Genomic DNA, 56,971 nt, shown 5'->3' on the forward strand with positions numbered 1-56,971 from the left:
TAAAAATACTACACGGCCATGACAAGAAACAAACTAAAACTACAGTCAACCAAATGCATGAGCATTAAAGGCAATATTGGAGAAAAGAAGCCAAATGCAAAAGAATATAACTGTGGGATTCTATTTATAAGAAGAAGTTCAAAAGCAGGCAAAACTAAATTATAATGCTACAAGTCAGCATACAGGTTATATTTTGAAGAGGATGAGGAAATTAAAAATCGGAAAGTGATGCAAAAGGGGCTTTGAAGTGATGGTAATGTTATATATATTTTGTTTTACCTGTATGGTGGTGACATGGATGCTCACTGTTTGACAAGTCATTGAACTCTTTGTTTATATATTTTTAATTTAAACATAACTTTTTATATTAATGTCTAGAGTTAATCCCCCCTCACTTCTCAACCCCACCACCTCCCATTTCTCATGTTGAGATCATCTGAATATTAATTTTTTTAATAATTAATTCTAATTTCAGCTTTAATTACATTTTACTCCTTTTTTCTTTTTTGGCATCACGACTATTCATAGCTCACATTTTCTTCTCTGATTCATCTTTTAAAACTTTTTTTGCAGTAGAACTTCTAGACATTCCTTCAGGTTAAAGTTTACAGATAGTCAACTAAGAGTCCTTGCTCATGCATTTTTCTGCCCCCCTTGACTAACAGTTTGCATGGTACACACTCTAATTGCATTTCCTCTTTTCCTCAGAACTTCAAAATATCGCCCTGTGTCTTCTTGCAAGGCCAAAGAGCCACCTAAACTCCATCTGACTCTCATTCTGTTTTATGAGTTCTATTTCTTTTGATTCACAAAGCTTTAAGCCTTCTTTCCCTGATCTTCCATAACTTTGCCACAGAATGAAGTGTAGGTTCTCAATGGGCCCTTCCAATCTATGTGAATTTGTTTCAGTTCTGTATATTTTCTTGTCCTATATCTTTGAGTACTTCCTCCCCTTAGCTCTCTCTGTTCCTGAAATGCTCACCAATGAATGTTGGAGCTTCTTTAACTACCTAGCATGTCCTATAATATTTTTTTTAAGTTTTGTTAACATTTATTTATTTTTGAGAGACAGAATGAGACAGAGTGTGAGTGCAGAAGGGACAGACAGAGAAGGAGTCACAGAATCCAAAGCGGGCTTCAGGCTCTGAGCAAGCATTCAGCACAGAGCCTGACGTGGGGCTCGAACCCCTGAACCGAGAGATCATGACCTGAGCCAAAGTCAGACACCCAAATGACTGAGCCACCCAGATGCCCCAATATAATGTTTTTTAACATTTATTTATTATTAAGAGACAGAGCATGTGCATGGGAGGGGCAGAGATAGGGGGAGATACAGAATCCGAAGCACACTCCAGGCTCTGAGCAGTCAGCACAGGGCCTGATACGGGGCTCAAACTCACAAACTGAGAGATCATGACCTGAGCCAAAGATGAATACTCAACCAACCAAGCCACCCAGGCGCCCCTGTAATATTTTAAATGTACTTTCTTTCTCTTTACCCTTCTATTCTACATGTGGTAGAATTTCATGACTCTTCCAGCTGACTAGTTGGTTGTATTCTTTTTGGTATTCAATCAGCTTACTGACATCTTGTAATAATTAGGTTTATTGCCAGGAGCTTTAAATAAAATCATAACTTCCTATTCTTATTTTGTATTTCTTAATGTATTTTATTTGATCTATTAACTCTATTGAAGTTGATTTCTTTCTTTCATGTTGTTATTTCCTTGACACATTTGGTAATCTATGTCATACGCTTATCTCTGTATTTGGGATTCCTCATTAGCCTGTCTATGAATGCTCTTTTGTGGCTACCACCTCCTGCTTTAGCAATTTAGGAGTGAGAGACTCTGCATGTGCTTCCTGGCAAGACTGCTAGCAGCTTATACCCCATGAGTAGGAACTTGGGCATCTCGGTGACAGTGGGAATCACCTGGGGGCATGACTATGCCTCTGTCTCAAGTGGACCCACTTACAGCTGGGGGCGAAGACGTCTGTCACTCACTGCCTGGCACAAGGCTGGAGCAGGAAGATGCACACCTGCCCAGCTCCCCCTACAGAATTACTCGAACTTGCCACCATGATAGTGACCCACCTGGTATTCCCCCTGCCCTCTGAATTGCCCACCTCAAAGCTCAAAGAACACCAAAGCCCAGAACTTTCTCTCCAGCAAGTCCTTGACCCTCAAAGTTCATGCTTGCAAAATAAAAATTGGAAATAAATGACCTCTTGTACTCTTCATTTCTACTTGGAAGGCTATATTGGGCAGTGGTTAGAAATCCACATTATAATATCGAGTCAGATTGCCTGATTCAGATCCCTAGTTCAACCATTTGCAACCTGGGTGACTTTGTCAGTTACTCTATCTGTGCCTCAGTTTCCTCACCTGTTAGCTATGGATACTAATAATAACCTGATTCTGAGGATGACTGAGAAGTTTAAATGGGCTAACACAAATAAAGGTCTTTGATCAATACCAGTACACATAAATACTCAACAAATGTCAAAAAATAGTACTCTTACAATTCAGAGATTTCATGAATGTAGTCTTATTCTGGGTATTGAAACTCATCCATTCCTGGGCCTGACATTAATAACAACAACAAAAAACAGTGCCAAAGGGAAGAGTCACAGCTTCCAACAATTTGGGGATATAATTAGCATTTAAAATCAAGAATTTCTTTTCTTCCTTTGATTGTCAGTTGAAATCACATTTTTACTGGATGAATTCCTTACCTTTTGGAGCCTTGACTACATTGGATTCTGTTCAAAGCACATGAATTTAATTTCAATCCCTATGGTGTTTATAGCATGGTGCTAGGTGCTGAAGATTAAATATACTATGCTCACCTATGCAGAAACACAGCCAGGAAGGATTTTCTGTTGCATTTACAACTTGACTGGGCAAGAAATTCTTTAATCATATATTTCCCCTCAAACCTGTATACTAGGTTTCCTTGGCTTCAGAAATTTAATACAACATGAATGTCTGGGGACCCTCTGTTTATCCTTTATAAGTGAACTATTTTCTTTTTTGCTCAAATGCAAAGAGAATTATTTTCTCAACCTTTTATTTTTATAATTTTTTAGCAAGTTAGTTTTTGCTTACTTTTCTTGGAAATAGATCTACCTAATCAGGTGACTCTCCATGTAAGAAAGTTTTCTTTAATTGTGTTTTTAATTATTAATTTCATGCCAATTAATATGCTTGCTTTCTCGGAAACGCCATAATTCTTAGGTTCTCTACAGCTCCAAATTTCCCTTTTAGTATTTTCTGTATATCCAAAAACAAATGTTGAAATATACACCCTATTCATCACTTAAATTTTCCAGTGCATTAGTTCTGCTTCTTTACTGCCTCTAAAATTTATTTAAATTTTGCTATTATATTTTTAGTTCATGGAAATTTTTTTATAGTTCATTCAATTCATTCACACTTCATCACAGTTTATTTTCATAGATCTCTGCTCCAATTCCATGGATGCCATGCCTTCCTAAAACTTATCAATCATACCAAAAAGTTTTCTAAAGTTCTTTTCTGATTCTTGCCACAAAACATTTTCTGATGTTTCTTTTTTTTTTTTTTTCCTATAGCATGATGTATTCATTCCTTATTTGGCATTAGTTTTTTTTTTTTTCACAACCATATATTTTTCCCTATTTCCTTAACCTTGAACCTGGGATGTTCTCTTTAGAATCTATGTGTGTCAACAAAAGGTGTGTGGGTTTCCACCACCGCCACTGTTGTGTATCTGATTGCTTCTCAAATCCTTTCACTCACCTGTAGCTAAAACATTGTTTGAAGCACATGATTGGTAACATTATTTAGAAGGGAAATAGTCTACGAAAATATGAGACTTTCTAAATTAAATATTAAGTGTACAGAATACATGGGTAAGAGGTGTGTGTATGGGGATAAATCTTGTGTTTTAGATAGATAGATACATACACAGATACATACATAGATAGATACATACATAGATAGAGATAGATGATAACTAGCTAGCTAGATAGCTAGATAGATAGAGATATTTTATCCTGGAGAGAGAGAGATGGCACAAATGGCACAAGCAGGCTCCATGCTAATTGTGGACATAGGACTTGATTTTGTGACCCTGGGATCATGACCTGAGCTGAAATCAAGAGCTGGACACTCAACCAACTGAGCTACACAGGCACACCTTGTGTTATATTTATTGAGTAAAAAAAAAGAAAGGAATAAGACAGTGGATTTGGGAAAACAAAAATACAACACGAGTAATGTGGATGAAGAATGCATTTGACATTGGCATTCTGTTATGGAACAAAGAAACCCACTGAGACAACCACACAGCTTCCTCACCTATCATCCCAATCACTGGTCCTCCACCTAAGGTTAATGATACTGAAAATAGTAATAATAATACTAAAGTCATACATCCAAAGGAGGAAACAGCAATCAGGGATGAAACAACACATGTTCTGGCTTACTCCAGCTCAAGGCAAAGCTGAGAAGAAGTTTGAGGGGAAATGTACATTAGATAATATATGAAATCATAAGGAGGGCTAGGGTTGAAATAAAATAGAACATACAGAGCCTGTGACCTAGAGAGTGCTAGCCTGTTGGGTACTGGTTTTCTTCCCAGATTGTTTGTAGTCGGCATAGATGAATCATTTGTTTTTAAATCTACATTGCCTCGTTTGTTTTACCTGTCAACATTGCTGGGTGGAGGAAATCTTGAACTAAACATGAAGGAGCTCAGTCCCTGGATTTGCATGTTCTGGCTGGTTTTCTATCAGTTAGAGAGCATGAACTTGCATTTTCTCTCTGCCTCTGGCTGCCATATTAGTCAATCTCACTAGTGCAAGAGTGAAGAGTGAAGAGCTCCTGATTTTAACATAATTCCCAGTTTCTTATAGGCTTCCCTCTACTGTAGTTCACTGGACTACCAGAAAGCTCTCTCCTCCTTGTATGATCTGACTCTCTGACATTCTGAACAGAGAGGGTAAATGAAATATACAAACCCAACAACATTGCCACCAGGGTATTTTCTGTCTTTATCCCACCAAAAATACTCTACTTGTGAAGACTAAACTACCTTGGAGGGAAAGTGCCAATACCTGTCCTCACTTCCTATGAGTTGTACTGGGGGAGTTTCATTCAGTCTTCAAATGGCTGAAGAAAGGAAAAACTGATAAGAAAGACAGGGGCTAGGGGCGCCTGAATGGTTCGGTCAGTTAGGCGTAGGACTCTTGATTCTGGCTGAGATCATGATCTCATGGTTGTGAGATGGAGTCCTGTGTCAGGCTCTGAGCTGCCAGCTCAGAGCTTCCTTGAGATTTTCTCTCTCTCCTTCCCTCTGCCCCTCCCTCACTCTCACTCCCTCTCTCTTTCAAAAATAAATAAACATTTAAGAAGAAAAAAAAAGAAAGGCAGAGGCTAGGTAATGGCAGCAAAGAAGCAGTAGAGAGATGGATGTCTGGAATTTAAATTAGCACAGTTCTTATGTTTCTGAACCCTGGTGGAGGCCGTAATGAGAGGGGACAAAGCAGACTGACACATGGGTGGCATGATACAGGGATCCCTTGACTGGGCGCTCCATCCAGCTCTTAACCAGCAGTCAGCAGAAATGTCTTCCAAATATGATGATCCATTGGCTGTCCCTCAAGTTTTAGAGCTGTTGTAAGCTTTCGTCTTTTGTGTATGCCTTCATATGTAATCATGGTGGAAAGTTGGGTAAGAATTTCTGGCACAAGATATATCTTTCCTACATAACTGAGATGAATTGTCAGTTCTGTAGATTGTGTATTTCTATATTTTGGGATGAAAAAATCTAAAGTTAGGTTTATGTCACTAAAAAAGTCAGGTGGCACATAACATATTGCACATATTTTAACTAATGACAAAAGTGTTTTATTTACTAGGAAGAAACATTTTAATCAGTTGAAGATTAGTAAAGAATATACTTACTGATTTACAGAAAACTTTAAAAATCTCACTCATTCTCATTTTTGTAAATAGTTACATTTTCCCTTTGTGATCAAAATTCTGAGAGACCCCAATACAAATCAGATGTGTTTATCAAGGGAAAGAATAAGCATAAGTAATGCCAGACAGTGCCAAACCTTCATGTAGGCCATTGTTCTCCAACTCAGCATCCAGCAGTGATACAAGATCAGGCACAGAGTCTTCAAAACATCAACCCCAAAAGGAATCACAGAAAAGACTTTGTATTTGACTAACTGACATAAATTTGACCCATGAGAAATGTATTCCATAGAAAGGACTTGGAGGAGCCATCTCAAACTGTCTCATGTAATCAATGAGAGAACTTTATACCAAAGAAGACCTTGGACAATGAGAAGACTACATGGAGAACATGGAACTTGTCACAGCACAAAGAAACCATGAATGTAGAGGAGAACCGGGGGGAGGGGGCCAGCATCACAGCAAGTGAACTTAACCTGCCTTCTCCTACAAAGCTGCTACAGCCACACTCAACCAACACAGTGGCAACTAGGAAGAGGCAGGGAAATGGAGCTTCACCCAAGACCAGAAATTCACTTTGACAGAATGACTGTCCAGGTCCTTGAGCTAGGTGTTGTTAGTAGTCATTCCAGAGCATTTTTCTAAGGCCGAGAATAAGAATTCAGACAGACATATCAGAGAATTAAGGTCCCCAGTCCTGGACTCATGAACACGCAGGCATCAGGCTTCCAGTAGACTGGAGCCTGATATGAAGCCAAGGGCCTTCCTGACAAAAGTTTCCACATGCATCGTGCCCAGACCCAGGCCTGCTCTCAGGTTGTAACTAAGTATGAGGCCTCCAGGAGGAAAGAGGTCCATGTGGCTGGACTACAGAGATAGGGGGACAGGGAGCCCAGCAGTCAACAGTGAGGGCAGTGCTCCTGTCTCCCACCTTGCATGCTGGGTATTTAGGGTTAATTACAGAGGAGAATTCTCTGAGAAAGGGGGTGAAGAAGACACAGAGGACAGTGCTTCAGGATGATGGCCTAGGAGACTCAATAAGGAAAGCCAGGATTTCCTTATTTTTAAGTTTTAAATTTTTAAATTTTAAGTTTTTAAATTTTTAAATGCACTGCTGCTCTCCTGGGTCAACATCAGATTCACAAAACAAACACCATCCTCCTGGGCTGAATGAGTGCTGGTCATGGCAGGCTTACATCCTTGAGCTCCCACTTAAATCCACCCCAGGCCCTACTGTCTCCCAGATGAGAAGCATCTTACAGGGCATCTTCCATGCAGCAGAAGATGGGTGAGGAAGAGGCGTCTTGCCCAGTGATGGGCCATGTTTTTAACAGCCATAGAAATAGAGCAGAGTTTCCAACACACATTCCATTTAAACATTTCTTCTTACCACCCATGTTAAAGTGGTTTCTGAGTTTGTCATCTCCCAGGAGTGATTTAATGACTTGAACTTTAAGAATTCCTTCTTAATGAGGTAGGGAACTTAAAGTCAGTACCATCCCCTATTATGTTGACCTGCCCATGACAGAGGGTGAATTATATGCTTAAAAGCTTAAAATATTAAAAAATAAAAATAAAAAAGCTTAGCATGGGGAAAGGTTAGGGAGGGAGAAAGAAGAATCAGGGTAATGGAGCTGTGATAGTATTCAGTCAGCTTTGGTTATTAGCAAGAACACAAATGTACAAGTTCTGCCAGGGGGAGACTGTACTGCCATTTTCTTCCAGCTCCCAGGGACTAGACAGTGTGCTCCTTTCAAGGAGAGCAGACCCTGCCATAGAAGAGAATGGTTTGGGTTTTGTTGTGTCTGATGAAAAAGAGAAAAGGGTGATTGGCATTAAACGTCACCCAGGATGGTACGGACCTTTCCATGCTGGCAGCCCCACTGGCGGCTACTGCCTGGGTGCCATTTTCATCCACTTCCACAAAACTTTTGTGGACAACTTTTGACAGGTACAAATTGGGACTTGGAGAGATGCCAGTAAGATCAGCCTTCCCTTCTTCGAAGATATCCGTGATACCCATGTCCTGTAGAATAGAATTCAGATCATAGCTGTCTTCTAATGTGAACTGTGGAAAGGAGACGGCTACCGCTTCTTCTGACATATTTTCTGAGCTGCTCCAGGACATTATTTTTTCGTGGGTGATGTTCCTTTCAAGCTACAAGAGGGAGAAAATAATATTTAGGGTCAGATTATGAGCCTGCAAAGGATGCCCCAGTGACTTCAAAGGGCTTGAGTCTATTTCAACAGCCAGTAACAATCTTTGAGTTCCTTCTCTAAGCCTCAAAATACTCTTATTTAAATATTTAATTTAAATACTCATTTAAATTCTGCCTAGCAAGTCTCTTTCCTCTTGAGAAGTCACAAGAGAATTTGAGTTCTGGTGTCCTCTTTAGAAGTAACAAGACAATTTGAGAACTTTGTCCTCTTGTGTCCAAGGCCTTTGCTCCTAACCTTTCCCCACACTATGCTTTCTGTCCTCTGTTGTCTGACAGACTAGCATCTGGGTGCCGAAGCCCAGCAAAACTCAGTTGACCAAGTTGGGTGAGGTTGGTCAAGCCTTAACATTCTGAAGTTCAATCCCCCCTTCTATAAAATGGAAATAATACCATTAAGCTCTTGCAAAGATTGAACAAAATAATGTATGTAAAGAATTTAATATAGTGCTGACACAATAAATTTTGAATAATGGCTATTATTGTAATCACTGTCCAGGTATTTCTCTCTCACTTCCCCCCCACCTCTGTCTCCATCTCTCCCTCATGGAATAATATGTAGCTGGGCTTCCCCAGACTTTGTGAATTCCCACCTCACAAGCAATCTATTCTGGTGTCAGTATCTCCACTCCATCAAGGCACATGCACCCAAAAACAGAGTTCAGCTAAAGGGTCATTCCATGAGCCACAGCAAAACTGTTTGAACAAGAGTCCAGAAGTCAGGTAATTCAAAAAAAGGAAAAGCTGTTTCTTGTGTAGCAATTCTCAAGTCACTCTGTGTCCAGATTCGTAAGTCTGGAGAACAATTGTAGAAGACTGTGAGACTGGAGAGGAAGGTCCTAGCCAACATTTTTGGCATTTGTTCCTTTCTAAACACCAGAGGAAGACATATCTCCTCGAATTCAGGTTCTTATATATTCCTTGATATCTCTGAAAGCTGAAGTGCTGTCCTTCCTCAGGACAGTAAATGGTTCTTGGGCCACTCTCCAAAGATCTACAATTGGAATATTTCATAGACACTTGAAAGTGAAGACTTACCTCTTCCAGGCCCTTCAGGTTGTCTTCAGAGAAAGCCGGCAGCAGGACAAACATGCTGAGCGCCCCCTTGGTATACCTCATCTCAAGGATCTGCACCTTCAGCTCCTCTATGAAGCCAATCCTAAATAGGCCCTTTTGATTCATCATCTTCACAGTCTTCTTTTCATTCTGTAGTGGACAAGATGGCAAGTCATAGGATGGCCAGAGTAGCTCACAGACTCACACAGCCCTCATCTCCCCTGAAAACAGGGCTCCATTAAGATGAGAAGGGTCTTTGCCAGAAGCTCTGAGCCACACTAGTGACCCAGGCTAACAGTCTTTGGCCCAGTCAGCCCTTCCTTTACCAACACTTTTTGGTTTTAATAGGTTCTTCAGCTCCCAAGACCGCTTGCTGGTAAACTGTCTATCCAGGCATCTACCTACAGCCCAGACAGTGGAAACAAGCCCCATTTTCTACCTTCCCTGCCTGCACTGCCCAGTCTCTTGGCCTCACCTTGCCCTTGCTGGCCTGCATGACCCACCACAGCACCAGTTGGAGCCTTGGTTAGATGGTAATCATCGACATATTAAATAACAACACTTGTTCCATAGGCTTCCATCAGATGAAAAAGCGCCACCCCAAACACCTTGTGTACCTGCAGGGTCATCAGTCTATAGATGAAGACATACAGGCCTGATAACAGGTGGTGGGCTGGAGTGTGTTCCTCCCCTTCCCTCCATTCTACAGTCTGGTAGCTTAGAACGTGGGTTTTTGAAACTAATATTCACAGATATGAATGCTAATGCATGAATTTAGCTAAGTAACCTAACCCTTGCATTCTCCTCCCCCATTTCTCCTAAAATGAGAAAAATAACACCCATTTTCATAATGGTATTTTGGGTGACAAATGAAATAATGAATGAGAAATGCTTAATGCAGTACTTCAAGTACTAATTTTTGCTAATAACAAAATATTCTTATTATATTGTACGCTGCAACCCACAGACCTGTTTCCAAGTTGAGTATACATACCGAAATCATAATTTCTTAGTGGAAATTATGAGCGGACTATCTAGAAAACCATGTGTTCTAATATCATACCTCATTTAGAGAGAAAGGTGCATCCACTGTGTTTTCACAGTCAAAGTATTTTTCCCATTTGGCCTTGAAGTAAACAGCATTCACGAGCACCAGCACAGTCGCACTATTAATAGTGTCCTTGCTGAAGAGTTCCTTGATTTTACCTTAAAAAAAGGTTCCAGAGAATATCTTGAACATGAATCGTGTCAGAAGGATTCACATAGACAGATCATTCTTAATGTCACTTAACATGCCCAAGGATAGAGCATGTCTAATTCAAAAACTAACCCAAGAAAACTACACCACTCATCTTCAGGTGGGGGGGATGTGAGGGTGAGAGCTATAGGGGAGGGACTGTCACTCAATATGAGGAAGGACCCATTCTAAAGCACTGACTCTGCTTCAGTTCACTGCATCACTGTTGTCGGGACTTGCCCAAGTCCTCCTATGCCATGATTTACCTTCCAAAGGAGGCCCGGACACCTGATTATATCATAACCTCCCAGAGAAACAGAACCACTGTGGAAACCTGCCATCTCAAGCACTCATCACAGCAGAGTATATGTTTAAATATACACAAAAAGGCATATAAATGTGCTGGACCAGGACATAAAACCTATTTGATAGGGGCTTTCACATGTGCACTTTCATTCCATCCCAGGTCAACCATGAGAACAGGGTATTGTTTTCCTTTCTCATAGAGGAATAAATTACAGTCCATGAGCGGTGAGGCCCCACAGCCAAAAGTCAGCAAGGGTGGCTGAGATTAATCCCGCAGCCTTCCAGCTTAGGCTCCTTCCACTATAACACAGCCCTGCGGCCGACTGGAACAGCCCATGCTGCCATGCAATCACCCATTTTCAGCACACACCCCTTTCCACCTCCAAATACCAAACCATCCGTTATTTGAATGCATGCTGAGTCCTTAAAGATGCCTAGAGCTTTCTACTGCAAGACTTCTACTTCAATCTCATAATAATAGATTATGTTGACATCACCTACACTTAAAATAGTCCAGGAGAGTTGACTAACTAGGAAAAAGTAGATGCTCATGCCTTAGTATGAACATTTTTAAATGAACACACTTTCCTCTTGGCAATTGAGTGGAACCTTGAAGGAATGGAAATTTTTGTAGCATCTGGACCAAGTGAGGAGAAATAATTTTGGAGTTTTGGTGCTTCTCCCAAGAAAAAGCCAGACATCAGATTTCACGTTAAAAATTATTCTGCAGGCACCTGGGTGGCACAGTCGATTAAGCATCTGACTCTTGATTTTGGCTCAAGTCATGATCTCATGGTTCGCGGGTTCAAGCCCACGATACACATTGGACTCAGCACTGATAGCCCAGAGTCTGCTTGGGATTCTCTCTCTCTCTCTCTCTCTCTCTCACTCACTATCTTGCTCTCTCTTTCAAAATAAATAAACTTTAAAAAATTATTCCATTTTACATTGAATTCATAGTTTCACTATTTATCACTATCTCTAAAGCCCTTTTCACCCAGAAAACACCTATGTACTTAGTGATGGGTTGATAAAAATTGTGATTTTATCTCCAATTCCCTCTGAATAACTAGACTCTCTTCACAATCTTTCTACTAAACTTTTTCGTTTTTCATGGAAACAGTTAACATCCTGCTGGCATGTGCTTGCCTGAAAGGATTTTACCTTTTATGATGGAGTGAAGGAACATCAGCAAGTAACATAGCATCTAAGCATTTGCCTCTTTGCACCTACAAAACGGGCTTTGAACATGACCCATGTAGGTGAGTACCTGGCCTTGACAGACTAGCCATCTGAGAAACTGGGCCAACTTTTCTCCTTTTAAATGGAAAAGAATACCAATCACAATGTGTTTGTTCTTTCTTACCTTGGCACTGAGATTCAACCCAAAAGTTAATCTGTTGTCTGGACTTTTCAGTGTCTTTCCGGAAATCAACGCTTTCAATGGTCGTGTGGTAAAATTGAGTCACACCATCTAAGTATTCCTGTTAAATTAAAATGGGAATTTCATTTAAAGGGAAATACTGCAATGAAATCAGATAACTGTGCTAATAGTTAAGACGGAGGCAGGCAGGGGACGCCTAAGGAGAGAGATGTGCCCAGTCACTTAAACAGGACGCATGTCATCTCTGTCTATCCCCACTCTTAATTAGCTAGTGACACTTCACTCGTTGTGGTGACAATTTAGGGACTCATTGTGGTGAAAATTTAGGATACAGAGTGCTTGTTCATGAAGCAGTCCATAGTTACAAGGGCACAAGCCTTTCCTACCAGATGCCCTTTACCTTGGACATTCCATTAGTGGAGACACTGCAACATGAATATCAAGCAACTTGAGAGACTTAGCTGTAACGTGCCTCTATTTTTAAGAATTAAAACCGTACTCACTGGTTACAGAGTTTCTGGGGTGACAAAAACATTTTGGAACTTGGGTGCTGCTTATACGACATTGTGAACGTAATTAAGCATCCAACTCTTGATTTTGGCTCAGGTCACAATCTCATGGTTCATGAGTTTGAGTCCTGTAAGTGTACTTGGAATTTCTTCTCTCTCTCTCTCTCTCTCTTTTCCTCTCTCTTGCCCTCTCACTCTCTCTCTCAAAATAATAAATATTTTTAAGAATGTTATAAAAAGGCAATTTTTATGTTTTAGTTTACCACAGCTTTTTAAAAAGTTATAAGGTAATGTATCAAAACCACTGGTGTGTACATTTTTAATAGGTGAATTATATGATATGTGAATTTATACCTCAGTGAAGCTAGTTTAAAAGAAAAAAACAGTATATAAAAATCTCATTTCCATTGTAAGAGAATATACTTATTTTGGCCAAAGAAGGCCAAGCCCACCCTCTTACTAACCAACCTTATCACACATTTGCCTGGGGGCAACCCCCTCAAGTTTATTGCTAAGTCTGTGGCTCCTTCCAGTGGTGACAGAGGAAATTGAAGCCTGGACTCAGATGCATCTTGCTGTATGTACACACTTCTTAGCCAGGCAGATAAGCCAAGGGCCTTTTTGGCTCCAAATGCAGTCTCCTGCTACACAATTTTGCTGCTAAGTGTGTAGAATTTTATTGAGGTGTGTCCTGATCATGGTGTGAAAGGGGATTTTAGAGAAGTGTTGGTGGAAGGTTGGGGAGGGACTGGAAGAGGACCTGTGAAGTGTTTCTACCAAGCATCTTTACTGGGAAAGACAGTCACAAGAGAGAAGGCCGTTACCAAATAGCTCTGAAAGCTATGACCCTCTTGAGCCCACTGGAACTGGCCTCTTAAACTGCTCGGGTTGAAAACTAGGACGAGAGAAACAGAAGGTGAGCAAGAGCCCCAGACAGCCCACCAGTCCACGGCACATCCTCCTGTCAGAGGGGACTGTGTTCCAGATGGCAGATGAGTAGTCCAGCTACTCACTGATTTTTTTTTAATTAGTATGCTATATGATAGTTTTAATCACCAACTGTGTTGAACTCACCGGACAGATGGGGAATTCCTGCTCTCCATAAAGCCTGTTGGCAATACTTAGGGTGTAATCAACTTTGATCCTGTCTAACTTGGAGAGAAGCCGCCCGAAGTAGCAACTGAGCAGTCCACTCTCATCTTTGGAAGACTCAGCCTAACAAAAGAAGAAAGAAAATGTGATTTATTTGTTTATGTGATTCAGCCACTAAATCTCTAGTGATTCAGCCACTAAAGCACATTGTCATTTCACTTTGCTACCATGTGGTGGAGCAATCTGAGAGGAAGGGAGGAATAGAGGACAGGAAGTGGTCCCAAGAGAAGATCATGGCTCCTGCTCGGTATCAAGGTCATCTGGGCACAATACAATGGGAGACTCAGCAGTGCGCACTACACTTCAGATCAGTGCACATTGATTTTGTTTATATTCAAAAAGATACAAGAAAAAGACCATCTTCTCTCCACCCTCCTCTTAAACTTTCTAAGGTATGAGGATGTATGACCTGGAGAATACCTTTCCCATTCCTGCTACGAGACAACCAGTAAAAGCTTTGTGTGTCAGACGATTTTGACATGAAGTGCAACAGGCAAACATGGAGAAAGAGTAAGACCCCCACAGCTGATCGGTCCCCCTCACTGCCCTTCATCTTCAACCATGCTCCATCCCAGGGACCTGCGGCCTGCACAAGTAGGTGAGTAATGAATGGGCTTTAATCTAACAGTCTTTATCATGAGCAGGAAATGCCAGATCCTACTCTTTAGGAAACTAGCTGTCAGCCAACAACATATAAGATACATAATCAGGGGGCGCCTGGGTGGCTCAGTCGGTTGAGCCTCCGGCTTCGGCTCAGGTCAGATCTCACGTTTGTGGGTTCGAGCCCCGCGTCAGGCTCTGTGCTGACAGCTAGCTCAGAGCCTGGAGCCTGCTTCCAGTTCTGTGTCTCCTTCTCTCTCTGTCCCTCCCCCTCTCATGCTCTTTCTCTCTCTGTATCAAAAATAAATAAAACATCAAAAAAAAATTTTTTTTAAAGATACATAATCAGGAAGGAATTAGAGGTCTATGGGGTTATTGCTTTTGTTGCTGATGATGACAGCCAGGACCTAATGTTTGGGGATAAGTAACCATTGCCAAATATAGCCTGGCCAGAATGAATGGTTCAGGAGTCTGTGGTGGCTTACCTGCAGAGTCGGAGACTCCCTTGTTTCCTTCTGCCCCTCCAGACAGCTGTCAGCCAGTTCTTCCTGGTTTTTGCTTTTCAGACAGGGATCAGGTTCCTCTCCTTCACCGTGGGAAAACTCACTGAAGTGTAGCACCTGCACGATGGTGATTACAGGGTCTTTCAGACAATATGAAGAGCACGAAGTCTGAATGGCTTCAGAAACATTTTTATAGTGTGACAGGGACAATGATCACATACTCAAACAACTGTAGTTTAAAGAGTAGTGGATGTTTCTTTTAACTTGGCTGTGAGGTGGAATGGAAGGAAAGTAAATTGCATGCTATCTCCTGGGTCTGCATTTAAGAAAGAATGTAACCAGGGGCGCCCAGGTGGCTCAGTCGGCTAAGCATCCAACTCTTGATTTTGGCTTAGGTCATGACCTCACAGTCCATGAGACTGAGCCCCACATTGGGCTCTATGCTCAAGTGCGGCAGGCTCTGCTGTGAGTCTCTCTCTGCCTCTCTCTCTGCCCCCCCCCCACCACTAGTGCTCTCTCTGTTTCTCTGTCAAAGTAAACAAATAAACATAAAAAAGAGGGGTGCCTGAGTGGTTCAATTGGTTAAGTGTCCAACTCTTGATTTTGGCTCAGGTCATGATCTCAAGGTTCATGGGTTTGAGCCCTACTTTGTTTTGAGCCTGCTTGGGATTCTCTCTCTCTCCAACCTTCCCCTGCTCTCTCTGTCTCTCAAAATAAGTGAATAAACTTTAAAAAGATTAAAAAAAATTTAAAGAATGAATGTAACCAAACTAAAAGAATATGAAGGAATCCATGAGACACATGTGGTTATTGAGCCCATCAGACTCTTACTGTAAAATACACATTGGATTTTTGAAGACTTACCATGAAAAAAAATGTAAAATATCTCATTTAAAGCTTTTAATTGATTACATGTTGATATAATATTTTGGATGTATTGGGTTAAATAAAATCAAATATATTATTAAAGTTAGTCACACCTACTTCTTTTTACTTTCTTAGTATGGCTATTAAAACTTTGTAAATTATATATGGGGTTTGAATTATATTCATATTAGCACTGATCTAGACCTTCCCATCAACAAGCAAGTGAGGACAGCAAAAGATAAGTTATTCAGAGCATTGTAGAAATGTAGAAGACAAATGTGCATCTTGCATTGGTCAGGACAGTTTTGCTGAGCAGGCAAAACCCAAGTGCCTGGATAAAGAACATCTGAAATCTGACCCGGAGGGTGCCAACCACACTCTAAAGCTAAGTTTTGCTGATGGCATAATATTACAAATCAAAGTAAATGAATAAAGCAGAATGACCCCAAACCCCTTCTACCTTAATCCAAGAATTCAACTCCTCTGTATTAGGAGTGACAGTCAGGTTCCCATATAACCTCTGTATTGTGTGCTAGATCCAGGAAACTTATAAGACCAACCTCAGAGCCTATAGTTTATCTGGGGAGTTGTTCTTGTAACTTTCATTCATTCACTCTACAGATCTATATTGGATGCCTACTATAGCCAAGCACTGTTCTAGGATAAAGATCTTCACCATCTGAAAGATCATATTTGAGAGGGGGAAGCATATGAAAAGTAATACACATAGTAATAGATTACTGTATGCAGTATGTCAGAAGATGGAACCTGCCAAGTGGCGGGGGAGTCGCTAGGGTAAGAGGGAATTTTCCAGGGTTGGGGGCCAGTCTTCAGCATTAGATTGGGAGGTCAAACAAGGTAAGGCTGGTTGGAAAGGAAAACTCTGATCAAAGTTCTGAAGGAGAAAGCAAATTATAGATCAGCTATCTGGGAGAAGAGCCATCAGGCAAAGGAAATGGAGCAAAGGCCCTAAGGCGGGAGGGGGCACAGCTGACCCAAGGACTCTGGATGACAGTGTGACTGGAGGAGTGGGAAGGGACAGGAAGAGGGAGGGAGTCACCTGGGTCTGGATTCAAGTACCAGACCATGATGACCCACTGTGAGGACTTGGGCTTCTGTCATTAGCAAAATCAAAAGTCCAGGTTTTGATCAGGTGAGAAACAGGATCTGATTGAGGTTTTCAATGGACCCTTCTGGAAGCTAGGTTGAGAACAGAGCATCAGCAGAAGCAAGGAAGCCCATGCAGAAGTTGTTTCCAGGTTAGTAGGGATGGTGGGGGTCAGACCTCAGGGAGACAGTGGGGAGTGCCTGCATTCTGGGTGTGCATGGAGAGCGAAGCCCATTAGAATTTGATGACAAGCGAGAGAGAAAGTGAGGAGTCAAGGAGGACACCATGATCTTCAGCTGCCAAATATGTAAGTGGGGCTTACTAAATATTTATATATGGAAAGAAAGAAAGAAAACACATACATACATTAAAAAATATTGCTAGCAGGGGGCACTTGGGTGACTCAGTCAATTAAGCATCCTATTCTTGATCTCAGGTCATGACCTCATGGTTCGTGAGTTCGAGCCCCACATCGGGCTCTATGCTGATGGCACAGTCTGCTTGGGATTCTGTCTCTCCCTTTCTCTCTGCCTCTCTCTCTCTCTCTAAATTTTTTAAGAATATATTGCTAGCAGTATTGGTATGGATAATTATGGAGAGAAAGTAAGACAGACATGCAGACAAGACAGACATAAACGGAGACGATGAATATGAAAAGCTCTGAGACTGTGGAGGCTGGAGAAGTGCCATACAGGAGCCAGAGGTTTCATTGAGCCTTGAAGAGAAAGCAAGGCGGGGTGTAAATGAAAGCTCCAGGCAGATGCAGGCTCTGCCCCAAGGCCCAGGCTCGGTGAGCAGCTTGGCTCGACAAGGACGAATTGGGGTCTGACTCTGGGAGTGGACCCGAAGACACTGGACCCACACCTGGTCTATCTGCTGTGCGCTGTCACTTCGGGCTCCCAGGCGGACCATGCCGAGGGCAGCCGAGAGGCTCAGAGGACAGAAGAAGAAGTTTTTATGATGATCCTTTTTGCTTATCTCCTGGAAAAGATCAAAGCCAAACTTGGTGTTTGCTGCAACCAGAGACTCCATCCTGAAACTGACGATAGTCTAAAAACAAAGACAAAACAAAACAGAGAAAGAGAACATGATGATTAAAGGAAAGTAAGTAAATAGACAGTTCTCATTTTAAATACACAACATATAATCATATACAATGACTCAGTATGTTATTAAAAACCAGAAAACTAAGGTCACCATCATCCTGGTACATAGATATTGATGTCCATATCGGCATTGATACAGAAAGAAGTCTGTTTTCATTCAGTGGTGTGAATTCATTTCCTACAGCTACCACAACAAATTCTCACAAACCCACTGGCTTAAACAACAGGAATTCATTCTCCCTTAGTCCTGGAGACCAGGGGTCCAAATTCAAGGTGTTGGGAGAATCAGGTCATTCTGGAGGACTGTCGGGAAAAAGATGTCCTGCCTCTCTCCCAACTTCCATGGTTGCCAGAAACCCTTGGTGTTCCTTGGTTTACAGAGGTGTCACTAATCTCCACCTCCAACTTCATACACTACTCTTCTTTATGTCTTCTGTGTAGTCCAAATTTCCCCTTTCTTCCAAGGACACCAGTCATTGGACGAAGGCCCACACTAACTCAGTCTGACCTCATCTTAACTTGATGACATTGGCAAAGACCCTATTTCCCATGAAGAGCACATTTATAGGTACCAGGGACAAAGACTTAAACCAATCTTTGGGGGATACAACTTTCTTTATTCAGGAAAGACAAATTTACAGGCAACCGTGTCCCCAAAGTTCATCCCACCTCCTTCTCCACAGGCTCTACCCAGTTCTGCTTCAGTCTTCCACCTGGGCTTGTCCCTCAGCACCCTAAGACTGGGGATATGCCCAGCAAATTGTCATGAGCTGTGTCCTTTGTCACCTTCTCACTTCCTTCTGACAAACCACATGGAGCCTGCAGGACTTGAGGTGCTCCAGTCAGTCATCGATATTGTTCAAGAGATCATTGATCTTGAAAGATGGTGGGAGTTTAGAAATTCTACACTCAACCACAGGTGATATAGAATCAAAGTAAGGAAGTGACTCATTGAGGACAAATTCCTTGCCCCCCCACCAATAATCTATTCCAGAAAGTATCAAGAAAATCTTACAGAGGGGCGCCTGGGTGGTTCAGTCAGTGAAGCAGCCAACTCTTGGTTTTGTATCAGATCATGATCTCACAGTTCATGAGATCAAGCCCCACATCAGACTCTGCACTAACAATGCAGAGCCTGCTTGGGATTCTCTCTCTCCCTCTCTCTCTCTCTCTGCCTCTACCTCTACCCTGCTCATGCTCTCTCTCCCAAAATAAATTTTTAAAAAACATTAAAAAAAGAAGATCTTATGTAGATCTCACTTGGGACCATCCCTCTTAAATGAAATGTCTTTTGTCATTTTGTCTGTGGATATTGTGTATATCCTAGCGGGAAATGTAAGCCCTCTTATCTGTGTTTATCATCAGACACATGGCACATAGTAAGCATTAAGAAATCGTTACTGCATTGAACAGTAGACATTGGTTCTAGCATCATCTCAGTTTGATATAGGCCTTTTTAGTCTATAAAACCTAATTCAAAAAAATAACATTAGATACCATTTTCAAAATGTGCCAGATAAGCACTCCTGGGTGGCTCAGTCAGTGACGTGTCTGACTTTGGCTCAGGTCATGATCTCACAGCTTGTAAATTTCAGCCCCATGTCAGGCTCTGTGCTGACAGTTCGGAGCCTGGAGCCTGCTTTGGATTCTGTCTCTCCCTCTCTCTCTCTCTGCCCACCCCTCCCTCCCCTCACTTGTGCTCTGTCTCTCTGTCTCTCAAAAATAAATAAATCTTTAAAAAAAAAAGGAAGACACTTTTTAGGATGTGTAATGAGTGTTATATGTAGGGATGGATCACTGGAATCTATTCCTGAAATAATCACGGCACTGTATGCGAACTAACTTTAATGTAAACAAACAAACAAACAAACAATAACTTTTTAAAATGGTATTAAAATGGTAATTACCTTTGAAGGGCTGTTGTTATTTTGCTTGTTTTTAAATCAGAAACTGGCCAAATCCGACAGTGACCTAATTGCTCATGAGCATTAATAGAGTTCTCCCTTGGGGGTTGTGATTACACATCAAAGGATGAAATGAATGAGACCCAATCTCTGCCTCTGAGAAATCCGCCATCTGATAGAGCACGTACTGCGTTAGAAGCAGCCCCGGTGGGGATGTGCGAGCATAGATAGAAGAATACGGTATTCATTCACAAAGTGAAATGGAAAAGGCAAAAGAATATTATGTAGGAAAAAATTTTTAAATGACACTCATCAAAACTTATTCTAATATTATTCTAATAATATTCAAACAGGCAATTTAAAAATATAATACTTTTAACATTGTTAAATCCACTTAACACTGTTCTTATTCATTAGAGATAAGCTTTGATGGGCAGTAAAAGGCATGTTATGCTATTCCAACAAAAGATAAAGTAAAATAAAAAGACCTCTAAGGTCAGCCTTCCTGTCCTTATCAAAAATCTCTTTACATCAGTACTAGTCTGAAAACAGTACGACTAAACCAATCTCCAAATCCACTGCATTCACGAGTGGGACCCACTTAGCAATAAATGGACAGTAGAGATCTAATCATTGTCATACAAAAATGTAAACATAGCAGATACTGAGATGTGAGATCATGACTTGAGCTGAAGTCAGATGCTTAACTGACTGAGCCACCCAGGCGCCCCTCTAAAGTATAATTATTTTAAAACACACGTTAGATGTATTACTAAGCATGGCAGCAAATTTTAAGGCACTGCAAATTTATTTGTGTTTAACACAAGAACCAAATTCCTATTGAAAATTGAAGAATAACTTATCATTCTGAAATTTAGTCTCCACATGCAATTAGGATGTTCCCTGAGCATTAACAAGAGGTACTTTATGTCTATTCTGGAAAACATCCACCACACAAAGAAGTTAGTTCGGCTAAGTCCAAGCCTAAAGGCTGAGTGCTGATGGAAGCTGATTCTTAATAAGCTACAACTTGAAAAACTTGTACATAATTTACTTCAGTCATCATTATCTCCAGAGTGGAAATAATCCTTAAAATAGTAAGGTCCTTCAAAAATCTATTCAGCTCAAGGAATCAATACTACCCCACCTATGATGACTTTATAATAATAGCTACCATTTAATTTGCCTACAATATACCTGACATTTCGCAAATGTTGTCTCTGATTCTCAAACAACCCTATACATTAAAAATTATCTTTGTTTTACATCCAGTTAGTAAATGACACAGCTGGTCTACAAATCTGGCAGCTCAGTCCAAAGTTAAAGCCACCGCCTTTCTTCCTTCACCATGCTGCCGTTGGAGATGAAAACCTTGTGTCTGTAGGACCATGGCTTGACTAACCCACCACATAGTTTCCTGAGAGGAAGATTTTCTTCTAATAAACAAGATAATACTCTAAAATAATGATAATAAAGTGACAAAAGACATATTACTGGTTTCATCGGTGTCTCGGACCAATGGCCAACATTGAGCATCCATACTACTGTCCTGAACGACTGCTGTGCCAAGGGGTATCTTGGGCCCCAGTCTGCCCTTCCAAGACTCCTGTGATCTACTGGGGGGTTGCTGGTCTAGACTCAACATTAACTCAAAAATCTCTTTCATTGCATTAAAATCTATGCAAATGTGTCATCAAAATAGATGGGAACTTCATAATTGCAAACAACTTTATTCCAAATTAGAACTGACTTAGGTCATTTCATACTTATTGTCCCTAATACCACTTCATACCAACCATAACTTTTTTTTTTTTTTTTGAGAGACAGAGCAGGCAGGGGAGGATCAGAGAGAGAGGGAAATACAGAATCCAAAGACAGGCTCCAGGCTCTGAGCTGTCAGCACAGAGCCCGACTCGGGACTCAAACCGACGAACCATGATATCATGACCTGAGCCGAAGTTGGACATTTAACCAACTGAGCCACCCAGGAATCCCTCCAACCATAACTTTAGAGGCAGGGGCTAACTGGTAGTTTTTATTCAGGAAAAAAAGTAAAACAACAGTTTGATATCAATAGAAATGTTATCATATTTTTGCCTCCAGTACTTTCCAAGTAAGTGATTCATGTTTTAACCTCTAATGAAGCAAAAGGACTTTGGTTCTCAAATTCAAAGTTATTGTGCAGAGGGAAGAATATCAGGTATCATCAATGATATTCTGCAATCTCAACAATAAATTTGAATTTTACTCTCAAAATATTGACAAATCAGATGTCTTCATTTTCCATGTGCTTTCTAATCTTGCAATTATAGCATAGATATAAATATATTAGACACACAACATTCATATTTCTGTTTCACTTATCATGCTGTGACATAATTATTTTTTCATATTTCTGTCTTTGCTTCCAAAGCATAATTTTCTTTCAGGCAGGTTCCATGTTTTATATTCATCTTTGAATCCCATCAGTAAAGAACACAAATGGTGGCACAAAAAAGTACTTAATACACTTTTATGGATTTATTTGCTAATATTTGCCCCTTTTTCATTGTAAATAATTTGAATGTTTGAAATACTAGATAATAATTCTGTATTCATATTCACTGCATATATTTTGCAGGTACCTGTAATCAACTAAGATTCTATAAAACAGAATCGACTTATGATTAGCTTTCTACTGTATTTTGGAATAGTTCACTTGTGAAAATTGGTTTCCTTTACAGTGAAAATATAAAAGTTTAGACAAGATGAATTTTCCAACACCCCCAAATATTCTGGGGGAAATTGTACTTTTTTATACAGTAGGAAGGAAAAATTATATCTGAAACATGTAAAAACAAAGAAATAGTTGTGAAAGATGCAATCAAAAACATTTCCAATTTATGGTGCAAAAGAGAAATGTAAGCTCATATTATTTTAAATATAGGTAATCTGTTCATGGTGAGGGTAGTAGTTTTAGAAAAGCACTGTGGATGAGACCAGTGCTAAAGTTGAATGAGCTAATGGATATGAGCCACCAGTCCAAGAATCTGTTTAAAATTCAGACATTTAATGGTAACAAGTAAAAAATCTTATTTGTGATGTTTAAAGATAGATAGATATTCTAAATACTACACCATTTTATATTACAGAAATAATAAAAATGCAACCTACTAAGTATGTAAAGATTTTTAAAACTACTCAAACATCCACATTTTAAGAAAAGCAATTAGATACATCAGACGTCCGACCAGGTGCATGGGGACTGAAGAAGATGACCAATGTTGCTAATACCTCCTAGCAAGTCTTGCCACATTTACCAAAACTTCAACACATCATAAAACAAACTGCTCTTTTTTAAAAAGACATTGGCTTAATAATACAAATGGCATATCCTGTGGTTTCAGCCTGTGGTTTGGGTTTCTATTATTTAAAATAATTTTCCTGTGCAATATTCATTGTTTAAAATGATATTAGGCAATGCTCACAGTTACCTTCTTGCCTTCAGAGTTGCTGCTAACAGCTGGCCGGGTAAGTTTCAATCCACACCCGGACAGGAATGGAAATATATGAACTTTGCCCCTCCCACAAGGGCACTATTCCAAGAGCCATTTGGGAATCCAGGGTAAAATTGTCATTGATTTATTAAAGGGGAAAAAAAGAAGAAGAAGAGAAATGTGTGGTATATATATTTTCAAACAAATTTACACCTTCTATGTTTTCCACTAAATTAAATATTTAACTTACTATGTTTATTTTTTCAATGTTTATTTATTTGTTTTTGAGAAAGAGAGAGAGACAGGGAAAGAGAGAGAGCAGGGAAGGGGCAGAGAGAGAGGGAGAATCCTAAGCAGGTTCTACGCTGTCAGCACAGAGCCTGACATAGGATGCAGGGCTTGACTCAGGGCTTGAACCCACAAACCATGAAATCATGACCTGAGTTGAAACCAAGAGTCAGTCTGAGTGACTGACTGACTGACTGAGCCATGCAGGCACCCCTTAACTTACTATGTATTTTCTATGCTTTTTCAGTTGGGTCTCTTTTGAGATGCCTCATTTGACCCACACCTTTCAACCCAAATCTCCATACTAGAGAGAGAAGAGAACTGTTTTACTTCATATAATGTCTTGGACATTCTCATACACCCCAATTTCTATCCTATTCTAACCTATTTTTGATTGCAAAATATATGCAGAGCTATTCTCAGTGTTCTTTTTTTCCCCCTGCAGAAGCCCTGGGGTGGAAATGGGGGTTACTATTTAATTTATCAACTAGAATAGCTGAATACCAATCAGAGGATGGAAATTATCAAGACCTACTGATAGAGAGACCAGATGGGGGTGCTTTCTAGAAGAAAACTAATTTTCTAGGAAACTAAGAACTGATCAACTACATGCCAATATCTCCAAAAGTCTGTCCAATCTCACCTCCACACCATGTGACCTACTCATCTCGTTATTTTATTTATTTCCTCGAGGACTTTTAGAGCTTCAGACACCTCACTCACTTTCCCTTTCTGCGTTCTTTCCTTCTTCTTCCCTGCCTTCCTTCCTTCCTTCCTTCCTTCCTTTCTCCCTCCCTTCCATCCATCCTTCTTGCCTTCCCTCCTTTCTTCCTTCCTTCCTCCTTACCTCACTGCCTCCCTTCCTTCCTTTTTCTTTTTTTTCTTATCAGTCTTTAAATACAGTTTTCATGGGGCAAATATATTTCACCACTAAAGAAACAAAAGTTTTCAAACTGAGCCATATGCCTTCTGATATTGCTTTTAGTTCTAACATTCTGCGATCCAGATTTGTTTATGACTATAAATACGGGGGTCGGTGAATGGGGAACAAAGGTTGTAACTAGGGGAGTTAGGAAGAGTGAAAACTCATGGAACCGACAAGATTTAGGGGCAGAATGAGGACTCCTCTGTGACCTGGCTCCCTTGTTGACAACTTCATCTTCCTTTCTTAACTTCTTGATAGACAATAATATTTCGGAGCTTTAACCTCACAAATATGATTATATGAAACAGGGAAATTCAAAAGAAAACATTTTAAGGTAGGGATATTGCTTATATGGAGAAATAAGCTGCTTATATATACTGTACATACAACTATATGGAGAATATAAACTACCTATGCCGCTAGCATATGAAGGCAATAAGTATGAGCTACTTTTACAAGGCAAGATACTGACCAATGGAAATCCATAGCTGATTATCTAGAGGGCCTCTCGATTATCAATAGTGAACCTAGAAAATAAATATGTTGTTAATTCTCTTCCCTTCCCTTTTTCATTTGAAAAAAATGCTTGTGGGTTTTCCTCTAAACTCTTCCACAGAATTCTAAAACCCATCATCTTTCAGTTGAATTTCATCATTGGTTATGACTTACAAGAGGTTGGAAATTTTTAACATGTGATCAATTAATACTCCCCACCAGTTGATCCATACTTCACAAGGCTGTGGTCCAGCACCATCTTTCAAAAAGGAGACTATTTACACTTTAGGCAGGATGATTGTTTTTTTGTCGGGTCCCCTGGATTTCTGGTTGTCACATTTGTTGTTGTTGGTGCTGATCTTCACATCACTTTGGGCCACTGGGTGCCTGAGCAGATTCAAAGCTTGTTTGAATATCTTTCATCTAGGATTGCACCTGTTTATCCTCTCAAATAATCATCTGTTTATCTTCCGGTAGAATGCAACAAAGGTCTGACTACAGATGACTGTATCCTACAAGCCTAAAAATTTGGGGTGGTGTGATTGTTCAAAAGTAATGATGAAATCTGCCACTACATGTAGCTAAATACTCACATAAGGTAATAAATCACTAAGGAGCCTGTGAGAACTCATTGGGCACCTACTATGTGCTAAGCATCGTGTGGAATTTTGCATACATAATCTCAGGCGAGTGAAATCAGTCTCTCTAATATCAGTGACTTAAAGAATGAGAAAATTACACTAGAGTTTGAGGAAATCTTGGAGGTCACTAGCCTGACAGTTCAAGGCAAGCTAGCAAGGTCTTCTGTGTCAACAGGCTGTAAGAACACGATTTCATCAAGGGTAGAGTTGGATGGCTCCTCCTAGTATGTTACAACTCATCACAAGTTATGAACCAATCTCTCAACTCATTAGTAACTGGTCATTTTCTGCCTGGGATTAAAAATTCAGGAATGCCAGAACGATTCACCAAAGTCATTGCCAGCTTGTGATGCAACACAGTATGATTAAAACTCTCTGGTGCCATGAAGGCAGTCTATTGAAAGATTGTCAAGAGGCTCTTTTTCATCTACTTTTATGTCACATTACCGAGGAAACAAAATGTTCCTGGGGAAAATATCAGCATCGAGGCCTTCGAATCTAGTGAAAAATGTATCTTTTACCTAAAGTGAGATGTTGACCTCACAGGCATCATTTCATCCTCCAAACTTTATACCTCCAAAAGCCTGGGTAACAGCATATACAATCAAAATTACATATACATATGCCATTCAGATGACAAAAAACAACAATAATAAAGATGAAAACATATCAAGCTTGCTTTAACACTTGCAGGTACTCTTAAGATATCGATCACCCTTCCCATAAAATCCTTCAGTTCTCCTAGATCCCAGGATGAGGGCTTCCGGCTTGGGATCAATAGCAACTGCCTTTTCCAATGTGACAGAGATACAGGGACCAAAGAGGGTCAAAGCCACGAGATGGCAAAGAATACAAGAAACCAGCAGCACATTTGCGATCAGAGGATCTAGATCTGGCTCTTAATCTTTCTAGCCTGACACCTGGAGCCAATTGAATTGAATTGGAGTTCAAGAGTGAACTTCAATTTTCTCGCCTGTCAAAAAAAAAAAATAGGAATAATAAATGTGGCCTTCTTTGCTCTGATATGTTACACAATATGTTAGTGCCATTAGCATAATTATATAGAATTAGTACTGCATAAATGTTTTTACACTTCTTGGCCAAATCTGTATGACATCTATCTATTTCTTCTGAAATCATAAACCAGGATTTCAGCCTTCCGATCAAGGTTCACAGACAATAGTCTTTGGGTTAAATCCAACTCACTGTCTCATTTTAATAATTTTTTATAAACACATGGCTATGCCCATTCATTTACTACTGTCTGTGGCTGCTTCCCAGCTACAATGGCAGAGTCGAATAATTATAAAGAGACCATATGGTCTGCAAAATCAAAAATACTTATTATCTGGTCCTTTACTAAGAAGTTTGCCAATCCTTGCTTTAAATGATAAAACATCATAATTTTTAACACCTGTGACATTTTTATAGCCATAGGTGTATAACTTCTCTTTTTTGTAACGAAGGCCATAATATACTGATGATAAATACAATTCCTTAAATTAAAAATATGCATTTGGGGTGCCCCTGGCTGGCTCAGTCAGTTAAGCTTCTGACTTCAGCTCAGGTCATGACCTCGCATTCGTGAGTTCGAGCCCTGCATCACAGGCTCTGTGCTGACAGCTCAGAACCTGGAGACTGCCTGGGATTCTGTGTCTCCCTCTCTCTCTGTCTCTCCCCCAATCTCTCTCTCTCTCTCAAAAATAAATAAACATTTAAAAAATATTTTCTAATATGCATTTGGATTTGATCTTAACCCCAGACAAAACTCTAGACCCCTTGAATATTGCAGTAAATAACTATTTCTCAAGTGCCTACTATGTGTCCGGCACTGGCTGTCTGGTGAGCAAGAGCATGATTGCCCCTGAACTCATGACAGCTAGTGCAGGAGGAGCTTACATCCCGACTGTTTACCTGCATCTACATGTAATAAACATTTACAGGGGACCTAATAAGTCATAGGCACTTTCACATCCACTACTCGTTCAGTTCTTCCAATAAGCCAGGGAGGAAGACATTGTTTTCCCAACAGACAAATGAGGAAAGCTAGGACTCAGACACATTAAGTTGCTCGCAGTCATGAAGCTAGAAAGTAGCAGGACAATGTGATGATAAAGTAACACCTCCCTTTTGCCCCGATGCCAAGAATAAAGATCTTTCAAACATCTACCTTCAACACTGGGACGACCGGCCCCGGAGACGCCTGCACCCCAGCTGCTTGCCCACCTCCCAGCACGTACCTGGAAGCCAGTGAGGACTGTCCCCAGCGGAGGTTTGTGCTCTGATCAAGTCAATTTGGTTATCACACAGAGGAGGGAGCAGCCGAGTCTTACCACCTCTGAAAACTGGTAAGGATAGGTGTTGAGCAAGTAATTCTATGGCTTTTTAACTATGACCATGAACCACAATGATCAGCCTATAAGCCAGAGGGGGGAAGACACATGTTTATGGTCATTAACTCAATGAATTTTAAATTAAAGTCATTATCTCTAAGTCTGTTATCACTCTTTTAGAATTAGAACATTCCATGGGCTCAGCCTGTCTTTACAAGTCATCTCACAGCCTGCTATTTTTGGGAAACCAGGGGTTACAGAAAATAACTTAGCGCTTAGAAAGCACTCCTAGAAAGGCTTTTTCTATCTCTGTTCCTTATTCTCCCCCAAACAACTTCGAGACCTTTCAGCACCACAAAACTCCATGAGTTCATAGTTTGAAAATGGAATACACAGAACCCAAAGGGAATGGTTTTCACAGCGTGTCCCAATCCGCTCCCAGCAAACGGGTCGAGGGCAACAGAACTATGGTCTGAGCTAAGTATGAAGAGAAGGAATGTGTCACCGACAGAGGAGAGCCAGGTACTGCCAACTACGTTCTCTGTGTGTCTGTTACCTTCCCCATCATGTTACAACCCCAAAGCTATCTAGGATGATCCACTGGGGATCCTCACCAGTTCCCACTTTTTCTTCTCACACCTCAGACAAAACTTCACAAATGAACAAGTTCTCTCCCCTCTCCCCCAATTGCTCCTGTTGACTATCTTTATCTCTGTCTTCCTTAACTCCTTATTCTCTCTCTCCTAGTCTCACCCAACCTATTTCCCCATGGGTCTTTCTCTCTGAGCAAGGCTATTCCAAGGAATTATTTCTCTTGCAAAACTCACCACATACTACCTTTCATCATAGAAAAAGATTGGGTCTTTTCCAAAATATGATTCATATCTTGTTAAGGAAAATAACACATCTTTGGAGGCATTTTGAGCTACTTAGAGGCTGTTAGTTCATTTTTCAGCTTACAGCGAAGCTATAGCATTGAATTTCCATAGAAGGACCCTTCCTTTCTATGTAATTTGAGGACACTACAATCAATGTTCCATAGAAACCCATTGCTGAGGCATGATTCAGTGAGATTCATAATTTGTGGAGCAAATGCTGTCTGTATCTACATCAGACATGAAGATTTTACTCCATTACAAAAGAAAATTCTGCATTTCTGTGGAATGTTAAAGTTGTGAACTCTTAACCTATAAACTGAGAATTAGACAATCTATGAAGTTGATTGACTACAGATATGAAATTGGGTTCCTGTAAGTCAGATTTAGCCCACAGAATAGTACTATCATTGGGAATGTAACTGTAAAACTGGTGAAAGCTTTGAATTAAAAAGATGGGTAAGAAATTTGGGATAGTAGATTACAAATGAATTTTAAATATATATGTTATTTGAGAAAACTAAGGATATTTAGTAATGTAAATAAAAAATAAAGGTAGTGATAAGCCCATCAACTCACAATATTCTCTTTTTCTATACATTGTTTTTACTTAGTTGAGTTCTCACTACATTGTAGTTGTATGTCCTGCTTTTTTTTTCATTTAATACTTCTGTTCTGAAATTCTGTTCATAAGAATTACTTTTAACGACTGTGAATGTGCCATCATTTACTCATCCATTCGTTTATTAATTCAATATTTAGGTGGTTTCCAACTGACATAGAGACTACTACAAAAAATATTTGGTTTCAGCCTGCTTATCTGAATCTCAGATGTTCTCCTTAGCATAAACATCTAAGTATTAAATTAACAGATAAAATTTATGAGCACTTTTATGCCTGACTACACCATGTCAAATGCACTCCACAGAAATTCCACCACAGAAGAAGCGGCCATTCCATTGTTGTTTCCTAACCAGTTTTTCCTCTCCTACAACCTGGTAACTAAACCTTCTCCCTCCTAAGAAAGGTCCCTGAGGTCAGGGTTCTTTACCACTCCTCCTACACCAATCACTATTCTGCACAATTGGACAAATAACTCTTTAGACCATCTATGACTCTTTCCGGTCAGGTTTGGAGTGTCTTTCAACTGGTCTTTCACGTGGGGTTGGGACATGGTGTGACCACCTAATTTCAGAATATTCCCAAGAGAATACCAAAGACAAGCTAGAGCCTCACTTTCTTTTATTCCCCCTCGTGGCTTGTCCCCTTGTTGCCATGATGTATGTAGGATACGTCATTGCCTCAAAAACTTAATCCATCTAGTTCTATTAGTGCACAAAATTAGACTAAAAAGAAGCAGTGTACATGGGGGTTATCCAGGAAGTTACCCAGCAGGTTCTCACTTCTACCAGGAGGGCTTCTGGGAGAACGATCCCTTGACCACCATCTATCTCCCAGTGTGCTTTGGAAATATAACTCACTTAGAAAAGCCACGCTGTAGACATCCGTGTGAATGCTCAAATGGTATGACGGGATTTTACTGGCATTTAATTTGAAAGTGGAGGGAGGGGGACAGGATTAGGAGAAGAAGATGAAGAGGACAAACATTAGTTCCTAACACATCCAGACGAGAAAACAGTCTTTGGTATCTCCTCTCCCATGCCCACTCCCTTCCTGATGAGCTCTGTTCTCCATATCCTAAAACCCTCTCCCTATTTCTAAAGATGATGGTGGTGAAAACCCTTTAACACACAACACCTCCTAGTCTTTACCCAGTTTTGTTGAAGACAAATGTTTGTGGACTCTTTTTTTCCCTCATTTTTCTTAATAGATTTTTAGAATATTTTTAGATGTGCAGAAAAATTGCACAGGGAGTAAGGAAGCGTGATTTCTAGTTTCACACCTTTTTACTGGTTCTGACTCAGCCTCTGGAATGGCCTTGGCTTTGGCTACTGTTTACAATTATGGGAACCCCTGAGAAGAGCCATGGTCACAAAAAGGAAGCAATGAAAGGGGAGAAGAAATGACTCTGATAAATATGGAACCTTGATTCTCCGTTTCCCACAGAGAGAATGGCTGTTAGTCCCAGCCTTCCCAAGAGTCTTCATAGTTTAAATATTGGCCAGAAATGAAGGAAAATTTCTCAAGGAGAATTTATTCCTATAAAATTTAATTCAGTTCGCTTAGACATTTAAAAAAATTTTAAGTTTATTTATTTATTTATCTTGAGAGATAAATAGATTTATTAATCTTGAGAGCAAGAGCCAAGGAGGGCAGAGGGGAGAGGAAGACTCCCAAGCAGGCTCCACTCTCAGCACAGAGCCTGATGTGGGGCTCAAACTCACAGAAACTGTGAGATCATGAACTGAGCCAAAATCAAGAGTTGGACGCTTAGCCAGCTGGGCCACCCAGGTGCTCCTCAGTTACCTTGGACTTTTGACAAAAGAGTAAATAACTATGTGTCAAGTCAGAGGATTTGCCTCATTTTATTTGTCTCAGTGAACTTTCTCATTTCAGATAGTGTGAGGTCCATAGGCAACATCCAGTAAGTCTAAGTGCACACGGCTATGTATATATATATAGAAATATACGTATCAGAAAAATATATGTTTCAGTTCAGCCTAATAATTATGCTCAAACTTAAGGGAAGCTTCAGGGTATTTGCAGAAATTCTTGTGTGGGACTTCCTCATCGTGTAACATTGACCTAGTCACCAAAACTTACTGAGGCTCAGTTTCTTCACCAAAACTCACTGAGCCTTCTGGTTTCTTCCATGCCAGAAGAGAAAAGAAATGTCCAGGAATTCCTGGGTGGCTCAGTCCACTGAGTGTCTGACCCTTGATTTCAGCTGAGGTAATGACCCCAGGGTTGTGGGATGGAGTCCTGTATCTGGCTCTGTGCTGAGCAGGGAGCCATCTTGAGATTCTCTCTCTTTCTCCCTCTGCCCCTCTCCCCTCCTCGCACTCCCTTCTCGCTCGCTCTAAAATTAAAAAAATTAATGTCCAAAGTAGCCACACAATATACGTCAACTCCAAATTTTGGTGCCACAAGAAAAGGAACTAATAGTAGAAGTTAAGGTGGCAAAGAAGAGAGCCACAATTCAAAGTTGGTTGGCAGAGAGATTGGGGAAGACTGCATCTCTCTGTTTCATCCGTGACATAATGAGAACCTTGACCAATCACTTTGCCGAAGCCAAAACGCATTTGTCCTCTGCTCAATAATTCAAGAAATCTGATCACGATAAGAAATCTAATTCTTTTTGGCCTTTTTCTTTTATGTTTTAATTTGATCCTTATTAAGTTATTTTTAAATCACTTTCTGAGCTATAATTGACATCCGAAGAAAAAGCTGTACATATTTAATGTATACAACTTGATGGGCTTGCAGGTAGGTATACGCCTGGGAAACTACCACCATAATCTATGCTGTAAACATCTCCACCACCTCCCAAAGTTTCTTCCCACCCTCCTTGTTTACTAGGCCTGACTCGTTCTTAGAAAACTCTTGGGTGATTCGACAACTCAACACTTCCTTTCCTAAAAGCAAACAAACTACTTTTTTTTTATACCTTTTCTAGGAATGTACATCAGCCTCACTCTTCTCTCATTTCTTCAACCTTCACTTCATTCTCGCATTAGACTTCTTGGAACTTTTATCATTAGTTTACACAATGTTCAATTTGGATTATATGAGCTGCCGACTATCTGTTGCACATGATGCTCTAAAATCTGAGCTCATCACCCAAACTGGGAGCTGTGCATGTTTCTTTAAATGTTGTCTTCTTTTTCCTTTCATCAGATTTCCTGATTATTATGAAGGCAGAATTTCATTTTTAGTCCTTGGAGCCATAATCGTTTTTAATGTCTCAGAGGAAAGGATATAATTTTGTTGAGTTTTTAAATATATATTTAGAAAGTAGTCTGGCTCCACACTCCAGGAGTCCTGGCATTCCTTATCTTTGACCTCTGACTTTTGTCCTCACATCCCTAAGGCTTCCATCATACCAATGAGATCTTTCATTATTAGTCAAAATTAAATCCAGAGCATTCCACAAACAGAAGAATGAAGTTGGACCCTGCCTGACACCATACACAAAAATTAATTCAAAACTGATCCGACCTAAGTGTAAGGGCTAAAACTAAAAACCTCTTACAACAAAGGAGCTGGGTGGTTCAGTAGATTGAGCCCTAGACTCTTGATTTCAGCTCAGGTCATCATGGTCCATGGGTTCTAGCCCCTGCTGACAGCACAGAGCCTGCCTGGAATTCTCTGTCTCCCTCCCTCTCTCGGCCCCTCCCTGACTAACACATGTTCTTTCTCTCTTTTTCTAAATAAGTAAATAAACTTTTTTTAAAAAACCTATACAAGAAAACATAGAAATAAATCTTTATGACCTTGGGTAAGGCAGTGGTTTCTTATATGTGACACCAAAAACACAGCACCAAAAGAAAAAACAGTTGCACTGGAATTCGCCAAAATTAAAAACTTCTGTGCTGCAGAAGACACCATCAAGAAACGGAAAAAACAAGCCACACAAGGGGAGAATATGTTTGCAAGTCACTTATCTGGTAAGGGATGTGTATAGAAAGCACTTACAACTCAACAATAACAAAATAAATAATCCAGTTTTTAAATGGGCAAGTGAGTTCCACAGAAATTCCTCCAGAGAAGATATGCAAGTGAACAGTAAGCACGTGAAGAGACACCCAGCATCACTAGTCATCAGGGAAGCACCGACCCGAGCCACGGTGACATCACCACTCCATCGCTCATGCCTCTTCTGCCCTCTATGCGCCGTGGGCTTCCACAGTCTATACCTCCTCTTTTAAATGCACAAACATAAGACTATTTTTAAATAATAGTAATAAACCATTTCTAAAGATTAGTCATTAAATATAACTCCATAAATGTAATCTATTTTCATGTTTTTTTAACCTCGCACAAGGAGATTTCCATGTGATAATATGCAATTCAGATAATGTGTAAACTTGATTGTTTGTAGTTGGCTCTATAAAATCAGAGTTTTGTTCATATGCTTTAGTTTGCCAAACTTTCAATGGGCACAATAGGATAATCCTACAATCCATCTACATTCCTAGAGAGAAGTTACAAATACGGGTGTAGAACTCAGTCAATCAAAGTGCTCAAGAGCACTAAACTGTCCCAGCACTCTCGTGACCCATGCATGTCACTGATCTAGGACAAGCTCTTGTGCCTTTCTCTCATGCTTCTCTGGCCACACCTGACTACCGTTCCTTTGTTTACCCGGTCTATGAAAACACAGAACAGAATGTACTTGGTGGACCAAGTCAACACATGACACTGGGGACACACAGGTGGGCAGAAGACACAGTTCTTCCCTGGGAGGGGGGGGGCAGGCACATCATTTAGTAGGAGAGACTCAAGAGTACATTCAATGTCAGCCTGCAAATCTCAGCATGCTCGTTATCGAACATCGCCCTAACTGTTTTCTCCAAATAAGTCCTAGTTGGTAATCAGTCCATGACGTAGATAGGTACTGGTTGACCCTGATAAATACGTCTTTTTAGGTGGTGACTGTATCTTTTCCTTGATAATTTCTTATCGTTTCTATTTATGAAGTCTTTCCCCTTCCAGAGAATAGGCAATTACTCATCTACAATTTCTTGTAGGTTTTTCTCTTCACTTTTTCTTTTTTTTTATGTTTTTAATGTTTATTTTTGAGAGAGAGGGACAGAGCATGAGTGGGGGAGGAGCAGAGAGGGAAGAAGACACAGAATCTGAAGGAGGCTCCAGTCTCTGAGCTGTCAGCACAGACAGAGGCCTGAACCTTGAACAGCCAGATCATGACCTGAGCTAAAGTCGATGCTTAACCAACTGAGCCACACAGGTGCCCCCACCTTTTATTTTTAGTCCTTCAAGAATTTATTTTGGCCTACGATGTGGGGTAGGAGGGTAGGGGTATAAATAAATATTCAAAAGCCCTAACTACTTTACCACTGTTGCCAGCACTATTTGGTAAATCATCAACCCCTTCTCCTTTGGTTAAAATTTCTTCTCTTATTGACTAATTAATTTTAATATGTGGTAAAGCTAAACGATTGATGAAACAAATAATAATAGTATCAACTTTATAGAACTGTTTTAAGGGTTGAATGAAATAATGTATGTATATAATGTGCTCCACACCGTGTCTAGCTCTCAATGTAACAGAGTGATTAGCTTGGCCCAATGCAGATAAGGCTGCGTCCAATCTCACCAATCCTCACTGAGTAGAATGAGTTGGGAGTGGAAAAATATAGAAGCGTTAGTCCATTTATGCTTTCTTTGTGAGAGTAGAAAAAAAAGAATCCTTAGGGGACGTCAGGGCAGCTCAGCTGGTTGAGTGGCTGACTCTTGATCCTGAATGGGGCTGCATATCAGCATGGAGCTTGCTTGGGTTCCTCTCTCTCTCTCTCTCTCTCTCTCTCTCTCTGCCCATCTGCCCAACTCATGTGCTCTCAACCTCTCTCTCTCTCTCTCTCTCTCTCTTTCTCTCTCTCTCTCAAAAATAAAATAAATAAATAAGATAAAGAAGCCTTCCATTTTCTTTAATGTAATCAATTTTTATAAGTTTGCTAACAATTGTAAACACAAAATTACCCTCATTTTAATTTAATTCTTTGATTAAGCATCTATTCATAGTCATTGGCATTTACTTTTTCTGTTAAGTGCATTTTTGTATGCATTACACTCAAAATTTGAGTTATTTATATATTTTTTAATTTTTTATTGTTTATTATTTGAGAGAGACAGACAGAGTATGAGCAGGGGAGGAACAGAGAGAGAGGGAGACACAGAATCCAAAACAGGCTCCAGGCTCTGAGCTATCAGCACAGAGCCTGATGCGGGGCTCCAACTTACAAACCCAAGATCATGACCTGAGCTGAAGTCAGACGCCTAACCGACTGAGCCACCCAGTTGCTTCTATATTTCCTTAATTTACAGATATTCACTTGATATCATAAGCATATATGAACTCTTATCTATTGTGTTTTTCCATTGCTGTCATTTGACCTTTAAATTTGATTATACTTTCAAAGTATAGACATTTTTAATTTTTATTAAAATTTAAAAAACAAGTGTTTTTTTTCCTTTATGACTTTCCTAGAAAGTGGTTTTTATTTTTATTTACAACTAATTTCAAACTTGCAGAAAGTTGTAGGAATGTTACAAAGAATAACTGTATATACTTTACCCAGATTTCCCAATCACTAACTTTTTGTCTCATTTGCTCTACAATGCTCTCCTCTTGTATGTATGTATATACATATATATGTATATGATGTATATGTACACACACACACACAGACATCTATTCTGACGTATTGGTGAACAAGTTGCATGCATCATGCCTCTTTGCCCCTAAGTATTTTGGTACACAATACTTAAGAAAACTGACGTTCTCTTACATAGCCACGGTTATCATAAAAACAAAAAGAAAGGAGATATTTTGAAACTAAATATCTTGGTCATCCTCAAATATTTTCCAATTTTAGCACTCATTAGTGATTCTTGCTCGGACCAATTATTATAGTAACTATTTCAAAATAGTGATTTTCTACTTGGTATTTCATCTATATTTATTAGATGGTGTTCCAATAAGCCATTCTTAAAATCAGTAAACCATTAGAGAAGAAAAAAACCTTTGTTGAGCATAGCTTATCTACATTTTGTTTCAATCTTTCATCTGAAATTTTTTTAAGAATAAGATTGTAATTTTTCTGAGACATTGCTTCTGTTCCTAGAAAATCTAAGGGTGTCCCACATGATTCTGTGACTCTGGCCTATTCTAGTTTGTGGGTCATAATGTGGGAGGGATGAATCTATGCTTTACAGTTTCAATTTCCAAACCAGCTTGATCACAGGCACTTACCTTCTTGAGCCACCCAGTCATTAGAGCAGGAGAAGCCCAGTAAGACAAATGTGCTATTGCAAAGCCTTAACCAGTTTGGAAGAGAAACTCAGAAGACAAGTACTGATGACTAAGTACAGAGATTCTATATTGGAATATGAATGAGCACAATACTGGAGATTTTACTTGGCTCTCTGTCTCCTCCACATCTATTCTTTGCACGGGAAGGAAGAATGGGGAAAGCAAGTTTGTGAATTCCAATAGAGTTAATCCTCAGAACACAAGAGTACAATCAAAATCTACAGAGTCTAGCTCTCCTGTGCTGGCTGATGCCATGCTTGTTCATGAAAGTTCACAGAACAAAACAATTTTTGTTTTGAGTAGTAAGTGATTTGGAAAATCTAATCCTGTTGTGTATTTAACAGCACAATGGGGGGGGTGTGCCTGGGTGGCTCAGTTGGTTGAGCATCTGGCTTTGGCTCGGGTCATGATTTCATGATTCATGAGTTCAAGCCCCATGTCGGGCTCTGTGCTGACAGCTGGGAGCCTGAAGCCTGCTTCAGATTCTGTGTCTCCCCCTCTCTCTGACCTTCCCCCTCTCTCCCTCTCTCTCTCAAAATAAATAAATAAACATTTTTTAAAAAACAGCACAATAAGGTAGGAGAGTATAGTATGAAAATTTTAGAGTCCTCTCACTTGATAAGTCCCTACAGGTCTTCACAAAAGGTTTTGCTTTCTCCTTGCGAAATAGAGTATAAGTTACTATGAATTTTACAGTTGCTTTTGATGACACAAAGAACCACATGGTCCTACAAATCATGTTTGAATTATGCGTCCTGAGTTATGTTTAATCAAATAGGTCTTCATATTACTATGCCTCACTTCTCCAGTGAGTTTCTCAGTTATTTCAAAATATGTTTTCAAAAACATATTTTTACAATTTTAGCATCATTTATCAAATAGTTTTTGGGAAAAAAATGCTTTGTAACTTAAAGTTTCAAATCACAATTAGATGAATGGTTTAAAAATGGAAATAGAAAGCAAGACCTTAACCTAAACAATGGCTTTGAGAAAATTAAAACGCAAGACAGGTTCTAAAGGGGCACCGGGGTGGCTCAGTTGGTTAAGCGTCTGACTCTCAGTCATGGCTCAGGTCAAGATCTTGCAGTCCATGGGATCAAGCCCCACATAGAGCTCTGCACTGAATGTGGAGCCTGGCTGGGATTCTCTCTCTCCGCCCCCCACCTCCACTCTCACATACATGTTCTCTCTCTCTCTCAATACAAAGGAAGGAAGGAAGGAAGGAAGGAAGGAAGGAAGGAAGGAAGGAAGGAAGGAAGGAAGGAAGGAAGGAAGGAAGAAAGAGGGGTGCCTGGGTGGCTCAGTTGGTTAAGCATCTGACTTCAGCTCAAGTCATGTTCTCCTAGTTTGTGGGCTCAAGCATCATGTCAGGCTCTGTACTGACAGCTCAGAGTCTGGAGCCTGCTTTGGATTCTGTGTTTCCTTCTTTCTCTGCCCCTCCCTGATTTGTGCTCTGTCTCTCTCTCTCTCTCTCTCTCTCTCTCTCTCTCTCTCTCTCTCTCTCTGTCTCTCTGTCTCTCTGTCTCTCTCTCTCCCCTCAGAAATAACTAAACATTAAAAACAAAAGAATCTAAAATCATCAGTAGTTGTGCTTGGTCCATTGCAGTTTCTGGAGTTCCCCAGAAATAGCCTGACAACTAAGCCATTGAGAAAAAAGCAAAACAGTAAATCTGAAATGACACTTAGAGGCCTTGCTTTTCAAATAAGTGTTTACTACATAGATCCAAATAAACCTAAACCTTAGTGTTTTTTTGGCCAAAAAAAAGACATTTGTCATAAAGTGCATAACTGTATCTTATTTTTTTTTATTTGTTTAATGTTTATTTTCGAGAGAAAGAGACAGAGTGTGAGCATGGGAGGGGCAGAGAGAGAGGGAAGCAGAGAATCCAAAGCAGGCTTCAGGCTCTGAACTGCCAGCACAGAGCCCAATGCAGAGTTTGAACTCACAAACTGCAATATCATGACCTGAGTTGAAGTCGGACGCTTAACTGACTAAGCCGCCAGGCACCCCATAAATGTATCTTAAAGGCATGAAACCACTGATTTTACAACGGGGGGAGGTAGGAGGCTTCCAAAGTTATAAATATGCCAGGATAGAGTCAGTCAAACTAACTTCTCCAGCCCCAGCTCTGGGTCAACAACAGTGAGGACCAGCACCTAGTCATTAGAGCCACAAGTTATCTGGATTCACATGTCTTCAAAAGAATTAAAACTATGCCACCATTTAATTATCTGTAAAATGAAGGGTTTGCACAATGGGAACCTCAGCCCTGACATTCTGTAATTTAGACTTGACATTGAAATTGGTGTGAAGTGTTACAGGGCGCCATGTTTGTTTATGCAAGAATGTCACGGGAAACGACAACGGGACTGACCAGTGATCGCACCGAGATGTCACGGGTGAAGGATCTCAGCAAAAGCCATATTCGTGATTCAGCCTTCTTACCCCAACCATGAGAACGGAAATTTGGATTCATTCATTTAAGAAGCATATACGAGTACTCACTCCGTACCAAGATGTTGTGTTACGAGGAGTCTCTGTTACTCCCAAGGCCCACTTTTGCAGGCTCAGGAAGGGTTAGGGGTGCCCTGCGAACATGCCCAGGTCCCTGAACAGCGAGAACGGTGATGGGGTTTGCTGTTGTCGCTGTTACTGCCGTTGCTGCCATTGTTCCTACTTCGCGACCCTCCGCGTTTGCAAACAGAGCCCAGAAGGCAGAACTGTGCCGCCCTCAGAGGCAGCACAGTGTTGGGCACGGCAGCAGCCCTGTGGCCAACTCCTCCGTCCCAGGCCGCGAGAATATTTGCATCCGCTGTGGAGATAATCTCTTCCATCTCAAACAGCCCTGATCTTGAGGAGAGGACAGGGAGGGGTGAAAGACAACACTGGGGAGTAAGCAACCATGCGTATCACGTGAGACAGCAGCAGTCCTCAGACCGCACCTGCTGCGGGGTCTCCGGCTGTGCCCGCGGAGTCCTGGGCGCCGCAGATTAGACCAAAATGTCCCTCGACTGCAGTTAAAATACATTGCCCGCACTCAGAGAAATAAAATATTAATAGATAGGACTTAACTCATTTCTTCAATCTTGGCATTTATGGAAGGTTATTTGTATCAGAAAGAGTCTAATAAGATGATATTTAATTTTGAAAAATAAAAGAAGTAGTAACATATTTCTTTTTTCCTTTTTTATTTTACTTGTAAATTTCTTTAAGTTGATTTATTTTGAGAGAGAGAAACGGAGTGCAAGCAGGAGAGGGACAGAGAAAGAGAGCAAGAGAATCTCAAGCAGGCGCTGCGCTGTCAGCGCAAAACCCAGTGTGGAGCTCAAACCTACAAACCAAGAGATCATGACCTGAGCCGAAATCAAAAGTCAGACTCTCAACCCACTGAGCGCCCCAGGCTCCCCTAACGAATTTCTTGAATGTTTCTTAGCCTCAGGCAGTAGATGAGGGGTGTTCTTAGTGTGTCTCATGTAACCCTCCATGAGAGACAGGGAGTATTCTTTGTGTGATACAGCCCAGAGAAGTTAAGGGAGCTGCTGAGGGTCTCTAAGCAGTGAACTCCAAATAGTGTGATTCGAACCCATGTCTCTCTTACTCTAATTTATGTCCTATTTCAAAAACCATATGCCTATATTCTGCATCCACAACAGAATTATTTAAGAGTGAAAATCATGCTTGTTCAGAGATGAGCCATAGACTCAACCTAGATCTTTGGAAGTTTTTCCTTCCTCCTTGTCAAGTTGGCACAAATTTCTAACCTGTGCGTTGACTAGAATTTAAGAAAGGTTTCAACATTCAAGCTTAAAGATCCCAAGATCTGTCAGGTGACAGAAAACCAAGACACCGAGAATGTTCTTAATCTCTTTGCCTGCATGGATTATTATCAACAAACATTGAACTCCCCCAAGTATTTGGGGTTTGGCAAACCCCCTTGCAGACCACTACCAAGCATGATATGCCCCTCGGGCCACAATTTTGTAATGAAAGACTTAGGTCTAGAGTGCTTTAGGGAACCCCAGTGATTATGAAGGATTAGTGGCTCTTTCTGCCAATGGGAAGAATATGAATTCATAAGTATGAATTTCATTCATAAGTAGATAAGTATTAATTCCATTTTTTTTGTTTTTTTTTTTATTTGAGAGAAAGCATGAGCAGGGGAGGGGCAGAGAGAAAGGGCAAGAGAGAACCCGGAGCAGGTTCCTCAGTGTCAGTGCAGAGCCCAACCTAGGGCTCAAACTCACCAACCGTGAGAACATGACCTGAGCAGAAATCAACTGTCAGACACTTAACTGACGGAGCCACTCAGGCACCCAGTATTAATTCTATTTCTTATTACAAAGACAATGTATATGGAGATACCCAGCACATAGTGGCTAATCAGTAAATGTTTGTTAAATGTGATCTGAGTCTCCACCGTTCAGAGTGTATACCTCCACATTTTTACCAACTCATTCTCCCCTTCTCTGATCTACCCCTCCCACTGAAAAATACTGCTCCAATTATTGTCCTTCTCTGAACATAATTCACTTAATTATACCCTTGTCTCTGTAAAGCCTCGAGGGAGGGCCGGAGTTTATGAGTGTGATGTGTTATGTCATCTGCAGCAACTTGATAAGTACTTGCTGACTGATTATACTGACTGATATAACTTGATACCAGCACTGAGCTCAGGGGGAAGATGCTGGTACAGACGATAGAAGCTCCCCAGGACTAGATGACGGGCCCCTGATGGTCCGCTTGGTGTGGGCCGGTTAGAGGCCGGCAGGGACCTGGGAAGCAAGGCGCCTGTGAAGGTGCACCAGCCCCACGGGGCTGACACGGCTTCTCAATGCGGGGTGCTTGAACGTGGCCTCAGAGTCCCTCATGGCGTTTGTTTCAAAATACTTATTCTTGAGCTTCGCCTTAGATGATAAGTCAGAACCCACAGGGATGGGGCCTCGAATCTGCATTTTCACAAGGCTCACGGGAGATTCTGATGCGCACAAAACTTCTAATATTCCTAGAATGAGCAGTAAGGCAGCTCATGACAGCGAGCGGCGTGAGACGCCCACCAACACCCAGCCTTCGGCATGGATTCCACCCAGGAAACCCGGTTCCCTGACATATAAGTAAGAGTCCTTATTTTCATCACAGAACTGTAATAGTGCACCACATGGTACGAATCCAGGGAACAAACCTAGCAACGCCGCCAACCGGTTTTTCAAGCCGAAGGACATAGCAGGGGTGGGGTTGAGGAGGCAAAGGAACTCAGAAGTTCAAGAAGCCAAGTGAGCATGAAGATACCAGTCCCTACCCAACAGGGCTTCTGTGCTCCAAATACACAAAGTAGTGTATAGAAGCATCTGGCACATGCCTGGGACAGAGCAGATTCGAAACACAGGTCAACGGCCCCGGGATTGTTTCCACAGAGTTTTCCTCTCATGTGCATTTTGCTGAGCCTGAAGAAGGTTCCAAGGAATTCACCCAGGATGAGCACCATCCCCAGTGCACACATCTGGTGCCCACAGGCTACGGCAGGCAACTGGCGCTGAGTTCACGGTCTCACCATTGAGGGGTGCTCTTGCAGATAGGGGTGCCCTTGGGGCAAGTTGTTCTTACTCGTTAGGGCCTGGGGCCTGGCCTCTGCAAGCCACTCTACCAAATATTCTGGTCTCCCCACCCTGAATTGTGGGGAGTGCAGGATGCAGGAAGAGGTCTAGGAGGACAGAGAAGCGGGAAGCTCTGACATGTCAGAAGAATTGCATGGAAGGCTAAAGATGATGGCGTTTGTCACAGAAGGGGTCCCGGAGCTGTCTTCTGGCTTTCCTCTGTGCCGAGCGGTTCAAATACCACAGAAGGGGGTCAGAGTAGGTTTTCACCCATTCCTGGTGTTCAGTACTTATTGGCTGGGGCTCCCTCTAACCCCTACAGGCGACCTGCAGGTCCTTGTGAAGTGGTGCAAAGGTACCTCCAAACGCCGTTGTGCTGGGCTGAGCACCGGCCACCCAAAATGTCCCAGAGTCAGCCCCTCTTCTCCCCCCGGCTCGCCCCTTCTCTAGTGTTACCGACTCTGATGATGGCATCACCATCGGGCTACCGGCTCAAGCGAGAACCTAAATCACATTACGCTCTCCTCCTCTTTTCTCTTGGATCCAAAACGTCCTGTCACTGTTAACTCTCACTTTATGGTACGGCTCCTTTCTCCTCCCCACCTGCCACTGTCACTGAGACCTCGACATTTGTCACAGTACTGCCAGAGCCTCCAAGCTATACTTCCTGCTTCCAACCTTTCTCCCTCTGATGCATTTGCCACAGGGCCATCTCAGTGATTCTCCTTAATAAACGAGATAATCGTACCCTACCTCCTATTAAAAAATCTCTACTATTTTCTGCATTGTTTACTGCATTCCTTATGCCTCGAGGAAGAGGCACCCGATGACCTATGTATTATGCCTCGGGCAGTAGGGAATACTAGGTTCCTTTCTCTACAAAACAGCTTACTTTTAAATCCATTATTGGTCTCCCATGATGTAAAAGTGATGTTCAAGAACAGCGCTGTCCAAGAGAAATGTCTGCAGTGATGATAATGTTCCATATCTCTGCTGTCCAGTGTTTTTGCCACTAGTTACATGTAGCTATTGACCTCTGGAAATGTGGCTAGTGTGACTGAGAAACCATATGTTTAGTTTTACTTCATTTGACTTATCACAGATAGCTTGTGCCTATCACACTGTGAGCTGAAATGTGAGCCTCGAAGGGTAAGCAAACTCAAGAAGTGGAAAATCTGATTCCTAGACTTTGACATGAAGCCCTGGGTGCTTAAAGGACGCTAGGTCAACTATGGCTCAGTAGCGCCCCCTGGCTCTCGGGAAAGGAAGATGCAACTCATTTGGGAATAGATGCCTCTCGTATTCCCACAGATACTATCAACCAATTATGATTTTACAATAAAGTATCACCAAACATACACTGAAACAAGCCACCACGAAATAAGGTCAGCAGAAACAACAAACAAAGAAAACAGATTTAAAGCCCAAGATTCTGGAATTATCATATACAAAATATAAAATAACCAGGTATGAAATATTTTTAAAAATTAAGTTTCCAAAACAAACAAGTGGTAAGACCATCATATATGACCCAGGATATTTTAAAAGAAAACAAACATAAATTTTAGAGATGAAATATACAAGTACTGAAATTAAAAATTGAATAGAGGGTTAAACTTAGACACCACTGAAGAAAGAGTTCATGAGGTAAAAGATAGATATGAAGAAGTAGCTGAGAATGAAGTGTAAGGACATGGAATATATAGAAGGGAGATTAATATACATGGAACATAGAGTAAGAAATTTTACGTCTATTTTAAGCTCAGAAGCAGAAAATGCAGAAAGTGGATGACCGGCAGATTTGAAGAGACGTGACTGAGAAGTTCTCAGAGCTGATGAGATACATGAATCCACAGATTTTTGAAAGCAGCCTCAGGAGCAGAACCGGACCCAGGCAGAATTACAGAATAGAAGGTCTTCTTCTCGGCCCCTGATCTTCTCAGAAATGTTCTTCTCATTTTCAAGGACCCTCTGCCAAGCTCCCAAATGCCCGGCTTCCCCACACTGCCTCCAGCCTGCTCATGTTTATTACACACACACCCTCTGCAAACAAGCATCTTTCAAGATATGACAATGAAATAATCAGATAAACCATCCTGTGCTTATATGTGTTCTAGCTAGTGGGTTGTCTCTCCCATTAGATAATGCTTTAAAATAACTCTATTTTACAGATGTCCCTTGAGGAGTGACATAATGACTGGAATTCAAGGCACAGAGCCACAAAGAGATCTGAAGGAGAAAAAGACCCCGAGTGTCCTCAATTCACCTCAGTCTGAAGGCCCTGCCCAGCTGGATCACACCTCAGAAGGATGAGTGTCTAACTCACCCACAGGTAAAATCAGCCCTCTGGTGTAGTAGGTCCTTTGTTGTCCAAGAGAACGGATTTCATATTTGTTATCCAAATTAGGAGGATGGAAACCCATAGGTCTTGTCTCTCAGAGTATCCCCCAACCCTACAAATGGCAGATATGGCCAGTGTCTAAGACAGGCAGCACATTATTGGTTCAAAGGGGAAGTAGCCACTCAACAAACGAGGTCTGAGGCGCCAGAGACACAGCACACAAGATCTCTGCCCTAATGGACCTTATGCTGGGGTGAGGTGGGGACAATATATATAAGTAAACATATATGTTCACATGTATGCCTTTATAAATATCTTTTTATGCAGAGAGATGTATGCATGCATCTGTGTACACGAATACTTATATATGCGCATATATTTGTGTACATATGTGTGTGGGGCTGCACTGTGAAGAATGGATGGAGGAAAAGAAAGACAAGGGGCGCCTGGGTGGCTCAGTCAGTTAAGCGTCTGGCTTCCGGCTTCAGCTCAGGTCATGATCTCACGGTTCGTGGGTTTGAGCCCCACGTCGGGCTCTGTGCTGACAGATAGCTCAGAGCCTGGAGCCTGCTTTGCATTCTGTATCTCCCTCTCTCTCTGACCCTCCCCCGCTCGAGCTGTCTCTCTCTGGCTCTCAAAAATAAATAAAAAACATTAAAAATTTTTTTTAAAAAAGAAAGAAAGAAAGTACTTTAGGAGTTCTGTTTCTATATCCAGAGGAGGGACCACAGAGGATAATGGGTGAATTTGAAAGATGTAGTGAGTGGTTGTAGGAACAGAGGAAGAAAATCATTGTGGAAAACGACAGGAGTCCCTTTTGGAGCTCTGGGTGGATGGTGTGACCATTTTACTAAGCAAACAGGGAAAGAGGGGTGGGTGAATTTAGTGTGGGGTGTCTGTGTCACCTGTTGGTGTCCACGGGGGCAGTTGGGTATGTGGCTGGAACTAAGCAAGAAGACCAAGAGGACAAAGACTGGAGAGCCGGTCAACATAGAACTAATAACTGAAGCCAAGCCATTGTTATCGATAACAAATGGCACCTTGGAATAAAACTTCAAGGAACGTTAAAACTCAGGAGCAGGCAGAGGGAGTGTGGAAGGGCGTCGTGTCTGGGGGGCAAAGAGAAGAAAGCACTTCAAGAATGTCCGCAGAGAAGCAGGGGGAGGAGGTCTAAGGCACAACCGAAGTTTAAAGAAAAGCTGTCAGGGCTGCGGGTTTGAGACCTGGAGCAGCAGATAGTGTGACGAACGGCGCCATCTCGTGGAAGGTACGATGAACAGCCGGGAGAAGACCGATTTTCTTGCTTCATCATCAGTCACATTGAGTTGGAGTTGGAATGAATCTTAAAGATATATTTTCAGAGGAAACACAGGCCACAAGAACTAAGTTTGGCTTCCCCAAAAGTTATGTAAGTGCTCCAGTGAGAGCTAGGACTAGTATCTGGCTGGTGGGCTCCCAAGCCTGTAGCCTCATTTCGCTGTCCTGCTTCCAAGGGGATTGTAAATCATAGAACAGTCAGACCCAGACTGTGACCGCGGTGTCCCCGGGTCCTTAGTTCCTGCACAAGGTTCAGATTAAAAACCCCTGTTCCTCGCCCTGCAGAACATCCACTGCTTTCCCAAGACCCGTGTAAATTCCCGAACAGCTCCGGATGTCCAGAATCTTCCTCTCACCAGTTCCCATCTTCAACTTTATCTTTGTGTTTGCATCACCCCCAGATTGGAAACAGACCCTGTCGGTGGTGCCAGCGTTGAGAGACCAGCCTCACGCCACCACAGATCACGACAGACGAAACACCTCACTCGATGCCAACATGGAGACGAAAACTGGAGATTAAGAAGCCCTTGACAGTATTTTGACAATTCCACCACATTTCATGGGTTTCCTTCTCTTTGCTTTCTTTCCTGACCCTTTCAAGAGAAGCCCGTTTTTTCCACATTGTCTTTCATGGACAATGTAACCATACAATTAATCTTCCAAACCAAGACACGTCTGGAAGTAAAAAAGCACCAAAAATGATTAAAGACAGACGGACAGAGTAGGGCATAGATGCAGATATATGAGCTCTTTACTGGACTGCCAAATGGGTTCTCTTTTATTGGTGGATGTTTGAAGTAGTTGAAAGTAGTTTTATTTTATTGGTGGATGTTTAAAGTAGTTTTATTTTATTGGTGGATGTTTAAAGTAGTTCTATACAAAAACTATTTTTAGGGCGTCTGGGTGACTCAGCCGGCTAAGCGTCCTGCTCTTGATTTCGGCTCAGGTCATGATCTCACAGTTCCTGAGTTCGAGCTCCAAGTTGAGCTCTGTGCTGACAGCATGGGGCCTGCTTAGGACTAGCCTCCATCTTTAGGCCTGCCCCTAGAAAGGTCAAAGGTGTTAGCTGGCCTCTCCTGATTGGGTACCACAGGAGTTGTCCCTCCTTCCCTGGGCAATGTGCGCCCTTTCATTGGCCAATGATACGGAGAAGCCAGAAGCCGGCACCTTCCCCTTTAAGTATGGGGGAAGGCTGAATCAGACCTGCGTCCTTACAGGATATTCTAAAGTGCAGTTACAGAATTTTCAATTTAAGTCTTATACACATTTGAGCAACTCTCGTTCTTAAATGTATTCAGCTCCCACTTTCTTTTTCAGTAATTAATTTAAATGCCTTCCTGTCTGCAGGTTTTGCGTTCAGTAACTGCAGTCAGCTAACAGCATCCGAAAGCTGGGGTCCGAGGATGCCGGTGCTTAAGTGCTTTGTTTAGAGATTTCCAGCTAGTAGTGAACAAAACACAACCGAAAGGTAAAGAATCCATTTGCCAAAGACGAGAACAAAACCTCAAGACATGGATGTAAGGAGAACGTGACTTGGTTTACAATGTAGCTCTTCACAGACTCAGTGAAAGAGGGCGTAGAGCTCCATGTTGACCTCAGTCTGTGCTTTCTCATTGATGAAGTTCTTTCTTCTGGCTTATCTCAGGACATGGTGAGCAATGCATTCCCATGGGAACCAAAACCACCCGCTCAAGCAATAAGGAGTGCCCTGAGCCTGAAAGACCCCATGACTGACCCCAAGACTGACCCCAAGACAAGGATCAGCTTGACCGGCACTGCCCACCCGCACGTACCCACCGACCTCCATCCCACATTGTCCTTGTATGAATCCTGAAGTGTTGTCAGCACTTTTGAGACGGGAGCTCACTGCTCTCCGGTGGCGGCCTCACTAAAATAAATTCCTCTCTGTTTCACCGCCCCGCATCTCTGTCTTTGGATTTTGTCAGTGGTGAGTGGCTGAGTCTGGTCTGTCTGGGCCCCCAGAGCCAAGTGTCCTTGCACCCCTTCCCCCTGGTTTCAACAAGCATTTCCAAATTCCAACGGATGATGGCGTTGCAAAAGTTCTATAGTTGCTCTATGTGTATTTAAAAAGTTATAAGGTTTTACAGCTGCAACTTCTATTTTGTTAGAGTAATACAGCATATTTGCACACCACTATGAATTTTATGAACACACACAATTCCAAGTCTACTGCTTCTTCAAGAGGCTTTGTTTTTTCATTTAGGAGAGGAAGTTGTTTTTATTCAAACATTGAGGTCCACCAAAGTTTTATTTATGTGGTTATTATAAAAATAATTTTATCTTGGGCTGCCTGGGTGGCTCAGTCGGTTAAGCGTCCGGCTTCGGCTCAGGTCATGATCTCACGGTTCGTGGGTTCATGCCCCATGTCGGGCTCTGTGCTGACAGCTCAGAGCCTGGAACCTGCTTCAGATTTTGTGTCTCCCTCTCTCTCTGCTCCTCCCCCCACTTTCGCTCTGTCTCTTTCTCTCTCTCTCTCAAAAATAAATAAACATTAAAAAAAACTTCTAAGCTAACGTCGTTTAACCAAGGCCTTCTTCTGCTAATGGAACCAACACATGGACAATTGCTTCAGGTCGCCCCTGCACATAAAAAACTTGGGATGGAAACGAGTTCATTAATTTAGAAAAATAGACACACGAATGTGAATGAAAAAGACAAAGTGCCTTCTCCAGGGGGTGTACGTGTGTATAATAGAATACTATTCAGCCAGGAAAAGAAGGAAATCCCGCCTCCACCACCACATCCAAGGCCCTTGAGGGCATTATGCTGTGAAGTGAGCAGCCAAGTTCTCCCGAGGTTTCACACCCCGTCCACCCCACAGCCAGCCTAATCTGCTGCCTCTCTGTTGTGCAAGTACTGTTCCCTCCATCAACCTTCTCATCTCCTTAGTGCCTACTTGTCCTTAAACCTCAGTTTAAGGGTCCCTCAGGCTGGGCTGGGAGCCCTCGGTCTGTGCTCACGGGTCTCTCCTATCACCCCATCCTAACCAACAGCCTCTCATGCCTGCATGACTCTGGCCTCCGTGTCTTGATTCCCCACATTTTGGCCAGTGTCTAACACAATCAATATCTATCAAATGAATAATTGAATGATTGAGTTGATAAAAATTTTACTGATAACTTTGTGGACAAGGCGGAGATAGGAAAGGAACGTCCACTTGAGTAGCTTCATTAGGGGAGCAAACGCCTTTGCCTGTTGGGTGTTCAACACAATTTTATTCTTAAAAAGAAATAAATTCATTATTGAGCCCGGTGCATTAAAATTATTGAAAACAGAGCATAGGGCTTATTCACTGCCTAATGTAACTCCATCACTAGCGCTCGAGTTCCCACCGGGATTTATTTTATGGCAAAGAGAACGACGCTCAGGATGGCCTCACCTTAGCCAGCTCAGGCAGGCTGACTCCCCGGCCAGCAACTTTGCAATGATGCCTCGCCAAGAATGGAAAAACCTGTTCTCTACCTGGAAAGCCACTGACCTAATTAGCCTGCCCATTTAGCTTCTGCTTTTTCCTCAGTCAGCAAAGAATTAAGGGCAGGGAAATGCAGCTCAACTCAGCTCCCCATGACCTGCCTTCAGTGTTTGATCAAACTTAGGAACCAACACCAGGCTCTTGAAAAAGGAGAGAAGGCCTCTTTATTGGAGTGCAGGGCACAAAGTGTCCAGCCCCTGTGGTGTCCAAGCTTTGGTCCTTCCGCATAAAACTCCTTTTATCCATGCATAGTCCCCCAAAAAGTGATGGAACTAAAGATGGTGACAGTGATGACCCCTTTTGGACACGAGTCGACCGTGGAGGCGGCAAGGGGGAAGCCAGGAAATTCCGTCATGTCTCAACTTGCACAGCAAGCAGGACATTCACTGCAACTAGTGGTCAACACACCTACATTTAGGGGCTTCTGGTGGCTAATTAGTTGGGCGTCCAACCTTTGGTTTCAGCTCAGGTCATGATCTCACGGTCTGCAGGTTTGAGCCCTTTGTCAGGCTCTGCACTGTCAGGGCAGCCTGCTTGGGATTCTCTGCCTCTCTCTCTCTCTCTCTCTCTCACTACCCCTCCCCCACTCATGCTCTCTCTTTCTCTCTCTCAATAAATAAATAAGTTTTTTAAAATACGTACATTTAGACTGTTTCCATCTCTTGGCTATTTTGAATAGTGCTCCAGTGAATTTAGGAGCGCAACTATCTCTTTGAGATCTTGATTTCATTCTTGCGGGTAAATCCCCACAACTGGAAGTGCTGGGTCATATGGTCGTTCTAGTTGTCGATTTTTGAGGAGCCTCAATCCGCTTCCTGTAGCAGCTGCACCATTTTACATTCCCACCAACCACGTACAAGGGAAAATCTATCTGCTTCTAATTGGCCTGATTTTATATAAGCATCGTTATCTTCACAAAGTAAAATGCTACATTGATGATGATGGTATTGGCGATGGTAATTATAATAGAAGTAATGATGATGTGCTGATGCTTTTACTTCTTTTACAAGCGTCGCTGAGTACTGAACAGGCCACTGTTAGCCTGTACAGCCCCTTTGTATGAATTCAAGAGAGGTGACCCTTCCCAGACCGACACAGCCTCACATCCTGGTGCCCTGCTATTTGAAGGGCATGCCAGCTTGGTGGCAGCCCCCTTACCCTCTCACTAGGTGCCCTTGTGCAGTGACCAACCTGCACAACCACACACAGTGGCACTCATGTAGGAGGACATCCAAATAAAGGGGGAGAGATTAGGTAGTCTGCAGGAAGAGAGCCAGGTCTGTGTTATAAATAGAAAAAACAACAACTATATGATGCCAAGGAGAAGCTGGTTTCATTGCTGTGACACTTTTTGGCTGTTCAGTAACCTCCTTTCATGGAGTGCTGGAGGGAGAATCATTTGACCACTAATGTGAGGTCCTAGAACTGGCGCAGAGTCTCTGCCTCACATGTTTCCACCTCTACATAAGTGAGACAGCCATAGCAATCTCGCCTCTCCACCCCAGAAAGGCCAACCTTGGTTCCCAATGACAAAGAAGAGAGCCACTCAGATCCTTGACCGTGCGCTCAGGGTGGAGGTGGTGACTAGCTCTGCGTAGTGGATGCGCGAGGACTGGCCCGGTGGAGAAGACTTGTGTTGGCCCCGGGACTTACGGCCTTTGGTTGGGATCACAGAGCTCATTGAGATCAAGGCTGTGCCTCATAGTTAAGTAGCACCCGAGCCCTTGAAAGGGTGACCGGCTTGGATGCTGGCGCCCAGGCTTCCTGCTTCCCACGCCGGTGTTCTTTTCAGAGCACCCACTTGTCAACCTGAAAAATCTGGACTTTTCTCCTCAACTTGATGTTCCAGTAAGTTTACTTTGCCCAAAACTTGCCCCATGAGACAATAGTCCTCCAAGATAGAGTGTACCTAGCGGGTTTAGGGGTCATTTAAACTTAAGAAACAAGAGGACACCTGGGTGGCTCTGTTGGTGAGTGACTAACTCTTGATTTCTCCTCAGGTCTTGATCTCACGGCTCATGGGATCGAGCCCTGACTTGGGCTCTGTATTGACAGCATGAAGCCTGCCTAGGATTCTCTCTCATCCCTCTCTTTCTGCCTCCCCTCAAAATAAATGAACACTTTAAAAATAAATAAATTTAAAAAACAAGGTCCCACATGCTCCCCCAGAGAGTTACAAAGCATACTGACTTCTCAAAAGCTTAGAAAGTACTGCAGGGTGGGGCGCCTGGCAGGCTCAGTCTGTTAAGCATCTGACTTCAGCTCAGGTCATGATCTCATGTTTCGTGGGTTCGAGCCCCGCATCAGGCTCTGTGCTGACAGCTCAGAGCCTGGAGCCTGCTTTGGGTTCTGTGTCCCCTGCCATCTCTCTCTCTCTCTCTCTCTCTTTCTCTCTCTCTCCCCCAAAAATAAACATTTTAAAAAAAGGAAGTGTTGCAGGAACCTCTTTAATTTCATTCAACACAGCCTATGCAACTGTTCAAGCGTGGATTCCTATTTTCATACCATCCCCACAAACTACTGATCCTCTAGATTCATTTCAGAAATACTGAATGATTTTTTTAAGTCAGCAAAAAGCATTGTTAGTTCTAAGGAGAGCAAAACAACTCGGACACTTGGATTACCTGCACAGTCAGATGCTCTTTTCCCATCAATCAAGAGTATGGGTTAATATTTACTATTTGTGGAAGGCATGGAGCTTATGGGAGAGACAGGGAGGGCTCACTCCGGACTGCAGAGGCGGGTAAGGCTCCTAAATGGCAGTGGGGAGTTCCGGGGACACGTCTGTACCTGTCGTATCTCTAGTGGAGAATAGCACCGTCTACTCATTCTGTTCCAGGACTTGCGCCAGGAGGAGTCATTCACTGTTAGTAACACACTTTGATCCGCTCCCTTGAAAGTCCTCGCAGACTGGAGCTGCTACTGTGGTCGTCTGGCCAGAGGACAGGACAGGGCGCAGAGCCTGGGGACAGGGATCCGCCCATCTCCTACACCCTCGGTGGGGTGGGCGGGGCCGAGGGAGAAGAAGTTGCAGGTCTAAGAGCAAAACCTAAAGCAGCCAAGCCTTTCAAATCCGGTGAGAAGGACCAACAGGTGACTGAAGATGACCCCTGAGCAAAACAGCTCTGAAGTTTTAAAAAATAGATTACATTTACCCAGGAATGTTTGAAAAGTAAACATTCCTACAAGGGTTGCTTACTATGGAAATATTTAGCTAAGGTTTATCTTTACCTGCACTCGTTTGCCTTATATTTAATACAATATTTAACATTTTGAATGTTGAATTATATTTGACAGAGAGAGAATGAGCAGAAGAGGGGCAGAGACAGTGGGGACAGAGGATCGGAAGTGGGCTCTGTGCTATCAGCACGGGGACTCAGCTTCACGAACTGGGAGGTCAGGGGCCGAGCCAAAGTCAGATGCTCGAGCCACTGAGCCACCCGGGCGCACCACACAATTTCATTTTTAACATAAATAGAACAAGATCGGTCCTTGAGGTTAAAAAAAAAAATGTAATGGAATTCACCAAGTAAAAATTTGTAATGGAATCAAAGGCACGGAGATGGAAGTGTGGGCTCTGGACCAGGAGTGTCCATCCGCCCGACTCAACTGACCAGCCCCATGTGCTGGGCGAGCTTCCCCGTGTCTCTAAAGCCTCCGTTCCTTCCTCCTCAAGCCCGTCCTCAGATTGTTGCAGAAGCTGAGTTACAATGCATGCCATGCTGCGCACAGTACCCAGCCTAATTGCCAATGGGGTTTATGGAAGTAATAGTTGAAAAAAATACTCATTAATAATAATTATTCAATAATAATGGTACCAGTAATAATACCCTAGCATTATTTTATATTAAAACTATTACTATTATAATTACAGTAATAATTATACTAATACTAATAAAAGATAGTGAGGAACCTGGAGAACCACTTTGGAAAGTTGGCTGAATGTTTGCATGTGGCTCAGTAATTCCATTTCCCAAGTGTGTGTGTGTGTGTGTGTGTGTGTGTGTGTGTGTGTGTATGTATAAACACATACAAGTTATATACTTTTTTTTTGAGAGAGAGAAAGTGTGCAAGTGAGGGGCACAGAGGGAGAGGGAGAGCGAGAACCCCAAGCAGGCTCCACTTGGGAGCCAGTGCAGAGCCTGATGAGCAGGGCTCGATCCCACGACGTGAGACCATGATTTGAACAAAAATGAAGAGTTGGATGCTTAATCAACTGAACCACCCAGGGGCCCTTATAAGTTACATTTTTGTGTGCCGTCTGTGTACGTGGCCACTGCGAGGCAGCCCTGGGTCAGCCCAGCCGCCCTGGGCACAGGCATCTTCAGGCCGCCCGGCGCCAGGACCCACTATCTGCCCAGTTTCCATCTGCGCTCTCGCTCTTTCCTTCCAGTCCCCCATCCACGCTGAGCCTCGTGTGCAACACTTCATTTTCCTTCCAGAGCCAGAGGTCATATGCTTCTTCCGTGTGCAGTCCCTGCCCTCTCTCTCTGTCTTTCCGCATGCGGACTAAGGCTCCAGGCCGTTCTGAAATCCCCTCTCCCTCTCACTGCGTTCTGCACCCAGTGGAGAGACACCAGCAGACACTACCCTGCCAGTGAAGGCCAGTGAGCCTGTGCAGCCCCGCAGGGCAGGAGAGAGCTGCTCCTGGGGTCCTGGTGAGGACCAGCACAGGGACCCCCCAAGAAGGTTTGTTTTGTTCTGTTTTCTTAAAGGACAAGAGGCAGGCATTGCTTTGGCAACACTGAGTGGCCAGACGTCCCGTACGAGGCATGAGTTCATGCAAAGCCACCCACAGGGAGGCTGCCCAGCGCCTGGTCCAAGGGCCATGAGGCACCACGAAAGGAGTGTAGGCTCTGGGGTCAGACAGAGTCGCAGACATACTCTGCTAATCACCAGTTCGGATGCTTTACCCAATTCTTCTGAGCCTGTGTTCCCTCCTGACATATATGGGCACAGCGCCTACCTCTGGGGTTACTGTAAGAATAAGCAAACAGAGTAACATCCATGAAGACTTTCACGTGCAACACCCGGCCCCCAGAAGGTCTGTGCACCTAACCGAGCTGGGTACACTGAGCCCATTGCGACTGGCAGAAAAAATCGGCGAAATCTGGGAACTCCAAAGTAGAGAAGGTCCATAGGAGGGAGGGACTCTTCCAGGCACCTGCAGTGGCCGCGTGTCAGGGCCAGTGCCAGGCAGAAGACGGCGGCAGAGCGCTCAGAGCCCTCGCTCTGGACTTGGTCTGCAGGAGTTCAAATCTGACCATCAGCTTTCCTCAGCTCTGTGCCCTTGCCCTGACTACGTGTCTGTCCCGTGTCTCAGTATCCTCACTTACAGATGAGACTGTGTTCCTCCTCACATGTTTGCTGTCATGACTCCATGAGGCAATATACCATGTCCGGTTTATTGGTGAACAGGGCACGTTGGGCTTCCTTTCCCATTTCCTCTCAAGGCCGCACGGCTGCATCATCTTCCATGAGTATTAATGTGTTAACAAAGACACTTTCAGAAATGAAAAAGGCCAGAATTCTGCTAAATCAGAACTTCAGATTCTCCCTGCACCACAGTGCGGGCTCACTAACCCACAGGGGACACAAGTGGAGGTGGGCTTCCCCCCCACTTACCCACCCTGCTCTTCTGCTGCTCCTTACCATACCCAACGGGAGGGGGGGGGAGGAAGGAGAGGGAAGGGAGGAAGGAGAAGGAAGGAGAGGAAGAAGAGAAGGCCCTCCCCTCAACCCCCGGTGCAGCTGGACTCTCGTGTGAGAGGTGCCACATGCTGACTCTCTCACGGGACGCTCTCATGGGCTCCTTGGAGACCACACACCCTCAATGGGCGGACCTTTTGAGCAAAGTCTTAAAAGTCCACTGTGGCCCCCTGCACACGTCACTGCAGCTGACAGCTGCACCCCTCCGTGTGCCCCCTGCCACCGCCCTCTCCCTGCTCTGCCCCAGGCACCTCCTCAGCCTCTGCGCCTTAGAGAGGGTCCCCACCTCCCCACCCTCGGCAAGGCTCCGTGTTGGCCATACTTTGCTCTGTGATGTTCTGGGCATGGTAGAATCTTGAGAATTCTTGGCCTTTACCCACTAGCTGCCAGCAGCACCCCACCCTAGTTGTGACAACAAAATGTCCCCTAGGGGACAGAACTGCCCCTAGTTGAAAACCACTGGATTAGAGCATCCCAGGCAAGAGTTAATCAAAAGTCTGGGTGCTTTCCAAATTCCAGGAGACACTTTCAGCTCCCTGAACACTTGGCTTCAGGAGGCATTAATCCCTTCCCTCCTCCAAATACTCACTACACCTTTCTTGATGATCCCATACTCTCTGATTCCGAGCCCTAAAGGGGGTGATGAGCCAAAGTGGCAAAGCTGGTTTGGACCACGCCCCCCCCCCAGCCCTGCACAAATGGCTTTTTCTTTGGTGGGGAGGGTTGGGGAGCATTTTTCACTTTTTGTGTTCAACAATTACTGCAGGAGGGGACACGTTCCATGTGCGCCCAGCACAGGGACAGGGAAAGGGCTATGGTGGGTGTTAGGCTCAGGGATACTGTAACTGATTGAAAACAAAGGTACACTGAGGGGAAAAAAATGTACTTAATATGAAACATTTTGAGTTCATAGCGCTTAATTAACAAAACCAGATTTTGAGGGGGCGCCTGGGTGGCTCAGTCAGTTAAGCGTCCAACTCTTGGTTTCGGCTCAGGTCATGATCTTACGGTTCATGGGATTGAGCTCCGTGTTGAATCCTGCGTGGGATTCTCTCTCTCTCTGCCCTTTCCCCATGCACATGAGCACTCTCAGATCTCTCTCTCTTTCTCTCAAAATAAATAAATAGATGTTGTCGTATCCCGCGCTCAGTGTCACGTTCCTTCACTGAGCCCGGCGTTGAGGCGCCAATTGTCATAACCCGCTCAGGGACCGCTTGTCGCCCGACCGGCAGGGCGGAGAATCATTGCGGGTCCTTCTCCTGAGGGAGGGAGAGAAAAAGGGGGCAGGAAAGGGAGACGCAGAGAGTGAAGACAGAACTCATGGTTTTCCGATCAGGCAAAAGAGAGAGCTTTATTCAGAAAACTGTCTTTTATATAGGTTTCAAGGTGGGAAAACAAAGCAGCTGACCAAGGTCAGTTACCAGGTAAACAGAGTCAAATGAATATCAAAAGAAACACCCAGATTTGCCTCAGCAATGCTGGGAAGGGGGGAGTTAGCACTGAATAATCCAAAATACGGTTTTGATCTTTTGTGCACCTTGGCCACTCACGTCTGGCCCAGCATGACAGACGCCAAAGTTATTTTGACCAGGAAATGGCAGTCTCCAGCCTCTAGA

General features: G+C 42.5%; 1 protein-coding gene across 2 annotated transcripts; it reads right to left on the reverse strand.

Moving 5' to 3' along the window:
• Positions 1-7,721: 7,721 nt before the first annotated feature.
• SERPINB12 (serpin family B member 12) lies at positions 7,722-17,938 on the reverse strand. 2 transcript variants are annotated; one of them, XM_029922798.1, is made up of 7 exons: positions 17,771-17,938; positions 14,968-15,048; positions 13,751-13,885; positions 12,150-12,267; positions 10,304-10,446; positions 9,223-9,390; positions 7,722-8,126 (listed from the first exon to the last, which is right to left on the reverse strand). In XM_029922798.1, the coding sequence occupies exons 1-7, from the start codon at positions 17,936-17,938 to the stop codon at positions 7,722-7,724; spliced, it is 1,218 nt and encodes a 405-aa protein (XP_029778658.1). The 2 variants fall into 2 exon arrangements, with proteins under 2 accessions (XP_029778658.1, XP_029778657.1); XM_029922797.1 differs by having other exon boundaries at positions 13,751-13,891; positions 14,914-15,048.
• Positions 17,939-56,971: the final 39,033 nt, after the last annotated feature.

Source organism: Suricata suricatta, chromosome 14 (assembly GCF_006229205.1).
Source record: "Suricata suricatta isolate VVHF042 chromosome 14, meerkat_22Aug2017_6uvM2_HiC, whole genome shotgun sequence".
In the NCBI taxonomy this organism is placed as follows: domain Eukaryota; kingdom Metazoa; phylum Chordata; class Mammalia; order Carnivora; family Herpestidae; genus Suricata; species Suricata suricatta.

Bases quoted from the DNA above. Each gene is read 5' to 3' on its own strand.
- SERPINB12 (XM_029922797.1), bottom strand. From the start codon at position 17,938: ATGGAGTCTCTGGTTGCAGCAAACACCAAGTTTGGCTTTGATCTTTTC. The intron at 15,049-17,770 runs GTGTGGGTCCAG...ACCATCGTGCAG, and splicing joins GCGCACAGCAGATAGACCAG to GTGCTACACTTCAGTGAGTT. The intron at 10,447-12,149 runs GTAAGAAAGAAC...CCTTTTTTTAAG, and splicing joins GGTTGAATCTCAGTGCCAAG to GTAAAATCAAGGAACTCTTC.